This window comes from Cupressus sempervirens, chromosome 10, assembly GCF_028749045.1.
Source record: "Cupressus sempervirens isolate cs-2001-9-10 chromosome 10, ASM2874904v1, whole genome shotgun sequence".
NCBI classification, from domain to species: domain Eukaryota; kingdom Viridiplantae; phylum Streptophyta; class Pinopsida; order Cupressales; family Cupressaceae; genus Cupressus; species Cupressus sempervirens.
In genome coordinates this window covers 420,255,939-420,328,027 of record NC_143127.1, presented here as the reverse complement: position 1 = coordinate 420,328,027, position 72,089 = coordinate 420,255,939, and the positions used below count along the sequence as shown (strand labels likewise).

At 35.3% G+C, this 72,089-nt stretch overlaps 1 protein-coding gene across 3 annotated transcripts; it reads right to left on the bottom strand.

Moving 5' to 3' along the window:
- Nucleotides 1-21,540: 21,540 nt before the first annotated feature.
- Nucleotides 21,541-70,889, bottom strand: LOC149534494 (uncharacterized). 3 transcript variants are annotated; one of them, XM_089803344.1, is made up of 7 exons: nucleotides 70,802-70,889; nucleotides 68,786-70,648; nucleotides 68,563-68,621; nucleotides 53,036-53,105; nucleotides 52,589-52,714; nucleotides 52,337-52,465; nucleotides 21,541-22,322 (listed from the first exon to the last, which is right to left on the bottom strand). In XM_089803344.1, the coding sequence occupies exons 2-7, from the start codon at nucleotides 70,466-70,468 to the stop codon at nucleotides 21,870-21,872; spliced, it is 2,520 nt and encodes an 839-aa protein (XP_089659470.1). In that variant the 5' UTR covers nucleotides 70,469-70,648; nucleotides 70,802-70,889; the 3' UTR covers nucleotides 21,541-21,869. The 3 variants fall into 3 exon arrangements, with proteins under 3 accessions (XP_089659470.1, XP_089659468.1, XP_089659471.1); XM_089803342.1 differs by having other exon boundaries at nucleotides 68,786-70,616; XM_089803345.1 differs by having other exon boundaries at nucleotides 68,786-70,577.
- Between the last annotated feature and the right edge of the window lie 1,200 nt (nucleotides 70,890-72,089).

The window sequence follows — 72,089 nt, the reverse complement described above, 5'->3', positions numbered from 1 at the left end:
AGAAGATCGAAAGATATAGCTATGCACAAGGTACCATATGCTTCATCACATCTGTTGTGTCATTTAGGCTTTTCTAGAAGTAATGTTGGTTCAATTTCAAAACTCATTGTCACTCTATATAACCCTAACTTCTTAAGATAGATTTTCATTCTAGACTTCCACTCATAGTAGTTATAGGGTGTGAGTGATGGTATTATTGATTGTTCCATTTTAGTGCAGAAATAAAGATTGTTGTGCAGAATGAAAAAGAAGCAAGGTTTACACAAGAGAGTAATGAGAGTACAAGAGAGTACACACGAGACTACCCCCTTCTTACTACATCAAAAATCACACCCCCAAGATGTAATGATTTTGACACTTTATAATTCAATACATGTACAATTGCCACTTTTACAAAATATAGATCAAATTGAACTTGATTTTGCAATTAAAATTTTAAATTGGAAGCAAATGAAGACTTAAACAATCAAGACAAAGGATTTATATGAATTCAAACTATTACAAGTGTCAATTTTGGTCAAAGGATGAAAGTACAATTTTCTTCCAAATAATACTACCTTTTTATAAAATATTTGTATTCTTCTCAAAAAATCATGTACTCCAAAAAAAATGGCACTCCAAAATCTGTCCATAGGAGCCCGCATGATGCTCTGGAACAAGCAAAATGTAGGATTACACATGTATAGTCATGAAAACCTACAATTTAGGATTACCATATGCATCCAAAACTCCAAACTAACACCATCATTATATTATTTGGAGAATTCTACCCCAAATAAAAAACAATTGCATCCAATTTGGAGTTCGGATGAGCAAGTTATGGTAATTCAAAGTTGGACTACCAAAATAAAAATGTAATTAAAGAAGGGTAAATCAAAAATATCTGTGATTAAACTTGACGGTCAAATGAATGTTATGACAAGGAAAAAATGTTCACTGTAATAGTCACATGGATGTCAAATTTAAAATAGTAAGATGGCAACATTTGGAAAAAAAATATTTGTCCCACTTTCACAAATGTAAAGGGAAATGTACCAAAATGTTGAGTGCTACCACCTAAATCTATATGCTAATTTGGCCAACCTTGTAGCTAGTCAATGTGCATGTGGGTTGGTTTTGTCTTCGTGTGGGTTTAGTGAAGCATGTTTCATGCACTTTGACCAAGGCATAGACACATTTTTTTATATAAAAATACACTTCATTCTACCTTAGTTTGCAAGTCAAAGATAAAAATTCACCACAAAGAGCTCCTAAATCCAAAATAGGCTGAATTATATATGAAAATTCATCTCTCATGCCTTATGGACACAATGGTAGGGTCTATTTGGCCTAAAAATTCTATGTTTTTCTTTCCCTCCTTATTTGAGCTAAAAGCATGTGTTTGTAATTGATGCAAATGGACTCTGATTTAGATGAAACAAAAGACAATTTTGACTTTTTCGAACCTTCTAGATGTAATGAAATTTTCAGAATGGCTCTATGAATCCACTAGAGTGCTATAATCAACAAATTAAGAAAAAACACATATATGCAAAAAAGGGATTACTAGGTTTCCATAGATCCTTTTTGATTCTCCAGTTCAAATAAAAACACAAGAGAAGAGCATACATGATTTTCCAATACCTCTAATAAAAATAATCTACTCTTTCAAAATTGCTCTAATACTATGTTAAGATTTGTGTAAAACAAATAAGAACCAAAATCTAATTAAAGATAGATTAATTAAAAGAAAACAAAATTATCAGAATAGCAATACAAGAACAATGTCTGATGTAATTGCTCAAAGGCTTAATAACATCAATATTTTCTAATGTGTAATACACAAGAGCTAGCCTATTTATATAAGCAAGAGCTGGGAGGATACTTGGACAAGATTGAGACAAGTGTCTCAACTTGGAGAAAGTGGAGTCCTGATGGAATCAACCACCTACCATCTACCCACAATCTAGAAGGGTGGTGTCCAAATTGGAATCAACCACATGTGATATCTTAGGAGTAGTTGGAGTCAAAAGGATGACTCATAATATCCTCCTAATAATAGTATCCAAGAACTTATATTTCCTCCTCATTTATGAACTCACCTAAGAAAACTTAATATAAGAGCGAAACGAAAAAGAACTATTTACTCTAACAGTATTCATAAATAACTAAGAGACTCACCTTCCAATGGCCTTTGTGCCAACCATTTCCACATTATTACCATCCAAGATGGATGAAATAAAATTTATCTTCTTATGTCAGGAAGTCGGCCGATGGAAGAAGGTGTGTTTATCTCCTATCTAATGGTGATTTGTATATTGCTTGAGATCAGTACTCCCTTTCTTGCAGATCCTTGATAATATGGATTGTATGCCAAATATTATGATGCTCCTACAGATTAGACTTGATAAGAAATATCTTGAACAAATATTAATAATACTTTACTAGCAGATCGTTGGGTCTGAGATGTCGTAGATAGATGTCTTCCCTCAATGATCTACTCTCCTTTAAGTATATAGATGGAGGGTCATGACCCTTGTAGAGTCATGCCTCTATGGTGGCATGACTTAACAAACAATTAGTTAAGGTAACCTTAATATAATCAGTGCTTTGATAACAAATGTAGTAAGGACATGTCGATTCAAATAGGGACTACCAATAGGCATTATTAGCCTCCTGATAATTGCATTTGATTGAGTTATTCCAAACACGCGCGCGCACACACACACACACATAAATAAAATAAATGTTAACACCAATTTATTTGAGAAACCAAAAACACAAATTTATATATGAATCAAATGTGCATCATTACTTCTAATAATGTTATACATTAACACTCCCTCTTATCAAGGGAGAAGTAATACACAAACAAAAATCTGATCACATTGTCTAAACCTAACACTCAGAAACAATGACTAGTCAAATAAAGATTTTCAAATTACAAATACTATCATAAAGTATGTTATGATCTCTAATTGTCTAAAATAATATGTAGAGTAATAATGAAAATGTTATCTATGATCTCTAATTTCCTGAAGCAATGTCTAGAGATGTCCATAGTAATAACATGAAAATTTGTTACTCATGATCTCTAATTGCTCGAACCAATGTCTAGAGATGTCCATGATAACAGGCCTATCATTAACAAGATCATCACCTTGTAAATAATTACCTTATGAATAAATATGCCCATGAAAGATCGTCACCTTTCATTACATATCTGATGCAACTAAACAACAATAGAAGCATAAACTCACATGAATTAAAATGTTAATTAAATATTCAATATTACAAGTTATTCATACCAAGTTTTCCTTTGAAGTATTTCAACTTCACTTTAGCAAGAGGTTTGGTAAAGATAACAGTTGTTTACTCATTAGAACATATATACTCATTGAATGATTCCTCGATTCACCATATCTCAAATGTAGTGGTAAAGCATTTCAATATGTTTGGAGCAATTTTGAAAAACTAGATTGGTTGAAGGCTTGATGCAACTTTGATTATCACAATGAATCGCAGTGGGCTTCAAGGGTCTTTTGAACAAATCTATTAATAGCTTTCGTAGCCATACCGCTTCTCTAGCATCCAAAGAAGATGCAACATATTCTGCTTCGATGGAACTTAATGCAACTGAAGTCTATTTTCTATTGGACCAAGAAACTATACTAGATCCTGGGCTAAAGCAATAACTAGAAGTACTCTTGTGTTCAATAGGACTGCCTGCCCAATCAGAATTTGAATATCCATGAAGTTCAATGTTGACTTTATCATATTTGATTCCCATTCCAATAGTACCCTTTAGATATCTCATAATGTATTTAGTTGTATGTAGATGTATCTTCTTTGGTGCACATATGAATTGACTCAAGGTGTTAGTAGCATAGCATATGGTAGGGCAAGTATTAACCTAATACATTAAAGATCCAATAATCTACCTATAGTAAGTAGAATCTATAGGTTTTGATTTGATCATATCATCCTTCAACTTGTGTAGATTTACTTCCATAGGAGTAGTTGCAGATTTACATTCCATCATTCCAAATTTTGTTAAAATGCCAACTGTATATTTTCCTTGATTTAGAAAAAATGTAGTTATCCTGTTGCTAGAACTCTAATCCAAGAAAGTAGTAAAGTAGACCTAAGTCTTTCATTTCAAACTCTACTGTGAGTTCTTTTTTGCATTTCTATGAGATGTTCCTCAACTGTTATCAACAAATCATCAACATATTTAACACAAGAATAATCATGTCATCACCATCTATTTTGAAGTATAAGTTGGGATCAGCTTTGTTTTTGAAATATCCTAACTTCATTAGATAGTTGTCTATCCTTTCATATCACGCTCTGGGAGCCTATTTGAGACCATAAAGTGCTTTCTTTAGCTTACAAACATGAGTTTTGTTGTCATGAGTATTGGATCCTTCTGGTTGCTTGATATAGACTTCTTCAATCTTACCATTAAGGAACGTTGTTTTGACATCCATTTGATGAACCTTCCTTCCCTTGGATGCTGCAATAGCCAAGATGGTTCTGACTAACGTATTTCTAGCAATTGGAGAAAATGTTTCTTCATAATCAATGCCTTTTTTCTATGAGAAACCCCATGCTACAAACTTGGCTTTGTACTTTTCAATGCTGCCATCAGTTGCATGTTTAATTTTAAATAGCCATTTGGAAGAAACAACTAATTTTTTCTATGGTCTTGGTACAACATCCTATACATCATTTTTTAATATAGAGTTATATTCTTCAATCATTGCTTCTTTCCAAGACTGATTTGAAAGTGCTTCTTTGACACTAGAAGGTTCTATTTTTATAAGTTCAGTTAACAATGCAATATAACACAATTGATTTCTTGTTCTTTTGCTCTCTCGCATTACTTTATTAGGTTCAACCTAATTTTCTTCTATCATTTTCCTAGCACAAAGTGGCCTCTTTTTATTATTGGCATTTTCAAAATCTTCATGATTAGACATAGTGGAAGAAGATGGTTCAATATCATTCTTTCTCTCAATTTCTGCTTGTTGATTTTCATCTACATCGGGAATAGATTCAATATTGGATTCATCACTGTTTCTATAAATATTAAAGGTAGTATCTTCTTCAAATTTCACATCTCTGCTAATCTCAATTGTTCTTTGACCTGGAATGAAGACCATGTATCCTTTTGTAGTTTCATTATATCCAATAAATATTCTCTTTTTCTCGGAAGGTTCTAGTTTAGTTCTTTTCTCTTTAGGAATGTGGATATAAATCGGACATCCAAATATTCATAGATGGCTTAGATCAGGTTTAATGCCAGAGAATACTTCTTCTGCAATGGTGTTCTCTAATATTGAGTGTGGGCATCTGTTTTGAATGTAAATTGTAGTGTTAGATGCTTCAGCCCAAAAGAAAGTATGAAGGTTTTGATCGTGCATCATAGCTCTGACAGATTCCACAATTGATCTATTTTTATGTTTAGCAATTCCATTTTGTTGAGGATTATAAGGTATAGAAAACTCCCTCTTAATCCCAACAGCAATGCAGAAATTCTTTAAAATATCAGAGATGTATTCACCTCCATTGTTTGACCTTAGTGTTTTAATTTTTTGTCCTAACTAATTTTCAACTAAGGCTTTGAGCTCTTTGAATTTTGATAAAATTTCAGCTGATTCTTTCTATTTCAGAAAATAGATCCAAGTTCTTCTAGGGTAATCATCTATGAAAATTATATAGAAGAATCACCCATTGAGAGAAGATATAGAAATAGGACCGCAAAGATTAGTGTGGATCAGTTCAAAAATGAATTTAGATTTGTGAGTATTAATAGGAAATGATTGTTTAGTATTTTTACCTAAAGTGCATCATTTGCAAATACTCAAATGATCAGTTTTAAGACTAGGTAAGCCTTTTACAATTTCTCCTATGGATGATAGTGCACGATAGTGAAAGTGACCTAGCCTCCTATGCCAAATTTTGGTGGAATTTGAAGTTTCATGACTAAGAGCTAGGTTTTAATTATTACAAAGTTTATAAAGGCTTCCTTCTCTAAATCCAATGGAAATGGCTTTCTTAATATTAGAGTTCTTGGGCCAAGCTAGAACTTTGCACTCTTGAAATGTGATTCTAAATCCTTGATTAGCAAGACCAAAAATAGAAACTAGATTTCTTTTTATTCCTAGTACATATAAAACATGTTTGAGTTGTATTGTAATTCTTGAATTTAGATGTATTGAATAGGAACCAATTCCTTTAATAGGATGAGTAGAGTTATCTCCAATGGTAACTTATTCTGAGGCTTGTTCAGAGAAGGTTTCAAATTTGTTTTTAAAATCGGTGATGTGCCAAAAGGCTCCACTGTCTATAATTCAAGTGGTGTTGTTAGAGTTTAATTCACTCGAAAGAGCTAAGTAGAAAGCGTAGTTTTCTCTTTCTTCTTCCTCTACATCCTTTCCTTTGATTTTAGCTAAGGCTGCTTGAATTTTCTTCTTTTCGAGGCAGAAGCTATGGGAGTGACCAATTTTATCACATTTAAAACATCTAACTTTGGACCAGTCACATTGCTTGTATGATTTGTTAGATTCCTTTTTGTTGTATTTGAATTTTCTTTTCTTGTTTGATTTCACATGGAGTGCTTGAATTTCTCCCTCTTGATTTGTAGTTAGTCCTCTTGAGACTAATATAGATTCTTCTTGTGTGCATTCATTCTTTAATAAATCAAATTTTAGGAGTTATGGTCAAGAACTTAAACCTCGGATAAATGTTTCCATGATAAAGGAAGACATCTTAGAGCGATCATGTTGAGTTCTTTGTCATCAACTCGATTTTCCATAGTTGCAAGTTGATCTTTTTAGTTCAGAAATCTTTAGAAAATATGAAGTTATAGATTCTCCATTTTTCATTTTTATATATAGTAGATCTTGCTTTAGAGTTAATAATCTACTAGTATTGTTGATTTCAAATGTTTCTCGAATAGTGAAGAACATTTCAAATGCAATCTTGAGACTAGATATGGATGGGAGAATATGATCTTTGACAAAATCTATTATGATTTTCATTGCTTTATTATTATGTTTTTTCCATGTTACTTTTTTCGACTCATTTTCAGGCATGGATATGTTTGATTCAATATATTCCTCTCACTCCATTTCTCTTAGTATTATCATTACTCTAATTTTCCATGAAGAGAAATTTGATGGACCCTCAAGCCTATCTTCTAGTCTCACATGATTCACCATTTTAATGATTAAAATTTAGCCCCTTGTCTTTTGAAATCTGAAATTTTAGATTTTATTCTGAGTAATGATTTTTCTTATTAGAATGGCTCTGATACCTGTAATCACCTAAAAATGGTCATCTAGACTATTAGCCCCCTTTTCAACATTTTGGCTAAATTAATTCAATCATTTATCTAGACCAAATTGCTAATAATCAATTTATTTGATTATAACCTATAGTTTGACTATGCTATCCTAAGTTCATTATTTGATTAAAAGAACATGTCCCCTTTTAATTAAATAAAACACCCCATTCTTCTAACCCACTTAAAGTGCACACATAAAGTCCTTTTTCTATTTTGCAATTAAAAGAAAATGCTTTGTGACTTTTGTCTTATATGACAAGTCAACTTATATTCTATTGGTTGACTTGTGTGTGCACATGGATCACTCCTCTTTTTGAATTCCATCGTTGATCATCCACCATCTTCATCTTGATCTCCACCATTCATACATCTTTAAAAGGAAGAGAGTTTTCCCCCTCAATCAATCCATCATCATTTGAATGTTGTTATGCTGCAGGTTTTCTAACAGGTTTCTTTGGAGCTTTGTGGAGAACTTCTCTTTCTTGTCTACATTCTCTCATTCATGGCATTTTAGCTTAGCTTAGCTTTCATTTTTACATGTAGCTTAATCTCACATAGTTTAAATATTTGGTTTTGTAAAAATCTCATACATGCTTAGTATAGTTGCATTTTTGCATTATCATCTTAGCTTAGTTTCCATACTTGCATTGCATTCTTGAGGGATTCCTTGAAGATATTTGCACTCTTGCTCTTGTCTCAAAGAACCTCCCGTTGCATGGTTTACTAGCAAGAAGTACATTTCTAAGGCTTGGCTGAGAGCCTTCATACTAAAATACTAACTCTTTGCACTCCGTGGATAGGGATCTCTAAGCCGGCATCCAAGCATTCCAACTCATAGAATCGTTTGGATAAAATGGTTTAGAGTGTGACACATTTCTAGTGTACATTTTTGGCGCCCACCGTGGGGCTTGAGTCAAATTTTTAGCTCCATTTGCTTTCATTTCTTATCTCTAGTTTTTTACAACAGCATATTGGATCTAATCAAATGCTTTTGTAGAATTATCACTTTGGTTTTAAGGCCAACCCATAAGTAGATTGGTTTGAAGGCCAAAAACTTAGTTGATTTAAAGATTTGATCATATCTTTTAAACCGCTTGGATTTTGGTTCTGAATTTTTTTTTGCAAATTGGGTATGTGCTCAAAATGTCTCAGTCCGATTTTTAGAGCATTTTGACGTGATTTTCGGGAGTTATGAGTTTTTCTTTATTTTTCATAAAAAGCCGTTTCTGATCGTAAATCAATGCATTTTTTGAAAAAACTTACATTTTCAAAAAAAATTTTGAATTCTAATGGGGGTTCTTTTTTTGTGTTTTGAATTTTGAGGTCGTATTAAAGATCAAAAACTCGATTTGATAAATTTGGCCTGTTTTGACAAAATTGATCTCTAGAGCGCAAATGAAGAGATTTTTTAAAATTTCTTGCATTTTTGGAAAGCTCTTTGATTTTTAATAGGGGTCTCTTCTTTTCATTTTCATTTTTGGATACAAAATCATAGTAAACAAGTCCAATCTTGTTGACTAGGTCAAAATCAAAGAGAAAATGAGAGCATTTGCGATTAACTTGCACTTTCTTTGCATGCACTTGGTTGGAAGATAAATTGGATTTTTGAGGCCACTCACCACTTTTTATTGCATATTTTTATGTTATTTCATACTAACTTTTGGTGCTAACAAGTTGTGATTACAGGTTGCCATCCTTATCAAAAAAATTGAAACATTGCATAAAAAGAACGCATGTCAAAGCTTCAAATGTACAAGGGCTACTAACGATTGTTTGCAGGGCTGCCCAATGCATAAAAATCTAATTTTTCTTGTTCTTTACTTTTACATGTGCGGCATATACTAGTTGTTTATTTTTAGGCACATTAAAACTTACAATTGGGATCTTTTGGTGATAGGAGAGTATGCTCTTCACCCTTGTGGTGAATCAGAAATCTTGACTTACCATTTGGTTTCAAGAGTAAGAGGCAATTAAATCTTCTTGGTGTGTTTGGAAGAAAATGATTGGAATAGGAGAGTATGCTCTTCACCCTTGTGGTGAATCAAAAATCTTGACTTCCAAAAGTTGATCCACTCTTTGTGTAGTTTAGAATCCTTTAGAGGGCCTGCTCTCGGACAACCTGAGAGGAACGACCCAAGTGGGGACAAGCAAATTACCCGGCTCTTCCAACCCACTATAAACTCAAGACTATCAAGGACACAAAACCTTGGTAGACGTAGTGTTTATCTTTGCCTAGTGTGATCGCTTATAGGATTTCGACCATAGGGAGATCACTAGGCAAGAATGCTTAAGGTACTCTTGTGGTCACGAGATCGGTTACTCATCGCAAGGTGAGGTGTCCCGTAATTGGGAGCAAGAGGAACACTATGAACGGAAGCCCTATCTAAACACTCTAAGTTAGTAACTACCCTTTTTTAGCCACTCAACTTCTTGGTGCAAGGATCGATTCTAGTGGACTACCCGGATCACCCTAAGATTTTACACTCACCATATGTGTTCCCTTGGTTGTGCTTATGGCACTTTCATGAAAAATCCAATATCTCTTGTGGGAAACCACTTGGTGTGAGGCAAAGGAGCATCAAGTGTGGGCCAAGTTGTTGAGTAATGAATCGTGACTTCTAGGTAGATATTGCTTGATGTGTTCTCGAATGTGTTAGACTTGTGGAAATCTTTGGAACATACACATGATGATAGTTATATGACTTTCTTTTAAGACCTCAGATATGCTTGTATCATGCAAGGTTGCTTTGTCCCTTGCTTGATTATTTGAAGACTACTCCATGTGTCACTATCTTGCTTGGAAAGAAATTGCTTTTTGAACATCAAACTTGCTATGGTATCAACTATTGTCAAACTTTGTCAACCAAGTCAAAGCATCAAGCCTTAACATTTTTCTTGTGTTGCTTGCTAAGAGGAGTCTCATCATTTGACTTTTCTTTTATATGTCTCTAGTGCTTAAACATGCTTAAAGTGGCTCTTTGGTCTTAGTGCTCTTGGTCTTTTTGTCTTCATGGTATATGCATGCTTGCTAGTTATCCTTTTGCTAAAATGGTTACCTTGATTTCTTGACTACACTCTTGGGTTGGAGAGTTGTTCACTTGTCACCCCGCTTGCTCTATCTATTTGGCTATTTGGGCATCTTGCCTAGCTATCGACTTGAGTCATTCATGTCGTAAGTTTCTTGGACATATTGTTTGACAAGTTGCTTTAATCTCTCTCTACTATCTTGGCAAGTGAACACTCTACCTCCTATAGTTTCAACATCAAGTTATCTTCTAGGCTATTTTATGCTTGGCTTTGCATCTAAAACTATGGGATCTAGACCTTGTGCTACCAAACTACAATTGAATCTAGATGATCATGATATCCTCCATGTCACTAAAGAGTTTCAAGATCTATATGCACAATACAAAGAACTAGAAGAGACAAATGATCTTTCTTACCTTCATCTCTCTAAGCACATGACAGAAATGAAGTCTAAACTTGAGAAAAGGTTAGAGGAGAAGATTGCATCATTACATGAATCTTCCTTAAGGTCTTTACATGCATGTGATTCACCTTTTTTGAGGTCATCCTCTTCTTCTAGGTCTACATGCTCTACTTCAAGACATCAAATGTCTTCATCTTCTAGATCTAAACACCTCTTTAGAGAACAAGCAAGTGATACCTCCTTTGAGTCTATGCAAAAATTTCATGATGGACCTATCTTTGACCAAGATAATAATGAAGACATGGATGCATTCTATTCACTTGAGAAACAACCAAAGGACTGTAGACATACTTTTGAGAGAAATTTTACTCCCTTGGGGAATTCTTATGATGACATTTTGAGAACACTTCTTGGCACCAAGCTCATCATGTTGCCTAAGTCTAGCTCCTATGGAAATCCATTCTTGGATACCTATTGTGCCTATCATCAATCTAATGACCATGCTACTTCTAATTGTATAGAGCTGAAACATAAAATCCAAGATCTCATTGATGATGAGATTGTTGATCTTGGAACCTCTAGTGACTCATGTGCTGAGGATACTTCTCTTGAGCAAGATTACATTGATGAACCTATGTCTAGTAGTGGCTCCATTACATCTTCCACTTCTTCCAACACTCATGCATCTCCCAACACTGCAAAGCTTTCCAACATGCCTCTATAAAAAAAGGAACCTAATGCTTTCCACATTCACTACGTGTATCCTCAAGGGCTACCTCTAAAAGAAACTCAAGCTAACCTTCACTTGGTTGCAAACCTTTTCCATGCTACTAATACTAAACATCCTCAACCTTCATGCATTACTATGCCTAATCCAAGCATTACTCCATTCACTCTTCATTCTCCCTTGTCCTTAGAAGTGGCTCCATGTGAAGAGGACTCTCAAAAAGAAAAAGCTATAAATGTCAAGAAAGATCAAGATCAAGCACCCTTTCATCTCTTTCAAGATTTTTCCCCTCCATATCCTATATCTTGTCCACCTCCTAAGTATGATGAAGATACCACTTCCATTATCTCCCTTGAGCTTACTGAAAATTATGAGAAAAGTTCTCTCCATATGCTATCCAAAGCTACTTGTCAAGATCAAAGCATCGCCTCATGTTCTATTTCTCCATATCCACTTCAAAATTTTACTCAAGCTTCAAGTGCTCCTATTAAAAATGGTGTTCCTATCAAAGGTACTCATGAGTCTATTGATGGCTTTGACCACGTTGCTCACTCTAAAGATGTTGATGTCCCTTTTCAGTATTCATTTGCACCTCCTAAGTCTATCCTTGGTCCTTATCCATCAAAGCTAAAGCCTTCAAACCTTCCATCTATATTGGGACCTTATGTTCTGTCATCTCCTACATTTTCCACTCCTAGCTCTCTCGTCATACCTCAAGATCAACAAAGACGCTCATCCTTGATGAATTATCACCCATCTATCCACCTAAACCAGTCATATCAGCCTTATTCATCCACAAATCCCAAGTCCTTTGGAAGTGAGAATAAACATAAGAATCCATTGAAAAAGAAAGATCACTATGTCCCATCTAATCGACATGTGAATGCTAAGAAGGAGAATGCACAAAAGAGACCGCAAAGGTCCACTATTAAAAAAGCTAAATCAAAGAAAATATGGGTTCCTAAACCCATTATTGAAGAAATGTGTTTTGAAGTATCTGAAGGAAAATCTAAAGGTATATGGATTCCCAAGTCTCTTTTAAAAGACTTGAACATTGAAAATACTTCAAAGTTGACATTCAAGCTTCCAAAGGCTTCCATTCCATCTTCTTTCAAAAATCTTTCTAAAAATATTCCAAAGCCTTCCACTCCACTTTTTTCCAAATCTCTTCTACCACCTCATACATCTAAATCTCAAGCTATCTCATCCATGATTCTTCCATTGTTCCAATACCCTTCAAGGTGTGTGTCAATGTTGATCTTGTCCAATATTTCAGCTACCCTCATGAAATCCTCTAAAGCTTACACTTACTTTCTATACATGAACTCTTATCCTCAATATATTCTTCCTACTACCATTTCTCTTTCATCACCCTATCAACATCTTTGAGCATACCTTTCTATGGTCTTGGCTTATCATAACTTATATGTTCTATCGGAGCATTATCTACATTCAAAAAGCTTGAGCTCTTTCTAAAAAAACCTTTAAAAATTCCAAAAAAAAAGAAAAAAAAAAGAAAAAAAAGAAAAAGAAAAAAAAAATGAAAATGTGCCTTGGTGAAAACCACTTCTTGTGGCACCTTGGTAGCAAAAGTAAAGAGAAATAAATTTATCCTATGGTGAAAACTACTTCTTGTGGCACCTTGGATAAGTACCATGATGAAAACCTGGCAAACAAGCATCATGCGTAATTCTTCCATCATCCATCTATCCCCTCTTCTCTCTTTGATCTTGACAATGTTGAGCTATCTTTGCATATTGGTTATCTTATCCATCAGATTTTCTATTGTGCTCTCCCATTCACTCATAGCCTCTATCTTGAGCTTTATTCTTATTGCTCTATCCCATTGCTATACTATCTAGTTGACCCCTTGGTCTTGATCATAATAAATGAAACATGGTTCTCATAGGTCTCTTGACATGGCTACTCTTTTGGACTACACACTTCATGCTATCTCACTTGTTGGCGCCATTGCTTATCCAAAACATGCTTCATATGACTATTTCACCTCTTTCCCTAGCTTGGGTACTCTTGAGGAGTCAGTCCTTGAGGATCACTTTCACTTGCTTCACATTCCTTTCTTATGCATCTTTGCTTATCTATCAGCTTGTTTCTCCATCGTGTCCTATACCTTGCTAGACATTGGGAGAAAATGATGTGATCTTGCTTGAGAACTAGTGATCTCTAAATTATTCTAAAAAATCCTAAAAATTAGAAAATGTCCTGAAAAAAAGATCTTCTTAGTGAAAACCTAGCAATAGGCACTTTGGTGTATCATAAAAAATAAATAAATAAATAAAATAAAATTTAAAAAATTGAAAAAAAGTCCTGAAAAAAATCTGTCAAGTGGTGAAAACCTGGAAACAAGCACTACTTGAGACCCTTGCACCTATGTCTATCTGTCTCAATCATCCACTTCGCTACACATTTCCTAGCTTAGAATTGTTTCTTGTCCTCATCTTGGGGGCACAACTGCTTAGCCTATTGAGGTATTCTTGTGCATTAGGGTTTCTTTAACAACTCACAAAATAGTGTTTCTTAACACTACCCCCACCCACTTTGACATCAAGTGTTTTTCAACACTTTACAGATAGTTTACCTACGGTCTCCGATGTTGTGATATTTTTCACTATCAGAATCAAGTCTTGAAGAAATGGCCAAGTGACTTACACACATGCACTTTAACACTTAAACGACTAAGCTATGCTGATCTTTATCTACTTTGTGTGCTATCTATAATGATTTATTTGCCATGTGTTCCCTCCCTAATAGTCTTTCGAGGATGTCATTGACTAGAAGACTGGGGGCATGGGGCATGTCTTCTTGATTTCTGCTTGTGGGTATACTTTGTTTGTTTATAGTGTTGTAAGCATTCATGCTTGTCCTATTCAACACTTTGACTTATAAATGTATCATCCTTGACTGTTTCAGAAGACCGCACTCAGGGTTTATCCTGGCACGTATGCCTTGATACAAGTGTAATCTTGCTAAATTAAACTTAGGGAATCTAATCGTGTAGTTATCTTGACTTACATGTCTCTGATGCTTAGATTGGATTTCCACATACCTATCTAATATCGATCATATTCATATCCTCATAGTTATACTAGTGATGGTTGTATGATCTCATGATGTCCCTAATAAATGCTCAATAATGAAATTAAGAGTCTAAATGTTATGTGCTTCTTGCTGGTAAACCACATTGCATATTAGCTTGCATTTTAGGTTCATTTTCTAGCTTAGTCTTGCATTCTTGCATATGGGGAGAGCTCTCTCTTCATCTTTTTGTGGACATATCAGCTAACTCCTTTCATATATTTCTTTACTTTCTTCTTGTTCATGTCTTTTCACCTTCTTAATCTTTCGCTTCATCTCTTTTCTATCTTTTCATCACATTATATAAAGTTTTGACCTCTTAAATAATTTTGACGTCCTAGATTCATTTTCGGGATCGAAATCCAAATTTGAGTTCATCTTGATGGTCAAAATTGTCTTTTAAAATTCTACTTTCTTCTGAGCAGTTAGCTGACCTTTTGAGGTCTAATCTCTGAATCATCACTAGGGCATCTTCATTTCTTCATGTCTTCATCATTTCCATACTTCATATCTACTCAAATTCAACCATTTCATGTCTAAAATCACCTTTCTACTCATTTTGACCTAATTTTTATGCTATATCCTTCAAGGTCAACTCTAGTCAAACTGGGGCCTTTTATCATTTTCTTATAGTCATTCTTGGGTTCTAATCATCTATTTGTCATCTTGGACATTGCTATATTCTAATTTTCTCATTTCTAGCCAGTTTTTGCACCCCCTTACCTCATTTCAATTTCGATCCTGAGGGGGCAGAAATACTTTATCACTGCTTAGGAGCATTTGTTTGATCTTCTCACTTGCTCTCACTCTATCTGCTTTTCTAAGTGTTAGTATTCTTCTTGAATTCTGACATCATCTCTTCCTAGTGTTTAGTACTACTGCTATCAGGCTGTGCATTCAGGACTTGCTATCTATTTCTGCATTTCACTCTTCGGAATTAGACATCTATATCTATCATCGCCTACTTGGCTTCGATTTTCTTTGACATAATGTGTTCCCAGATCAATCACACATTAGTCAAAGAGGGGCAAATGTAATCACCTAAAAATGGTCATCTAGACTATTAGCCCCCTTTTCAACATTTTGGCTAAATTAATTCAATCATTTATCTAGACCAAATTGCTAATAATCAATTTATTTGATTATAACCTATAGTTTGACTATGCTATCCTAAGTTCATTATTTGATTAAAAGAACATGTCCCCTTTTAATTAAATAAAACACCCCATTCTTCTAACCCACTTAAAGTGCACACATAAAGTCCTTTTTCTATTTTGCAATTAAAAGAAAAGGCTTTGTGACTTTTGTCTTATATGACAAGTCAACTTATATTCTATTGGTTGACTTGTGTGTGCACATGGATCACTCCTCTTTTTGAATTCCACCGTTGATCATCCACCATCTTCATCTTGATCTTCACCGTCCATACATCTTTAAAAGGGAGAGAGCTTTCCCCCTCAATCAATCCATCATCATTTGAATGTTGTTATGCTGCAGGTTTTCTAACAGGTTTCTTTGGAGCTTTGTGGAGAACTTCTCTTTCTTGTCTACATTCTCTCATTCATGGCATTTTAGCTTAGCTTAGCTTTCATTTTTACATGTAGCTTAATCTCACATAGTTTAAATATTTGGTTTTGTAACAATCTCATACATGCTTAGAATAGTTGCATTTTTGCATTATCATCTTAGCTTAGTTTCCATACTTGCATTGCATTCTTGAGGGATTCCTTGAAGATATTTGCACTCTTGCTCTTGTCTCAAAGAACCTCTCGTTGCATGGTTTACTAGCAAAAAGTACATTTCTAAGGCTTGGCTGAGAGCTTTCATGCTAAAATACTAACTCCTTGCACTCCGTGGATAAGGATCTCTAAGCCGGCATCCAAGCATTCCAACTCATGGAATCGTTTGGATAGAATGGTTTAGAGTGTGACACATTTCTAGTGTACAATACCATGTCAAGTTTTATGGATCTCTGATAATAAAACAATTACAATAAATATGAGAATAGTAGATACTCTTACTTGAATAGCAGTAGTGCTAAGTATTCCTTCAATTAATGGTGATTTATATATTGCTTGAGATCAGTATTCCCTTTCTTGCACATCGCCGATAATATGGATTGTATGCCAAATATTCTGATGCTCTAGCATATTAGACTTGATAAGAAATATCCTAAACAAATATTAATAATACTTTACGAGCAAATTGTTGGGTATGAGATGCCGTAGATAGATGTCTTCCCTCAGCAATCTACTCTCCCTTAAGTATATAGACGGAGGGTCATGACCCCCATAGAGTCATGGTGACCTTTGGCCACATAGAGTCATGCCTCTACGGTGGCATGACTTAACAAACCATTAGTTAAGGTAACCTCAATATAATCAGTGCTCCGATAACAAATGCAGTAAGGACATGTCGATTCAAATAGGGGATGCCTATAGTCATTATTAGCCTCCTGATAATTGCATTGTGATTGAGTTAATCCAAACAAACAAACACACACACACACACACACACACACACAAAATAAATGTTAACAACAATTTATCTGAGAAACCAAAAACACATATTTATATATGAATCAAATGTGCATCATTACTTCTACTGATGCTATACATTAACACTATCGACAACCATTGAATTCTAGATCTTTATTTCCAATAGACTTCCTCCTTAGCCACATTCTCTTTCCATTTCTTCCTCCAAGTTTCCTCCTCCAAATGGACTTCAATAGAGGCATCACTATTCACCATAATAGCTTGGAGCTACTCCATATTAGCTTCAATGACTCATTTATGTGTAAAAATATACCCAAAGGAAGTCTTACTCCAACTTGCCACCTGCCTTTTCACATTCTCCAATTTCTTAGTTAATCTAAACATAGTTGTTCCTTCAACCATGATCCCCCACCAATCATACATACAATTTTTGAACTTGTGGTGAGAGTGCCACATGATTGCAGAACAGAATTGGCCCACTCTAGGGTCTATCTTTCCAATAAAAAAGAATATGAGAGTGGTCAAAAGTAGTTCAAGGAAGACCCCTCAAGGTGGAAAAGGACAAAATGTCCCAACCAATTGAACACGAGTCTATCAAGCTTGACTTGGACAAGATCTTGTCATTTCCTGTTATTCAACCAAGTGAAAGGAGCCCCCAAAAGGTCCACATCCAAAAGATTATGAAATCTCAAAAAATTGGCAAAGATCATACATGCTTTCATTACAATTAGCAAATCCACCATTCTTCTCAGATGGATAGATGGGATGTTAAAATCTCCCATGTACGAATTTTGCATCCTCATTAGCAATCATGAAGTTAGAAATTTCCTTCTAGATAAGTAACCTCTGCACTGTAGTGTTAGGGGCATACATATTGAACAAAAACAAGAAAAATCATTGTATTTGGACAAAACTGCTAAATAATTGTGGGAGAAGAAATAGCTTCTCTAGACAACTTACTTGGACTCCACAATGTGGCAAAACCACCAAGGGTCTCGACAACCTCATTGTTAAAACTTAGCACCCAACCATAATTTGTCCACAGTATTCATAAAATTATTGAATAACATCTTCATTTCCTGGCCCTTAATGTTCCAGGAGAGGAACTTTATTTCTTACACTTATGGGAGCCTTCTAGGGTCAATTGCCTACCACTCACAATTTCCCTTGCAATAGTCATTGTTCTAATACTTCTCCCTGATGGCCTTTCGAGCTTGACCTCATTTCCCACATCCGCCTTTGTATTACCTCACATTCCTCTTTTTAGGATCTCCCATTCAGCCAAGTTAATACCTTAAGGGGAGGTGGGTGCAGATTGAACATGCTAACCAAAGCCTCACTTGGCAGTCACCACAGTATGGACTAGTTAACAACTGAGGAGGGAGCTAGAAAGCTCCAACATTTTTAGAGGTTAGAGAAGAAATTGAGTCCACTCAAAATAGTTTTTTTTGCATTCTCCCTAACCATGTTACCTTGATAGAGGACTTTATGCCCGTAATAGAGGCTAAGGGAGGCCTAGCATCCTTCACAGAGTCATCCCCACTAACAGGCACTTGATAGGGGATCTTGCCTTCTTCCAAGGCCATACCCTAAACAGGAGTGGGAGGAACAACATCCTTTGGTGTCTCAAAAGATCATTGATACCTTCTAAAAAGGGGTATTCCTCCTCCCCGTTGAACTTATTATTTCATGTCACCTTCGGCTCTCTCTCTCTTCACAATCTAAGACCTGACCAAATTTCCAGCATCATTGACATTTGAGAGAAGCATTTTTATAACCAATAGCTTGAGATTTATTTCCTCATGTTTGAGTTCAAAAATAAATTATGTTGAGGGCAACTACTAGTGACATTAACACAAAATCTACCATACACGAATAATTTTCAGCATTATTGACAATAAAGAGAAGCTTTTTATAACCAATAGCTTGAGATTTATTTCCCCATGTTTGAGTTAAAAAAAATTATGTTGAGGGCGACTAAGAGCGACATTAACACAAGAGCTGGCATAAACAAATCTAGATTTAGAACGAGTAACCTCGTCAACTAAGACAAAGTGCCCAATCAAGTTCCCAAACCATTTAAACACTCTCTCACCCAAGAATTCCAAGGGGAGAAAGTCATCTCACTCAAATTAGGGCAAGGCGATGCAGATCAACAAAGGGGTCAAAACTAGGCTTCCATTTAGCAATAGCTAAGTTGTGTTTCCTATAGCTCCATGAGCCTGACAACACAAGAATGTAGTCCACCTCCATTGTAAACTTAAAAAGAAAAAGACCACCAAGTAAAGCAGAAACAATGACACTACCTTTCAATTTCCAACAAGGGGTACACCATCTTAAAACAACATCAATCATGGGTCGGAAGGGAAGGAATCTTCCCACTAAGCACAACTGAAGCGAAAAAGAGATGTTCTCCATTACACAATCTGGGACGAAAATCTCAGGACCATCCGACCCCTGGGGAATTTTGGGGTGTTCCAATGAGGAGGACCTAAGAGAGTGGCCCGCCAATACCTCTTTCCAAGCCCCACCAAGCGTTTAAGACACAGCCGACACCAAGTTCTGCTGACCATTGTTCTCCTTGGAAGGGAGGTTACCTAGAAATGCCAAATCATCTTCAGGTCTATTGTTTGCAGGTCCTGAATTCTGGACAGGAAAAAAGTCAACATCCCCTCCAAATTCCTTTGGGATCACCGAGTCGTCATAGGCAGTAAGCATCTAGAGACTCATGTGAATAAAGCACCAAAAATAGGTCGAGACAAACGTCAGCCGAAGGCTAAGGCCCCATATCAAAAAAGGGAAAGCCCTCATGGATATAGACACCATGGAGGACGACATATTTAAAAAGAATAGGGCAGGAAAGTCATAGAGCAAAACAAGGAGTTATTACTGAGCTTGATCTTCTCAAATTATCTTCAATTCTATAAAAACTCAAATTGATTTTACATGAAACTGTGTGCTTATTTCTTTAGTGGTAAACGTTGTATTAAAATTATGAAAACCAAAGAAATTATTAGCATTTTACTTGTATGGAAGATGCCATAATAATACATATTTACATGCATTCTATGGAGGAAAATAGCTTCTTTTTCTTTCTTTTTGCTAGAACAGGATAGTTGACAACCAATCATAAATATAACAACAGAAGTTTCTTTATTCTCATAACCATTAACTTAATGTTGATAATTGCAAGCACCCCCAATTCGAAAGAAGATAGGCGTCATACTTTGGATCTCATATCGCTCCTTTAGAAATAATACAAGCCCAACAAAAGATAAAGATGCATTGAAACAGCAAAGTGACCAATAACATATACCAAACCAAAATTAGGTTCATGTACAATACAGTAACTCAAATTTGCTACATGTACAATACATTTGTATCGTGACAAATCATTTGATTATAACCCTTATTGTAAAGTCTTGATAAACCAGACACTTTTGTTATAGTCTACCCTTTTGTAACTATACTCGTCCAATGATTCCGAATAGTCCTAGTAACTAAAAGTATTTATACAACCTACAAAAGTACATTTTCAAATAAACTGTTGCTCTCTGCTGCTGCCAAACCCTCTAATATGAAACTGTTAAGGATGATTAGAGTTATAACTATAAACATAATGCTATTGGACCAAAAATCTAAAATGATTATTATGATGAGTCAAATTTGTCATTAAAAACATAAAGTTTAATGAGCTCAAAGCCTCAAACAGCTAATCTTGGGCAATAAGGTAAAAAAAAACTCATGTTATTTCCGGGGATCATGTTAGTTTGCCTTTTTTTCAAGCTGATAAAAGTTTGCCAAAAAAGACACAGCTGAATACAAGATAGGAAAGAGTAAATCAAAAAATCAGGTTAGAAGGGGCCTCAAAAAGAAAACCAGGACAATCAACAGAGAGAATGTTAGATATAGTACAGAGACTTATAACTCTCCCTAAACATATCAAGGTTGTGTTAGCCGGTAGGAGGCTCAATATCAGAGATACTGCCATTGATCTCAATACCTGCAGGTAACAGTCTTCTCATGTTTGATGAACATGACATAAATGCGAAAATGTCAACATTTCGTGAGCACGACAGTGCTGCAAAAATGTCCGCATTTGTTGAGAGAGATTGTCTCTTAACGTTATAAGAGTTATGAAAATGTTGTTTTTCACAAGATACTGACCCACCATTAAATGACTTCTACATTGTCTCGCTACTTGAATCATAAATTCATAAGTTTAAATCTGAAAAATATTTTGGTTAAAGATAACTGAAAATCCCAACTAAAGCTTAAAGTTTAGTGGAGCTAATAACAATTTTCTCTAACTAAATTAGAGAAAAGAAAAGCATGATGACTTTTGTGAGGTGAATATTTGCACAATAAATCTTCTTCCTATTTATTTTATAAATTTGATGGAAAATGATGGGGTTTATATAAATAGTTTCTCATATAATTAACAACTTTATAGAAGATATTTGCACAAGAAAAGAGAAGTTAAAATTGAAGATTAACAAGCAGATACAATCAGCCCAGAAAAGCCATTCCCGTTGTCAAATGTTTATTTTTTAGGCAGGATGCAATTTTACAAAAAGCATCAGGAAAAATATGCTTCTCAAACATATAATTTTGCAAAAAGCAAATGACAGCTCATCTAGGGATAATTGATTGCCCGTTTCAAACATCCAAAGAAAAAAATTGGTGGGGCACCACCAAATTTAGTTAAACATGGACCAAGAGACCCTTCAGAAGTTGCAATAATTGCTAACTATATCTATATCCAACGTGATGTCCTCAGTTTCAGCATCAGTGGACCCTCATCTTTTTGGGGAATTTGGAATAACTTGTTCTCTTCTCAGCTCTTTTACGCTTTTTACCACCAAGATTTTGCCCAGCATCTTCCCTCCTTGCTGCAACTGCTGGCCTCTTAAACATGCGTGTTTTTAATTCATTGGCTTGTGGGTCATGCATACCCACTGAACCTGACTTGATAGGGTGTTTATCTGTTTTGCTTGCCTTAGTCCCTTGATAGGAAAGAGAGCTTTTGGCTTTCTTTTGTAAGGGTGCATTTGACAACTCCCTTGATTCAGCGAGATGTTTCCTATTCAATGCTTTAACTCTTGGAGTCCCATCAGATCTTGATCTAGAAGTCGATGCTGTCTGTGGTCTTCCATTTGAATCAGGATGTGCCTTACACAACCTAAGATTTCTATCTTTTAGCTTCAAGTCTTTTTTCTTTAGAGCCAGTTTAGCACCATCCTGTAATCCATCGACAATACACAAAAGGGAAGGTTAAGGCTTCTATTTTTCTAGTTCACATGTTAAAAATAATATCAGTGAAGTATTGATTCCAACCTGAAATTCAAATAATCCTATTGAGCACTTCAAAAAGAACATCAACACTTATACATAAATATGAAGTACAACTGTCATATCGATCAGAAGTACACCCTCTATCTGTGAAATATTCTCCAGCATGAATTTCCCAAAGAGCATTACATAATCTGACAAAGAAATCTTCAACTATCCACTACAATCTACACTACATAATTACACCTCTTACACATTTACAAGAAAATTGAAGGACATGAGGAATTTATTTATTTTCTTCATATTGGCAAAAACAATTTGCAGTTAAATCAAGCAAAAAAATAAATTTATGATTTGCAAGTTATGCATCGGGCATATGAACTTAATTATAATATTTAAGTTAGGTTTTCAGTATAACAAATGCACATCACTGGAGAGAAATATCAACCAAAATATTCATAAAATAATATGGGCTTATGAAATAGTTTTCTGAACTTTATATGATGACAGGTGGTTTTTAAAATAAGGACACTACATACAGCTATTTCTATCATACCATTTTATTTTTACTTGCTGAAAAGAAGAATTCTTGCTTTCCTAAACTGGATAATTATTTGAATGTTTCAACTCATAAAATGTATAATTGTTATATGAATTTTTGTCTACCCATTATTTTACAAGCTTTCCAGTCAGTCTTACCCAAACAATTATAGAGTACTGTCTTTCCTGACATCTGAACTTCAACACACCATTACAAAGTTCATAAACCATTGATTGTGATCTAATTATCCCTTACTCAGATGCAGCAACTTAAGGCTAAGAGAATGAGTAAGATTGCACATCACAAGCACTCAGCAATAGACTACGTAAACATTCATTATAAACAAAAACATCATTATAATAAATTATTTACCTTTTCATCAATGTTATTTTCATTTTGACAGATATACAGTCACACAATTCCGCCTAAACAACTTGATAGTTTTAAGTCCGAAGTCTGGTATGGTACTTGGTGAATAACTCCTACAAATATATGCCCTGCTAATTTTCTTTTACAGCTAAATCAAGTTTAGGAGTATGTCACCATTATGAAGAGTACTGTGATCATTATTTCTAGCAACTTTTTTAAATCTAAAAAAAGCATCAACACTTATCACCTGTGTTGATTTTTCTAGCAATGTAATGTCCCCAATTCGTAGAGTGGCAATTAAATTAATTTGATTATAATTTAGTTGTCAAAAACAACTGAAATATTGTTAATATCCAGGGCCTTTAAATGGAGTACAATATTTTCTTCTCTATTCTCTCAATTTTTGGACTATTTGGAAGTTAAGGAATGACGATGTATTCAATAGCTTGCCAAAAGAAAGTTCTGTTACAGGATAGAACAGCCAGAGTGTTTAGATGGGAGATATCCCATGGTCATACATGGACACAAAGCTCTGCCAACAGATCTCCATTTGAGACAGCCTTACATAACTTCATGGCTGAGATCAGACAGCAGCAAGTCAGGGGTGGTGTAACAAACGAGATTTCAGCAGTTCTGGGACCATTGAAAGCAATGCCACCGGCTGTGGCTGTATACCCCTATTCTTGGGCCCAGGATGATAAATGCTGAGGTGGATAGACGGATGGAAAATCAGGTTGGTTTGCATGGATTGAGCGGAGAGGCAATGATAGGGACAGAGATGAAACCTTCTAATATGGTTACAGATGAAAATATAATAAGAATTTTGTTTATATAATAAACAAATCACAGTTGTATTGGAAGTCTTATCTAAGCATGGTATACTCAAACAGTTTGGACAATCATAGTTTTCTGTATTAGATAGGAGAAACTATGATCTCATGATGTGAATGATGCTGATTTATACCTCACAATAAACAGTAGTTTTGCACCCAAAAAACTCAAATGATGACTTAAGATTAATTGTTTTTAGTTGAATGAAGATAAATAATAAAAAATAATTAAAAGTCACTTCAATTAATAAAGCTCTCCAGCTGGTTCGAGAAGCAACTTCATGAAGAAAATTCTAGAAGGTTCACCATATTATTATAAAAGGAAGGTTTTGCTATGCATCCGAGATGTTCAGATGTTTATGAATTTTGGGATGCTTTGCATTGAGGAATTGTTGAAGATGGAAACCTTCAGCAATCAGAAGGGCTGGACAAAACCCTAGTTCTTCTTCCTAGGAGTGGATCGCGGAGTCTACCTTTTGGGCTTATCTGCAAATTTTGTGAAGTCTTCATTTGAAGACAAACTTTGTAAGGTTTTCAGAAATGATAATATTTTTCTGTATTGCAATAATTTGGTAGCCGTTCAACAGTTGTCGGAAAGAGTATTATTGACGAACCATTTCTTTTGTATCTGCAATAATATTTCTTCTTACTATTGCAACAAAAAATATTTTATAATGTTTTGATTTAAAAGGTGAATATATGTATTAGAGGTGCAAAATAAGACTACCGACTATACTTTGATTGGCATTGAGACTTTAGACATACAATAATATTTGCCAGAAAATACTCAAGAGTCTGTCATGGGTTATTTTCTTTATTTTTATTTTTAACCAAGGGGGTGTCTCTGCTACCCGCCCAGCAGCCCATTTCGGGGTGAACAGGGCAAAACTAGTCCCCCTTGGGGCACACGCATACACCTGTAGCACACGCACACCATGCAAACCTGGGGCGGTCTCGAACCCGAGACTATGGGAGTAACCCACGACCTCAAGCTCGACCACTACACCAAACAGGCTGGACTATTTGCTATATCTTTCATTGGTATTTTGGTTGTAAAGTATAAAGTTTATAAATATAACACGCAATCGATTCACCCCTCAAATGGATTGTTATTCCTAACAATTGGTATCAAAGCATTCAATCCCCTTGGAGAAGAAAGCTTACCCACTTGACGAGATCTAGAATGGGAAGTTACATGAAAGACAGTCCAAAGTTTGATGGTGAGAACTATAACAACTAGAAGAAGAAGACAAGGAATTGTTTGATCTGCTTAGGGATTGAATACTGGTTGATCACAAAGAATAAGGTAGATATTAAGACAAAAGATGAATTGAATCCAGTACACAGGCTGCAAGGAAGAAATTTTCTTGTAATTTGGTTTCCAGAGAAGTTTTAATCAGTGTACTTTCAACAGCAGAGTTTACAAAGGTTGGGGAGATTGATCCTGCACATGAGATCTAGGAAAAGATGGAAGCATTGTATGAAGGTGACAAATAAACCAAGCAATCCAAGTTACAGAGTTTGAAAGCAAAGTTGGAAAGCATGAGGATGCAAAATGAGACCATCAGACCATATGTTCAAAGAGTAAGAGAGGTTGTTACTGGCATCAGGAACTCAGGAGGAGTTATTACAGAAGATGAAATCATTGCAAAGATGTTGAGATCCTTGGCACCACTTTATGACAATAAGGTCATGGTGACTGAGGAGATCCTACCACTCACAAAGGGATTCAGTATTCTCCAGGGAGACTTTGATTTGTAAGTTATCTGCATTTGAAACTTCTAGATTGACAGATGCTTCACTTAAAGCTGAATCTGCATTTAAGGCTACTCTTCATAAGGATAAGAAGATGCTAATGAATAATGATAGTACTAATAGAAGTGGTACACATGCATGTGTTGGAGAATGTGCTAAAGAAAGGGAAAAGATAGAGGAAAAAAGAAAGGAAATTGGAGAAACTAGAAGCATCACCTTTGATATGTAGGAAAATATGAAGGCGAGTTACCTTTAATATGTTTTTCATGCAAGAAGATAGGTCATTTTGCTTCTGGATGTCCTACCAGAGTTCCAGAGTACAAGCCTAAGCCATATAAGTCCAAATATCCTAGGGAATGTGACTATGCTAGTGAGCGTGGTTCTAATAATGAATTTGAGAAGAGCGAGGATGAGATCAGTTTTGTTGCTATCAAAGATGAAAATCTTGTTAATGAAGAAAAAGTTTTGATTTCACATGTGAAAAAGAAATCGAGATGGATTATTGATAGTGGATGCTCACATGATATGACAGGTGATAAAGACAAATTTATGCAGGTTAACAAGTATGATGGTAGTGTTGTCAAATTTGGTTACAATACCCCTTGTTTCATTAAAGAGAAAGGATCTATAACTCTTGATGGCAAAACTAATACAGATGTTGTATTGTTTATTGATGTACTATAGCATAATCTATCGAGTGCTGGGCAGCTTCTTGACAAGGGCTATTATCCGCAATTCAAGGAAGACATGCACAATCGGAGATCAATCAGGAAACATGATCACACCAGGTACAAAGACAAGATGTTAATGTGTTTCAATTAAGCCCATTGAAGGCAGATTGTTTTGTTGCAAAGATAGATAACAATTAGTATGGCATAAGAGGTTTTGTCATGTGAATTTTGATAACATTGTGAAGATTAGTAACACAAATGTTGTCAGAGATTTACCAAAAATGGTGAAGCCTACTAACATGATGTGTAAGGAATGTGTTATGGGAAAACAGACCAGGAATAGCTTTCAGAGCAAGACTTATGCTACTAAAGGAAGATTGGATCTGGTTCATACAGATCTTTGTGGTCCTACAAAGGCAAGGTCATATTATGGACTGAAGATTAAATGCTTAAGATCGGACAGAGGAGAGTTTACATCAAACTGATTTAATACATATTGTGAAGGGTGTGGGATTTACAAACAGACATCTGCACCTCGGACACCACAACAAAATGGAATAGCAGAGAGAAGATAAACTATTCTTGATACTGCAAGGCCAATGATGCTTTAAGGAAAGGTACCACAAATGCATTGAAGAGAAGCAGTTACTTAATAGAGTCTATACATTGAATTGAGTTCAAATCAGACATGGCACTGGTAAGACTTCATATGAGTTATGGTATGACTATATACCCTCAGTTAAGTATTTCAAAATATTTGATAATAAATGCTATATCAGAAGAGATGAAGAGCTAGGCAAGTTTGATCCTAGAAGTGATGAAGGAATATTTCTTGGTTGCTCTACCAAGAGTAAGGCATTTAAATGTTGCAATCGTAGATTGAAAAAGTTAGTTGAGAGTGCTTATGTTAAGGTTGATGAGAGATTTTCGATTCAGAAAAGAATGTATGATTATGGGTCAGACAATGAAGATGATCAGGCACCTACAAATCCATATCTAAATCTAAATCAAGATCAAGAACCAAAATAGTTTTTTGAGATTGACAATGGGATACAATTATGCATTGAAGAATCAATGGAAACTCCTAAAACTCTGAGGTATGCATCATTAATTCATTCTGAAGATCAGATCACTGGAGATGCGAATAAAGGTGAGTTGACAAGATCAAAAGTTAGGAATGAATGATTCTTGATTTCATAAGTTGAACCTAAGACTACTGATGAAGCTTGTAAATATGAATCTTAGATTAAGTCAATGAAAGAAGAGATAGATCAAATTGAAAAGATGGGAATTGTTTCCTAGATCTAAGAATAACAATGTTATAGGAACTAAATGGGTTTTCAAGAACAAAATGAATGAGCAAGGTGAAGTTGTAAGAAACAAAGCAAGACTTGTTTGTAAAGGTTATTCACAACAAGAAGGTATCAATTCTGATGAGACATTTGCTCCTATTGCTAGACTTGGGGCAGTTAGGTTATTTCTTGCTTATGCAGCTCATAAAGACTTTGAAGTATGGTATGCAAACTGAAGAAAGCATTGTATGGATTAAAGCAAGCACGAAGGGCATGGTATGCTAGGTTGGACATGTATTTGTTACATCTTGATTTAAGAAAGGAAGTGCAGACAACAATCTATATCTTAGGACTAATTCAGAAGGTATCTTAATCATTGGAGTATTTATTGATGATATTATATTTAATCAAAATGAGTAACAAATTTGCTAATGAGATGAATGATGAATTTGAGGTGTCAATGATAGGGAAAATGAAATATTTCCTAAGTTCGCAAATCACTCAGAGTAAAGATAGAATTTTCATATCTCAGACTAAGCATCTTAAGGATTTGTTCAAATAGTTTGGAATGGAAAACTATAAGCTAGTAGGAAAACCTATGGTTACAGATTGCAAGCTATCTTCTACTGATGAATCACCATATACATTTCAGACAAGGTACAGGTCAATGATTGGTGATTGCAATATCTAACTCATACAAGACCAAACATCTCTAGCGCAGCAGGAATTGTTGCAAGATTTCAAGCAGAACCTAAAAAAACACATTTGGCAGTTGTGAAGACAATCTTTCAATATTCGAGAGGAACAATGGATTATGACTTATGGTGTGATAGATCTAAGGATTTTACTTTGCATGCTTTTTCTGATGTTGATTGGGCAAGTAATGTGGATAATAGAAAAAGCACAAGTGATGGAGCCTTCTTTCTTGGAAGAAGATTTGTTTCTTGGTTAAACAAGAAACATGATTACATATCTCAGTATATTGCTGAATCAAAATATGTTGTTGCTGCAAATAGATTTACTCACATTGTTTGTATTAAGCAAATGTTAAAAGATATTGACATTATTATTGAAGACCTTATTGTTATTCACTTTGATATCACAACTACAGTTAAAATGTCAAAGAATCCAATATTGCACTCAAAGACAAAGCATATATCAATTAAGTATTACTTTTTGGGAGAGAAAGTTGTTGAAAAAGAAGTAAAGTTTGAATGTGTAAGTACAAAAGAGAAGATGGCAAACATTTTCACAAAGCCTTTGCCTAAAGAGACCTTTGAGAATCTCATAGGTATGCTTGGGGTGATGACCCCATCATGTGATAACTAAACGATGCAGAAATGTATCAGTTCAGAGGTTATCAAAGCATTATCATACCTTTGGATGTGATGCTTGGGTGCTACTCCTCAGGAGTAGTCGCAGTGGTCAGAGCTAAGTATAAGACCTCCATAGGTCAGTTACTTTGAAAATTTGGTGAGTACAGCACCTGGTATGTTAAAGACAATATTGAGGCATTTGATTTGCTTGTAATGAGGTTAGAGGATGCACTTGATAGCAGGTATGTTGTTTATATAAGAGGAATGTGATAGGGGAGAGTGTTACATAACATACTTTGACATTGTTGACACCCTTTACCTTTGATGTCCAAGCGTGAGAGTATTATGTGAAAAACCTCCATTTGAGGGAGAGATTTCCTAATAGGAGAGAGCTATGTCTAAGAGGGAGCATTTTTGAGGATATTCAAAAGTTGTATTGAGATGCTACTTTTGGATTGATGGTTGTTCACACATATGTTGCCATCAATGCGAAAGGGGGAGAATTGTTGAATATTGGTTGGAATTGTTGTTGTTTGGAATGTTGACATTTAGGTTTTGTCATTCATGTCAACATATCTTTTAGAATTGTGTTGGTTGCTTCAAACAGACTATGATTTTGGATGTTACAAGTAGTTGGACAGAGCAATACGGACAATGTACGACATTCCTGAGTATGTGAACTTGGTTATATCATGTTAAGTGAGTATAGACCTTAAGTCTAAGGTTGCATGATCTTGTTGATCGGTGAGAGTTACAATTGATTTAGTAAGGACTGGTTGCAAGCCAGAATTGGGGTAACATGTCAAAAATGGTTTCTATATTTTAAATTTGTTGTGAGCTAGTCTTGATATGTACACATGGTGCGCAATAGAAGACTTGGATTAGAGTATATTGTGGGATTTATGGCTGAATATGTCATACTGTGGCTAATGCAAGTGTGTAGCAATAGCATATTGTCATGTCCCCTATTTTCCTACAGTAGAAGTTAATAAATGAGTTGATGAAATAATATTAATGACATTAGTTATATAATTAAGAATAATAACAGAGTGATAAGATATAAAATAGTATTAAATAATGAGCATACTGATATTACTACTTATGTCATTATTATTATGATATATATATTATATTATTAAAAATATAATATATTATAATATTGTTATCAAATATACTTATAATATAATCATACATTAAGAATCAAATGACACCTAATGTGACTCTAAGAATATTCACGTCTGCTCAAGGAAATATGTAGATAATAAGGCCTAGAGATTGGAGGAAGGGGGGGAGAAAGGACAAAAAGACAAGGAGAAGGGATAGTTACCATGAATGAGAAGGATATGAGAGAATTTACAGAGACTTAGGAAAGAAGCATGTGTAATAACCACAACCACACATGCAGAATATAATAGACCTAGACTCAATACGACAGGGGGGATTATGGCAGACCAATACCAATCCAAGAGATGAATTAGAGAATAATAAGAATATTAGTAAAGAGAGCTGCAACAAGAACAATGTACATCAGCAATCAAATCAGGATATTCAGCGTTTTATATCTCAGAATGATTTCTTTGTGTTCTGTATAGAGAGTTCAGATCGAATAGGATAAGATGACAGGAGATTGCACACACAATCGATTACATGACCGAATAGTTTTAGTGCTAGCAGGGCCTTCACAACCAACAGTATAGTCACCAAATTCATTAGACACCAAACTAGGTGTAATCGCAGTGGCTATTAAGAAGAAGGTGGAGACATTCAGAGTTATTCAGAAGTGATGATATACAAATACCTAGCATTCGATAAATACCTAGCATTCAAAATTATATTATCTACATAGGGAACAGTGGCATCTGATTATATTGGCATCTCAGAACATTGGCACTATATATCTGATATAAGTTTATACCAGTGACAAGATAACGAAGAGAGTATGAGATAATTATACAGTTCAGAAAAATGAATAATAACAGCGTCTGAAATTGAAAGGGAAATATGATTGGAAAAATAAACTGTTGGCAGAAATGAATACATTGAGCACCTAACATATGATCATAAAGAATCATAGACGATATATACAGGCAGACGTCCCATTCGGCAAAATCAAAATATTCACATAGCAGCTACGGGGAGAAAGAAAGAATATGAGACGAAGGCAAGGCACGATGCCAGTATTGATGTTGCCGTGGGGAGTCCATATGATCACATCAAAACAAATCAAAGCCCTATAACAATCATATACGGTGATCAAATTGATTATTAAGCATTGAGGGACAATATGGTGTGGGAGCAATCAGTCAACAAGCGGCCATGGTGGAAGGTAGCGATCCTATAAAGAAAAATCATAAACAAGTGATACAATATGTATATAAGTAAGGAAATATTAAGATATGATGGAGGTAAGAAATAGAGGTGATACTTAGGAAGATGAAATTAAAACATATGAGGATTATATATAAATGGATAGAATAACTACTAGTTATGGAAAGTCATCCGAAGACACATCTACTCATATATGAAGAGTCGTACTGTTATATATACAAGAAAGAAAATAAACAATATAAATTATTAGCAAGCAGCTCTGAGATGAATGGGGATCAAAGAACACTATAATTGCACTCAATTCTAATAAACATGAAGACATGGAATGGGTAATGATACAAGGCACAGGTGAGTAAGATTGAATGATATAGAGATAGCCAACATTACGACTTTGTTGTTTGCATATCATACTGAATGCATAAAGGACTAGAGAGAGATATCTCTTACAAATTATAGTAGTTAGGTCAAATCTTGAGGTATTCTAACTGACATTACACATATTTGCTTTTGGGAGCCAACTAGGTGGTGTAGCATATGATATGGATTGACGAGTGTTGATTAAGGATCACAGCACGTGTTCCAATGATTGTAATTGGTATACGCTTGTATTAGGTGTAATGTCCCCTTTTCTGAGACATTAGAGAATTAATGCCAACCCGCATTTATATTTTGACTTAAGGAAGACTCAATGCAAAATTATTAAAGTCAATTTAATATTATAAACGGGGTCAATAAGAGACCAAGTGGCAAAAGGACAAGGACAGGAATAGGGAAGTTGAAGAGTCGCGGGTGGGGTTCTTAAAAGAAGGAAGAGTTCATTTTAGACATGCTTGGTTTATGTTTTTCTTGGAGGAATTGAGAAGTTACGAATTTTTCACAAGACTCTAAGGAGAGAAACCTTCAGGCTCTTCTCAGTCGATCGAATGTCAACCTGGTTTGGCTTGGAGTGGATTCAAGACGGAATTCATCACTATGCTTGCAGGTTCTTTCTAAGTTTTCCAGTCTGACTGTGTAATTGTATTAAGATTGGATTTTGGATACCAGGTTATTGCATTGATGGTTTATAATGCAATAACGATTCTGAGGTTCTTTAATGAGCATTTGCTAGTTCATTTGCTGGTTTTAATTCTGAATTCATGCATGCATTATCTGTTTATATTCTGGAAAAATTATTTGTAGAAGTTAGGTAGACAATATCCTGGGTGGGATATTACAGTGGTATCAAAGCATCAATCTTGACAATCCTATGGAGTTTGTGCCAAAGAAAAATCCTAGGTACCGGATTCGCGCATCCGTGCCCTGAACCAGATCCGGATTCGCGAACCGATTCATGTCGGATTGGCGCAGACTCCGGATTTGACCCTATGGATTCTTCCGGATTCGCAGACCATGAATCCAGACAAATCCACAAGGTCGAATCCGGCACGAAGCACAAATCTGTCACAAATCCACATGGACCTGCACAAATCCAGCATGAATCTGTCACGAATCCATGCAAACCTGCACGAATCCCCAAGGTCCTGCAGGCCAAACGTGGAATACATACACATAAATCCATATATATATGTACTCACAAATCCTTACAAATCATAATGGGAAAATTTTAAAAACCACAAATCCATGAATCGGATTCTCGAACCCGAATCCAACCTGAACCCGAATAGGTAACTAATTTTTTTAAAGAAGTTTTATCAGATATTTATACTGTATCCTGAATACTAGATTCTGAAATTTAGGCATCAAGAGCATTGAAGGACCTTTACTGGTGTTATCTTGTGAAGAAATTTGCACTATTGGGTGTTCACTAATACCATAAATATGTTGGGAGATTTTAATATTTGAGTGATTTTATTTTTGTGTGGTGCCGAAATCGCTTACATTATGGTCGGAAGTATTGATTATCAATTTACCAGAGCTGATATTTATTTTACCATCCGAGACTTATGTGTAGCATGTGCCGTGAATACCTGGACGGGCGAACGGTATGGTTGCCGGAAAAAGCTGCCATGCAGAGATAGACATTAGCTGAAGTTTGGCCTCACAATGAATTGGAGATTTTGTTTGCCAGGAGCATATTCGACATTTTCTCATAAGCTAATTACTGATTACTCAGCGACTGCAAACTCATTGAATTTTTGTCCTGTTAAATGCTATGGTGAAAGGCATCGAGTATTGAGGATATTAAGAGACGACTAAGTAATTGAGCAGAAGTCCTCAGAAAATGAGCTTGCTAGTCAATGGACATGGTTTAAGAATTTTCATAAGTCTTAAATTCATCACTAATCTATATGCAATGGAACAAGTTCACGTTAAGGACTCAGATATTTACTGCCAGTTGTGAAAGAAGTTCCATCCTCTTTCACTCTGCCCTTATGAACAATGCATAGCAGTTAAAATTTAATCTTTGAGTCATTTCAGAACTACAGATAGACAGTCTTGAAATTCAGAATATGTGTGTAGTAACTATCTTTAGAAATGTCGTTTTACATTCTTGACAACCAATGTTATTCACAATTCATCATTTGTTGTGCACTGTAATAGACATTGCATTTGTATAACGTGGCTATTACGGAGGGAGATAATGTTACCGTCATAAATATTTGAAGGGAGTATCCGAATATATTACCGCGGACAGTGATTAATATTAAGTGGCCAGGATACTTTATTAGGTGTTGCAGTTTTACCATATTTCAGTGTGCCGCAAATGACGTGTATGAAGTGCTTAGCAGTGTTTTTTCTCCATCATCAAGAACGGTCTTAGTAATCACATGCAATTTGGGAAAAAGATTCTAGCAATTCTTGATTAACAGAAAGGAACGATTGTGTCAAAGCCTGGCATAGAAATGGAAATTCTATGACGGCATTTTTTTTTAAGAGGCACCATCAATTTTTGTAGACTGTAGATGGCATAAACTAGTTACATGTAAAAGTTGCTGTACTGTTATTTGTTGCAACTACAAGAGCAAATGCATCACCTGCACTTGTGTTGGAGCTTCTGCAGCGGATAGCACATGCTATATAAGATTATCTTGGAATAATCCTGATAAATCTGCTTCATGCATTAATTTATCATTGCTTGTCAGGAATATTGCAGCTTCGCAGAGAATCAACTTCTGGGCATTAGCAGGTTTTCCTTCATTTACAACTGAATTACTAAGTTTGGTGTCAATGGAGGCTGGCAAATATTTGATCCGCTTCGTAATATTTTGCAGATAAATTAACATACCTGAAGCATGTGAATATTAATATTTAAGTTGAAAATTTTCAAATAAAGGGAACTCCGGGAAGTTCCAGAATAAAAGGATTGAGTTGTGAAAGAACTATACCAAATAATATCCACAGGCCCAAGTTATAACTTAAAAAGTTGAATAACACAACCATCTTATTTTTGTCTGACTACACTTCGCGCGGGAGAAGAATTTAAAGGACTTACATTGATATTTTATCCTGCCATTATAGTGAGTATCAAGGCCCATAGTTTTCAGCTAAGTCCTTGAGAAACAGATTCTTTTAATTTGGCGGAGATTATTTACGATTATTTTTACAAGAAGATATAGAAACATCTGAGTTGGGTTGTCGTCTGTGGCTTGCAGAGTTGGGCGAAACAATTAACAGCATGAGACAACTAGCTACAAAGATGAAATATATTTGTTAATTACCAACTAATGCAATTTGAGCATGTCACCATTTCTATCGCTAAGTCAGTGGATCCGTGCTGGTCTGTATTCAATTGACAGAGATGTTATAAACTGAGACACAAACACTGAAGTGTCAACAGGTAAGTATTCAAGGTTGTGGCATGTTAGCATAAGAATTAGGAGGGAACTGAAAAGCTGATGGTTTTTGGACATCATGAAACCCTATTTGGTATGGGACAAGCCTTTTGACAGTTATTGAGTCATATGTAACTGATGAAGTCTGGGCAATATCTGAACTTGAAGTACATAGCAACATTATTTTTTCAGTGGGTGAGTGTTGATTCAGTAAATATAATAAACCAGAGCATCAAGTAAAGACACAGCAATATTATTCAAACTAGGAAGGTGACTGATATTCATTACACAACATAGCTGCGTGGAAAACGCTCCATCACCAGCATTTTATCAGAGTAGAACAGGACAGCATGTTCCAGTTGTAGGTTCTATTTGTCCATCTTACAACCTGTGGAAACTACATTGGGATTTGTGAAATTTACAAAATCAAGACAATGGAGAATCTAAAAAACGAGGTATTTTCTAAAGAATTTAGTGAGACTTTTAATGGTGAACAGCTCAGAAACTTACAGATGGAAGGAAAATTAAGGAATCGGAGTCCAAGAAATGTTTTAATGGATTTCTTTCAAAGTTGGATGATTGGATTCATATTTGTCCAAAGTGGACCAGTAGGATTGGAAGATGTTGTGTTGAACTTTGCAGCCTTCAATGGTTGCTTTAGTTCAACAGAGGTTAATGGAACACCCAGGTGAGGAGGTGAAATTACTTGTCTCAAGGAAATTGTCAGAATAACAGTTTATTCTCCTGTTGCACCTTATTATGATAACATGTTGAAGAAGGTTCTTCAACTGATGCCGGGCAGCTTGTGTGGATTACATAATGTCAAAAGCCCTACCTTTGGTAAGAGGACTAAGACTTTGGTGATAATGGCAAAAGCTAGAATTTTGATACTCGTGTTGGATCTTGGCTGTGGAGAAATGAGCTCACAGTTGATACAATGTTTTTTAATGCAATATAGGAAACATCAACCAGACAATGTGAGAAATTATACAAAAACCATCATGTCCTTAATCCTAGATGAGAATGATGTCATATGTAAGCATTTAAAATCAGATTTGCTAGTTATGTGGAGAAAGGATTATAGAATCTCACCCATGGCTCATGAGCTCGTGAAGGAATTAATTGAACATAATTTTGACATGTTTAAAAAAATTATGATTAAAAATGAGCTAAGATCAGTAGGCATACAAAGTGTAGAACCTTTGAATTTAAGCAGGGATCAAATGAGGAAAGAGCAACTTTGTGTTAACTGCAAGCAAACTTGGTCTCTTGGTCACTTTTGTGAAGAGAACAAAGCAGAAGAGTCAGCTCAAGAAATGCAGATTAGTTTTGTGGGAGCTGACAACTCTTTTGTTCAGCTTCAACATAATGATGATCATAACATTGAAAATTAATCTCTCCATGAGGTTGAACAATTTGAAAACAGTGATGTAATAGTTGATGAGACAATACGTTTGAAGATAGAGGAAAATTCTAAAAATGGTGCAGCTGAAAATGAATCTAGTATTCAAGAACTAGAGCAAGAGGATGTTACTATAGGGGCTGATTTAACAGACCAATCAGGAATTCCATTTCTAGTTGATGATTTTGGAACATGTAATTCGGAGGATAAGCTGAAAGCTAAGTCACAAGGTTCGAATTTGAGTTCGAGTTCGACATCCATGAAATTCGGATGAAGTTTGACAAGAGTAAAAATTCAGGCAAAAGTTCAAATTAAATTTGCTTTATATTATTTTATTTATTTTTAAACATAAGTAATATTTTCAATATATTATCAAAATAGTTAACATTGCTAAATAAAATAAAATAGAAACAATAATTTATAAACAATAATTTCATAAACATCTAGTATTAAACATATTTTATATATGTTTATAAATTTTAATTAATAAAATTATAATATAATATAAATTTATTTAATTTAAATTAGTATGACAATTTTTTAAATCGACCATATATGTAATAACTCTAGATATAATTTTTTTAGTTTATCTTATTAAAAATTTTAATATGAATATATTATCTGATTTTTTATATATAAATTTTATAGAAAATATTTATAAACTATATACAGTCGCAAAAAATCTCAAATAAAAAAATTTAAAAGCTCTAGTTGTGGACTGCCCACGACTCACAACACAGTGTGGATGGACTTGGAAATGAATTAGTTGAGACAAAACACAAAGAGATTTGTGACACAACTGCTGCAGATTTCTTTCTCACTCCGTTACAGCACAGACAAACGGAATCAATCTTCAGATTGGAAATGGCTGTATCAACCTTCAGATTTTGCTTTCGCTCAAGACTGACATGTGCGTTTTAAGTTTTAGAAATGGATATTTTTAAAAGAAATTTGAAATTCGGCAAAATCCAAATTTCATGGCTGATATTCGCCGAATGCTGTGACTAAGGCTGAAAGTATCATGTGATGTAATCATTGCAGCTTTAGTGCATTTCAATAACATCCATAAGAGCATTGAAGAAACTTCGTGGGAAGCTAAAGGTGTTGAGAAGGAGAAAGTGAATAATGAATGGGATTAAGAGTGCGTAGCTATAGAGATATGGCCATCGGACTTACGGAAGATAAAGAGGAGGAATATGAGCTTTGCCTTCAATTGAGTATGACACATTATTCATTGCAGCAGGCTGAAAATCAGATTTCTATGATAGTCACTCACAAGTAAGATGAACTTAATTCAAAATCAAGAGATATTATGCTAATGATGATCAAAAGAGCCAGCAAGAAGTCAAATTCAAGAATTCTGATTTTTACAACAGCAGTTGTATACCTTTGTGTTATCATGATGTAACAACGTTTCTGCGTGAGGATGAGGACCAATTAAGGGATATTAGTTTTGAAATTTCATATGATGATGATCATCTCTTTGGTCAAGAAAGTGGTTTGATTGATGACTCTTGTAGTGACTCAGAAAGCCCAAAGTTGTTATTAATAGATAATGAAGGCAACTACAGTCCAACTTCAGATTTGTCACTGAGTTCTTATGACATGGAAGCAGTTCACTTATTGGTTGGTGATTTTTTCCTCATCCATACTTCAGTCATTAGTGGTTGTTCAGATTGGTCACATGTTGCATTTTCAGATTTGGCTAGGACTATAGGTGATATTGAGTTGCATGGGTATGATTTGAGATCAGATGATGCACATGAGTTGGATTTCTTCACTACACATAGGAACAATGAACCTTTGGCATCATTCTTCATGATAATATATCTTATGGCAGCGACATTTGGAGATATGAAGAGTTGATTTTCGTACATAAGGGAGGCACGATTGGCACCTACTTGTTCAAATAGTTGACTCCGATGGTGAATTGTTGGACATCTATTTTTACACCCAAGATCGTGCTGACAGGTTGATTTGGGATCCAAGAGTTAACAGGATAGTCGTTTGCATAAAATGGACTATGATGAGCTGCTTCACTATCTAAGACTTGACACACATGTGATCACAGAAATGCAGCACGCAAGCACAGCAGTATTTCTCAGGTTGACTTGGGATCTAGGTATCTTATTGATAGAAGAGCTACATTTGGACAACTTGCTTCACAGTGTGGCAGTATCTGTTTTCAGATAGGGCTATAGAGCTACCTGCAGATTGATATGGGATCCTGGTATTTGTTCATAGACTTATGATTGCTTGAGGGTGAGCAATCTTGAGAGGGGAGGATTGTAATCTCTACTGATACATCATGATTAAAGAATTAATAGGCCAACCTACATTTATATTAATATTGACTTAGGAAGACTTAATGCAGAATTATTAAAGTCAATTTAATATTATAAAAAGGGTTAATAAGAGATGAATTTGCAAAAAGACAAGGACATGAATAGGGAAGTTGAAGAGTCACAGGTTGGGAAGAGTTCATTTTAGACATGCTTGGTTTATATTTTGATTTTGGATCTGATTTCTGATTTCTCTTGGAGGAATTAAGAAGTTACAGTTTTTTCACAAGATATTGATGACAAAAACCTTCAGGTTTGTAGTGCCTCCATGTTTGCATTTTGTTACTTGGTGATTTTGACCCGAGATAGACTTTGATGGATTTTATATGTTTATTTGCATATTGAAATGCTTTGATGACTATAACTATTTTGATTACCAGTATCACAGCTGCTAGATGTTAGATGTGTTACTATTCAGATTGATCAAATCTACATAATGATGCTAGTGATGTGGCATGGTACCTTATGATCATATCTGATTTATTTTGTATCCGGACATGGATTATGAGTTATGTGTTATCAGATGGATATTATTGGATTCGTTTCTGGTGTCTTTTTACGTTGTGGATATGTCTTTTGTTTTAGTACATATATGCTCAATTGATGAATATGGATTATTAAAATGATTTAATTCCTATGCTTTATTATATGATTATATGTTGTTATGTTGTACTGCACCACTGCTATGTGTGGATTGCACGTTGGTGTCAGTACAAAGTGGGAACAGAGTCATAGTCACTTGCTTGCGAGATCTACATAGTGTCCCATTCTCCTTCATGTGACTCTGTTTTGATGTGCTTCAGCTATTATATATTGAGCATCTATACTTGATGTTTGCTTGTTTACTGAACAGGTACCAGGTACATTCACCCTAAATTCAGGATTTGAGTGTGTACCTATATCCCCGACAATGGCACCAAGAGATAGTGACTTTGATCCTTCATGTTGAGCCAATGTTGTCCCTGTATGGGCAATGCATCCATATATTTATTAATATTAACCCTCTGATAATTGGAAAATCTGCATTCATAATGCTTTGAACCATGAGCGATTCTATGCATTTAGGGGTCAGCAGTTGTTGCAAAAAGTGTTGATCTAATTGATTTAGGGAGAATTTTCTAATTTATCTTATTTACCGGCTAATTTGTTGTAGCTGAATTCCAATTACTTGGAATTGTTTAATTTATTTGGGAAAAGAGGCCAATTGGATTAGTAAGTTATTTGGTATTCTAATTTATAAATCACTTTTATTAAAGTGCTTATATTGGCAAAAGTGAGTTTTAATTCTCACTTCTCACTTTGTTATTTCATGATTTTGGAGAAATTCCTCCAAAACTCTCTTTGGTTAATTGTCAAATTTGTTCATTGTGGGAGTTTGGCTCACCGAATCGTCACAAGGATAGGCTCATTGGATTCATACCAAGAGTCTCCTCCTTTGTTGAGCATTTCATTGCATTCGGTGGTCTATTTATTTTGTGGTTGCGATTCCCAGTTTTGAGCAAGTTGTGTGAGGTGAGGCTTTCACATTTCTTTTATTTTAGTCTGTTTAGTGTCTGTTTTTTATTGCTAAATGGTTAGAGGTTGAGAAATAGTATTCCTCTTTGTTTTCATGGTTTAACTCAACCTGGTTGGGCAGGAACCAGCATTTCATGTTATTATGTGATTTAACTTCTAAGTTTTGGTAGAGTTATGTTGTCGGATTTTACATGTGAGCGTGTAGCTCGAATTTTAATGGATATTTGGATGTTTTACTTCGAAATTGGTTTTCAGTTTCATCGAATTCTGGAATGTTTGATTTTTTGGCATTTTTCTTGTCACCTCATTTTGCATGCCACCGAGATTTTGTGGGAATTTTGTGGCGTATGATTTGTTTTTGGAAATGGATTGTCGTCCATGTTTCCATTCTTGTCATGGTTTTAATTTATGGACATCAAAATTTGTGTTGAATCCGTACTTCTGGCAAGATGCCTGATCGAGTGATTTATTTGTACTTGGTTGTCTTATAGCATTTCACATATCCAACCCTTGCATTGGTTTTATATAGATTATTTGTAAAGTTGGTTGTGCCCATCCACGAGCACGCATGTGTGCATATAGAAGGATCTTGCGAGACTCAAACTCCTAGATTTAGGTTGGTTGAGTGATTGATTCATGTGTGGGCTGGGTTGGAAATTTGCATTTACTATGGGCACTCGTCATGTGGCAAACATGGATATGTAGAGTAAACTAATGGAGTGGCTTCTCTCATGTACCCCGGCCTGGAAGTGGCCGACCATGTAATGTGAAGAGGTTCTAAACAAGTGATGACCAATACACATGGGATAACAAAACTTAATGATAAGATAAGAGAACATCTGTATGGTCGTTGAATGTCCTCAAGGAGCTAACAAAAGGGTGTGGTGTCTGTATGGTGGCCAATCTCATGCGCAAGTTGGTTTGAGGGCGTAGTGTTTGTACGGTCACCAATCTTCTACTACAAATGGTGCGAGGCCATGGTATACAGTTTCTCAAGGAAGCATACCACCATAGATAGCTTGGGCTAGTACGAGCCAAGCAATTAAACTAAAGTCCCTACATAGTTATCTTATAGCGTGTCTAGCTAGTGACCTAATGTATTGCATTGTCTTCGTGATCATTAAGTTGTTATGTCATGCACTATTTGGTGTGTGTTAGCCTTAGATGCTTACTTATGTGGTTGTGGTATGGTCGCTAATTCCATGAGCACAACGGGGTGGGCCTAAGGGCTCCACATGGTTGGGAGGCATTGCTACCTATACCACTGCTTGGGATCGAAGTAATGGGACGATTTTCTTCTAGCTTCAGGATTGGGCTTGTTGCTCATTTGGATTTTTCGAACCTATCTTGATGTAAGTTACTTGTGATTTATGCTTTTACTTGAACCACATGTTATATCTTGACATTGTATTATCACTATGATGGATTAGAGTTGTACTCGAAAGATTAGTATGTTAGATGTATTCACAATATTATTTTGATGTTCGATGCTATCGAGGGCCTATCTCCTCGAGATGTGTGGTTTCGATACTCCTTGGTGTGGAGGTTTGATTTATGTTATGGTTTAGATTAGCTTCTTGCTTAGATTCTGGGTAATGTGTCGTACCCCTTAAGAGTAACAAGTTGTATGATGAAATGATGGGGTACATTTCATCGAAGTAGTTAGGAGTTGTATTGCATGTAGTACAAGCTTGTATCATGTGATACAAGAGTTCGTCATGCCTTTTTCATAGTTCTATCGTGCGATAAAAGAGTTGTATCATGTGTAGTTTTACCGTATTATCGCACACCTTAAGGTGTTTTATCGTACGATGCTAATAGACAATTGATATACCTCAAACAATGAGCATTTCCCGAATTGTTCGAAGGATGCCACTTGGTGTTTCAAATACCCTTTTGGGAGTTGCTCCTCCCCAGTCTGGAATAGATTGCCTATCGAATGTTTTAGGTTCGTTTGCTACAACATCATGTTGTTGTATTTTAGCCTAGTAAATGAACTTGTATGACTTAATCACTTAGGAACTTGTATTTGGGCTTTAAAACAAACATTGTATCTATTTTTAATATGCTTAATGAAATGGAAATTGTTTGGTTAATTCACCTAGATGGAAAAGTATATGTTGGTAAGTAGTGAACGCTTGGGGATCTAAGGTTGGTTGGTTATGTCTTCCATTGCAACCTTTGATTGTTGTAAGCATGTAATTATGTATTTCTTTTAAAAAAATATGTTAGTCCCTATAATCAGGTACCATGTGTGCCTTAGCATTGGTTGATGTAATTATTTGTGCATTGGGGAAGTCCTACCAAGCCAACTTAATTGCTTGTTATAACTTATATAGAGGAAAGCAATTCATTTGTTGTAATGTATGCGTGTAGATGGAATGTGGATATATATATCTCTCTGTGTGTGCGCGTGCATGTGTGAGCCTTGATGTTGGATATCAAATAAGAGCTAAAGGATTGGTCATATGCTTTAATAAAGGAATGAGTGGAATCTATGATTATTCCTTGTGTGCTTCAATGTTACTATAAAGACCATTGAGTTGTCATCAATCAATTCATTCTTGAAGTTGGATTTAACCTTCTCCTTCCAAGCAGTGTGTCTTTGAATGTAGCTTTAACCTTCACCCTTTGAGCAATGTCCCAAGCAGTGAGCCCTTTTTTCTCATCAACTTCTAAAAGGGTTAAAGAACCTTTTAACAGAGGGTTTGTCCTTTAACAGGGACTTATATGCTAGATGTATTATATCAACTCCTAACAAGGTCAAGTCTCCTAATAGGGACATTTCTATACTAGTGTCTAATCTTGTGGGTATCAAACCACCAATCTTTTCCTACACACCCCGAGGACGCATACCCACTCGGAAAGACAAGGTTTCCGAGACAGAGACATCCCCAGGACACAGGGACGGGCATGGGATGTCGCCCTGCTATCCCCACATAGGCACAAATTGCAGGAGACATCCCCGCTACTTGGGAACATCTAGGAGAAAAAAAGAGGATGGCAAGCTGTCTTTGGTACAGAAAGAGGACATCCAGAAGTCCCCCGATCGCACCGAGGATGGTCCCAAAGAGGCAAAAATTGGAAGAGAATCCCTACTACTTGGGAATATCTGTGAGAAAAAATGAGGACGGCAAGCCGTCTCTAGTACGGAAAGAGGACATCCAGACGTCCCCCGACTGTACTGGGGATAGCCGACAATCCCCAATTTTTTTCAAAACAAAAGCAAAAAAAAATAAAGCAAACAACAAAAAAATTTAAACCTAACTTGGTCATCTGGTTGATCCCACCCCTCCAAATGCCCTAAAAGGTCAAAATGACCACATTATGGTTGTTTTGTCATTTGTTTGCTTTTGCCTATGAAGTTGGAGAGTGTTGCAACTGGTTGTGGCTTTCATTTTGCAAGAGGTGATTTTTTTGCTTCCAAGAGCTTGAGCAGGGGTTTGAGCTTCCTCTATTGTGCACCTAGTATGAAACTCTTTATGATTCCATTTTCCATTTTAATAGATTTGCAATTTGAAAAGTCTGATTTTTTTTTTTTTTAAATCATTGTTCCAGCTCATATTTTCATTGCATATTCAAATCTCAAAACAAGGCACAATGAGCAGCAGTGGAAGTACTAGTAGTAGTGGTGATGAAGAGGAAAATGTGGTTGGAGGTGATATTACTAGTAGTGGGACTAGGGAAGGAGCTGATCTATAACTGATTTGATTAAATGCTCGTCCACCATCATGAAGGATTTTGCAAAAGGTCCTTTCAATAGGAAAAAACCTCTTCTCCAATTTGTCACACCTAGACCAAAAGATAAAAAGAATGTAGAAGGGACTAGGATGTGGGATTGCAATGTTTGTCTTGATGATTTTAGGGTCAACTATACAAGAGTGAAGTCACACTTTTTAGGTGTTGCATGCCATGGAGTCAAAACTTGTCCTAACCAAGGATAACTTTAGTCACTAATATTCACCAATTGGCTAATCTCATTCATCGGAGACCCTAGATATGGCTAATTTTTTTGCACTTTTGGGGTGTCCATGTTGCTTTCACTTTACCAAAATTGTGTCCCATGCTTAGGCTAATCGCCAATAATAATATATAAGTATTTATACTTTAGTGATGACATCGCCAACGGAATCTAATTTTTCTACGTAGTAAATTAAATATTTTCACCTACAATTTTCAAGGCTTCTCTTAATTGATGGCCATATTCACCAATATTTGGTAAAAAAGTTACACTACAGAGTAATTATGTAGATTTGACATTTGTCTCTATTCTAAAGACTTTTCATGAAACTTTTTATGCTTTCTCTTTTTCAAGAAATAGATTTGATTAGGGACATGTGTTTTAACTTTAGGAACTTTCTTTTTAACTTGGTATCCTTTTAAAAGTTTTGCTTGAAATAGGATTTAGCCCATTGATTTAGGATCATTCGACAATTAAAAATAATAAGGGTGCTTCCCCCAAACCACCATTCAATAATTTGGAGCGAAATTGACCTTTTAAAGTTTCATAATTAATTAGGATCCATATGATAATAATAATAATAATTTTAGAAAAAAATTAAAAATATTATTATTTCTAGGTATGTATACTTTTTTCCACAATTTTCATCAATCATGAAAGGTTCGCCAGGTTATTATAGAATTTTCATATGATTGGAAAGCAATCGCCAATAAAATTTAAAAATTTCTTAAATTTGCCAATAGAAATTAATTTTTTTCCTTTGAACTAATGTTCGATTTGCCAAAATTTTATATTTTTTTCTAAAGGGGGGGTTCTTAAATTTATTCCTAGTCCTAACTTGATTGATGCACATAGATTAGAATGCCAAAGGTTGCACTTAGAGGCTGAAATGGGGGGGCAAATTTTGACAGCCGTCTATTCAATCACAACCATCTAGGCATATGTCATCTGACATTGGTACTAGTGGCAGCCCTACTAAGTAGTGGTGAGAAGGGCTCGGTGGAAAGTTTGTTTAATGCACAGGCAAAGGAAAAGTGTGAGGCATCCATTGGTAAATTCTTTGTTGCTAATGGTATCCCAGATCATGCAGCTCATTCCACTTATTTTTAAACAAATGGTGAAAGATATATTGAATATGAATCCCTCATTTGTACCCCTTGGTGAGCATAAGCTATGAACCACCATCCTCGATGAAGAGTACTCTAGTGTTGCTTTGTTGTTTGAGGATATGAAATGCACTTGGGTTGGGACGAGCTGCTCTATTGTGATGGATGGGTGGACCGATGTTATACATCGACCACTCATCAATATCATTGTCACATCCCCAAATGGCTCTTATTTTTTGAAAGCCATAGATTGCTTAGGAAAAAAGGATGCAAAATTCCAATTTACCATTTTGAGAGATGTCAAAGAGGAGGTTGGGCCGGCAAGTGTAGTACAGGTTATCACATATTATGCACCTGTGTGCAAATCATCTAAAGAAGTGCAAATGTTTATATGCAACCACCACACTTCACTTGCTCTATTCAGGTCCTTCTCTAAGAAGTTCCTCAAACCAGCCAAGACAAGGTATGTCAATTTTAATTATAGTTTACTTTTAGTTTGCTTTAAGTTTATTTTTATTTATAATTGTTACTAGCTTAAATGTGATGTGTTTAATCATTAATGTTTAACTTTATTTTAATTTATAACTCTCTATAGGTATTGCACATACTTCATCTTTATGGAGAGGATGATTGAGGTGTATGAGGCCCTCCAATTGATAGTGGTGAATGCAGAGTGGGGACGATAGTCCAATTCTAAGTCCTCTAAAGGAAAATTGGTGAAGCAAAGGATCCTTGATGAGAGTTGATGGTCCACAATGAGGTAAGTTGCTAGTTTTTAAATTAAATGTTAGTCTTTTGCTTGTTGCTTTCACACTAACTTAAAAAAATTTAATTTCTAATTCGAACTTTTATTTTTGTTTGCATCTTGCAGATATATTTGCTCTGTCATAGCACCTATTGTAGATGTCATTAGAAATGCTAATACTGACGCTCCTAGTCTAGGACAGATATATTAAACTTTTGACAGCATGTTGGAGAAAATGAAGAGAATTGTTGCAGCAAAGGATCCTACATTGGGGTTTTACGAGGAGCATATTAGGCCTATTATGACGCAGAGGTGGAACATAATGAATACCCCGCTTCATATGGTAGCCTTTGCTCTAAATCCCAAATGATATGTAGAGTTGAGTGGAAGGGGCCTCCCATGTGTTGATCCTAAGGTATTGGATGGCTTCACAAGAGCCATTGATAAGATGTATTCAGCTCAAGAGGCCTCTACTCTTCGTGCACAATTCCTTGACTTCACCAACATTCGTCGCCCAAACTTGGGTAAGCCACAAGTGAGGTTGGTTAGAGCAGTTTTGCCACAAAGAGATCGTGGACCTGGCATGGGAGAGATACACCTGAGTTAATAGCACTTGCCACTCGCCTCCTTGCAGGAATTGGTCTACATATTCATTTATCCACTCTGTCAAGACGAATAGACTTACCTCTAAACGAGCGAAGAAGCTAGTGGTAGTGCATCATTCTCTTTGACTTGCAGATCCTTAGACTCCAGAGTAAAGGCAAAGTCTAGCTTTGTGGTGGGATGTTGAGCCTGAGGATGTGGGCCAGAGAGATGAGGATGAGACAGCAACAGGATTGGTTCCATTAGATGAGAGTACCCTTCATGTGGACCATGATAGTGAGGACTCTGATTTTAATGGCATGGTGGCAAAGGCAAAATAGGAGCAATGGTCTTCTTCATTTTTCTATATTTTGTTTTCTATGTTGAACTTGAACATGATGATGAAACTTTATGGCAGCCCTCTAGCCTTTGGACATATTTAGATTTCCAAATTTTTATGATTTTGTTCACTGCTAAACTTATATTTAAATATTTTTGTTCAAATATTGATATGCATATTGACAATTGAGTACTGAAATCAATTATTATTTCCTAGATAGCATTCAAATGGTGTATGTTAAGGTTCTATAATGTTTAAATGACATGTTTTATGATTAGTTTCATATGAATGACATATATATTTACAAATTTCAGTGTATATATTAAAATTTCCCTATATATAAATAGTTGTCTCCCCTCATCCCCAAAATTGCCAAAAAAAATTGTCATCCCGGAAACTCAGGGGAGCACAAATGTTTTCCCCTTAACAAGAATTTCCTTGAGGAAAAAAATCTTATATCTTAATTTGTATAAAGGTAAGTAATTCCTTTGTTGTAATGGATGGAATGTATGGGAATGTGAATATATCTATGTGTGTGTGTGTGTGTGAATGTGTGTGTGTATATTTATATTCACATTCCCATACATTCCATCCATTACATCAAAGGAATTACTTACCTTTATAAAAGTTACAAACAAGCAATTTTCTATACTAGTGTCTGATCTGGTGGGTATCGAACCACCAAGGTTTTCCCCTTAACAAGATTTGCCACGAGAACAAAAATTTTATATCCTAATAGGTCAACCTAATTGCTTGTTTGTAACTTGTATAAAGGTAAGTAGTTCCTTTGTTGTAACGGATAGAATGTATGCACATCACAATAAATTTAACAATATCCATTGATAATCCTAAACCATAATCTTATCAATTAGGCAAACACATAAACAACTAGCTAAAGCGACAATATAATCAAATCACGCCAAGGGTGTAGACCACTCACGGGTCCCAATTATGATCACTTATGAAGCAAGATCATCAAGGGCCGCATCCATCATGATGACTTACAGAAATCAAATGGGAGAGGCACTACAACACCCTATTAGAGTTGTAGCTTTAGTCGGATTGATTCAATATACATTATTGTTATTGGTAAATCATCATTTTCTATATATACATATTCATGTAATAATAATATATATTATTATATATATTACAGTATATAATATATATATATACACACACATATATAGATATATATTAATTAAATGATGATTAAACCTTAGAGACATGTCTCTTCATTAGACATATCTCCTCCTCTCATATTTGTATGAGATCCAAATCTGCATTTGGAACATACCTATAACAATGGCAATATAATTACATTTGTAGAAACCGATCCATGTTACTCAACATGGTATCAGAGCACTGTGCTGCAAATGAAAAATAAATACTCAATAGAAACACATCCATAGTGACTGATAAACATTCATCAATAAGGAGACAGAAGTGGCATAAGTATGAATCACAATGATATATATATATATATATATATATATGCGAGCCTTAATGCTAGATATCATGGCAGAGTTGAAGGATTGGTCAGATGCTTTGATAGAGGTATGAATGTAATCTATGATTATTCCTTGTGCACTTCAATGAAAATGTAAAGGCAATTGAGTTGTCAAAAGTCAGTTCATTCTTTAAGGTGGATGTAACCTTCTCCTTTTGAATGAGTCTTTGAAGGTGGCTTTAACCTTCACCCTTTGAGTAGTGTGCTCAGGCAGTGAGCCTTTTGTTCTCATCAAAACCTAACAGGGTTGAAGGACAACTTAACAAGGGTTCTGTCCTTTAACAGGGACTGACGTACAAGATGTATTGTATCGACTCCTAACAGGGGCATTATTATACTAGTGTATGATCTTGTGGGTATCATCCCCATCAAGGTTTTCCCCTTAACAGGGTTTTCCTTGAGAACATAAAATTTTTGTCTTATGGGTTGGCTTATATCTTGTTCATCTGGGTTTGCACTGTTATATCTTTCATTAGTGCTTTGGTTGAAAAGTATAAAGTTTATAAATTATAAATATAGCACACAACTGATTCACAACCCCCCCCCCCCCCCAAATTGTGCTGTGTGGCTTCCTAAAATTAGGTAAGTGCCACGAAATAAGATTACCGACTATACTCAGATTGGCATTGAGACTTTAGACATCACCATAATATTTGCCAAGGAAGATTCAGAGTTTGTCGTAGGTTATTGCTTATGTTGTGAACCTCTAGTGGGAATGGGAATTGATATTCCAATTAAATATTAACAGAAAAATATAATGGCAAATCGTTAGAGATGAATGATTGTGAAAGGGTTCGACTAATAAACAAGATTCCCATGGGGATTTATATCCACTCTCTTATGGTTGCCAGCAAGAGGAATCAATATTTGCCATGAGAAAAATAAACAGCTGTATTGACTATACAAAAGGGCGCGAGTTTAAAATAGTTGCTTATTATAATTTTGCATGGGCTAAGCATTTTATAGCTGGTGAACACACAGAGTTAATAGTGTGCCTATGCAACCCATGGCTTCAATCAGAATTGCTCGGGAAATACTCTAACAGCTGCAGAGGTTCGAAGATGAGCTAATTTCTAATAGCAGCTTCCTGCCAGGGAGTTTATTATAGACCTGCATCAAATTAATTGGAAACATTCCTTGATAGCATCTGCTGGTTCTAAGCTCATCCTATCTCTGTGGTTGATTTATTAATGCCAATGAATTGGTATCTTATGTACTCTCAAGGTTGCCATTCAATAAACACAGTTCAATATTATTGCTGCTGAAGAGGTCAGATTTGTCTATTTCTCAGTATTTGTTTCTGTTAAGATTGATTATGATGTTACTGCTAAATCTGTGTTCAAGTATATCTGGCCTGGAACCTCAACAATGCTAGATATACTGCCTTTAGTATAAGAACAAGCTGATAAACTGAGTGCCAATCTGAATATGCAATTCTGTTCTGAATATTTGATCCATTAAGATTTTAGGAATTATGTATTCTTCATTGAGAAGGGCAGTCTCAGATTGGGTATCTATTCATGCAAACTGAAACAACACAAACCAACTGTTTGACAAAATAACTCAAGAGTGAGAAGTTGGAAATTAGGGAAGATTCTTTACAGGATCTTACAAGCAAATACAGGGCATAAGTTTTGGATGGATTTTCCCCATCCAAAATTTTACTCCAGAAACTACCTAGCAAGCCTCTGCTCCAGCTGACTTGCTTATGGGTAATTCTACTGGATGATTTAAGATTCAAAGTTTCATAAATTGCATCAGTTTATCCTTGCTAAAAATAACAGTGTATGATAAACTTTCTGTAACCGCATCTTGACATTTACAAAGAGCATTTCCTAACACCATTCTACTGGAGGATCAGATTAGTTTTTGCTTGCTTTGTTTGAACATGGACTATGATTCTTTACAATTTTCTGATGCATGGGACTTGTGCTCCCAACTTCTACATATCTCAACACATTTTTCTCATTTGCCAAATTCAAGTTATATTATCCTAAAAGTTAACAAGCAAGGTAATGTTTTGCCCCATCCATCACAAAACCTTACAATCTTTCATTTGCTCACTACATTTGTCAAGTTGGGAAAAGTTAAATCAAATGACACTATCTAACAGCCATCAGTTTTGGAGAAGAAAGTTTAGATGCCCCACAGTTTTTGGCTGTAAAGGCAATTCATTTGATTTCTTGTATAATTGAATATTTAATGATGCTCAAATGTTCTTGACAAATCACATGGAAAAGCTATTACTAAACATAGATAACTTATTATCAGATATCTACATCAGCACTACTCAAAAGTTTCACAGTTTATAAAATGCTGCAAATACCATCTTTCAAGATATTTATAGACAGCATAGTACTATTACATTTTCATAGCATTCACACAGGACATTGAAAATCTGAATAAAACACTAAGACATGACAGACATTTTTAAAATGTAGGTTATCCTTCATCTAGCTGTTTTTCACATTTTTCAAAAAACAAAGTTTTGAGGACAAGCCAATTTGGTCCACCATGATCCAACCAAAAGTCACTGTTTAATCATGATTTCTTGCATATTATTGTCATTTTATGCTTCCACGATGCACAGAGTTAACTGTTGATCTGGCAAGATAATTTATTCATTTATCAAATCGCCCACTTCCCATTTCTCCAGGGAAATGATGTTTATTAGTGCATACCTTTGAACATGAACATGTTTGAACTGTCTTCTTAATACAAGGAGTTCAATTTAAAAACAACAAATGGAAAGTTTTGCATCTGCTTTTTTTCACACTTTCCAAAAAACAAAGTTTTGTGCTTGGTCAAAGCCAAGACAAGCCAGTTTGGTCCACCATGACCCAACCAAAAGGCACTATTTAATGATGATTTCTTGCAAATTATTGTCATTTTATGCTTCTGTGGTAGACAGAGTTAACGATTGATCTGGCAGGATAATTTATTCATTTATCAGATCTCCCACCTTCCATGTCTCCAGGGAAAATATGTTTATTAGTCAATACCGTTGAACCTGAACATGTTTGAACTGTCTTCTTAATGCAAGGAGTTTATTTAAATACAACAAATGGAAAGTTTTGCATTTTTTAATTTTTTTTTTCACATTTTCCAAAAAACAAAGTTTTGAGCTGGTCAAAACCAAGACAAGCCAGTTTGGTCCACCACGAGCCAACCAAAAGGAACTGTTTGATCATGATTTCTTGCATAATTGTCCTTTTATGCTTCTACAATAGACAGAGTTAACTATTGATCTGGCAGGATAATTTATCCATTTATCAGATTGCCCACCTTCCATTTCTCTATGGAAAAGATGTTTATTAGAACATAACTTTGAACCTAACATGTTTGACCTGTCATTTAATGCAAGGAGTTTATTTAAATACAACAAATGGAAAGTTTTACATTTTCCTCTACTTTGATCTGAAGGGGGAATCACTTTAGGCATCTAAGAGCATGCATTTCCAAATATATGGCAAAACATAATGTAACACTATACCATCACTACACATTAAACTATCCAAAAATAACAAAGTGAATTTGTATGTATAAAACGTTATGTTTCTGCACAATTCATACATAAGAACCTACCATGCTCTTGAACAAAACATATGCAATGCCTTTTCCCATGCTTGTTTGAGGATCTCTTATAACCCGAACAGCTTCAACACCAGACTCCATTGGTGCAATTCCAACAAATAGTTGATATAGTTCCTCATCCTGTATTTATATAACATTTATAGCATGTGGTACTGCAAATCTTCAGGGCAGATCAAAGATAAAAAATGTTCCAACTTCCAACTTCAAAACTGTAACCTACATAGAAAAAAGTAACACCAATACCTTCACATCAAATGGAAGATTCCCAACAAATACAGTCCTCCTCGTATCATAGATCAAATGATTTCCATCTTTTAGTTTCTTGCGTGGTGGAAGTGCTCGATCCACACGAATATGATTTCCACTGAACTGCAACAAACAGAAAGACAATTCTACTAAATTATTGCACTAAGACTAGAGAAAACACTTCCAGACATGAACAAGATTAAACTTGTTAAAGTTAATATAAAAGCATTAATATAATAGTAAACACTTAACCCAAACATTCCAGATAGCCTGATTCATCCAAATTTACATTTATACATACAAAAACATTCTCAAATACCTAACATGTCTGAATCTACATTTACAAGTACCATTTGAGAAAAATATTGTTAATTATCATTCCTGAATCCTAACTGAAGGAGTATATCTGCTAATAAAGCAGTCAACTTGGGATAGCAATAATACCTCTGTCATGTTGCGTGACAAGGCAGCATTTACTGATTGTGCATCTTTAAATACAATGTATGCATGGACACTGCTCAAATGAAAATCAAACAGGCAATAAAATATCTGATTAATATAGTAGGCAAATGCAACAATGCAGATATTCAAATCAAAGCATGTCATGACAAAAGAAAAACCTAAAGAAAGGTGGTTCAGGATCACATGATAATAAGTCTTGAGATAAATAGGAGACGTGGAGAGCAAATAGATCCGTGACCACAAAGTCAAAAATATTTTAAATTTTTAATATCATGTAAATTATAAGAAAGATCAGATCTAATGACAATAAAAGATCAACAAAAATAGTCTATTTATTTTTTATGTGAAAAGAAAGAAGATACTCATTAAGATAAGGCATAAATTCATTAGTAAAAAAAATTGCCAATGATATCAAATTTGAGCTGAACTCAGAAATTATAACAATTTTCAATATTTTCTGTTGTAACAAAAGATAAACATCATAGTGCAAAAATTTTAATGTGAAAAAACAATTCCAGTTCCATGAATCCACACTACAATAACAGATGAAAACTATGGAGACAAAAAACATGTAAATACTCATGCTCTAAAACTTTTTGAAGAAATATTTCCTGGGCCCGACATTAATAACTTTATGAGAGATGAAAAATATCAAGAGCAAAAAGACCAAAAGAAATGGAGTGTATTGTTGAAGATATGCATTCCAATAAAATATATAAATATTTGGAAATACTGCTTATGTTAACAAGATGAGATAAATTCAAATAGTAATACGTATTTGAGCATTTCCAATGTGAACAATATATAAGCCTAATGTATGAACATGATTAGAGTTTTATTTTAAGATCTATAATTTTCATCAAATCATCCCCTTCAAACAAGCACCTTTAACTAATGACTTCCCTTCATGGCTTATCCCATGCAAAAGCATATCCATTGTTCTCCTCCAATTGGCCATTCTCTCATACACATAAATTACCTATCATCTGAATCAACGACTGAAAACATTATACAAACATCTCCCCACTAAGTGTTTTGAGACCCTTACCATCTCTTTTGTACCTTAAAAGAAATTATATTCTCTACAAACCAATGTCCCTTCAGGAGTAAAGATTTCCATCACTTTTTGGGAGGTAGAAATAGTAACAGAGATAACAAAAATTTCAAAATACAAACATGCAAACCAAATTGAGGGCAGGGATACCGAACTAAACATTCTGCAAGTGCCTGAGAGGATTTAGAAGGCTGTCAGAAGAGCAAGTTGTCTAAGAAGTTTTATAGAATGAAAGCTATAGGAAACCTGCATATTCTTAATGAAGGGAGACATCATCTTTGATAGCTTGAAATCTTAGCATTATCCTTTATTTGTGTGATTCTAAGAGAATGAAGACATTGCAGCTTGAATTATGCCACCTCATATGTGATACACTTAAAACATTTTGCCTTAAGTAGATAGTATTTAATAGGGATGGTCACACACACACACACACACACACACACACACACACACACAAATGTACATATGCATGTATGGATATTGTCTTTCTTTATTTTGTCATTGCACACTTATGGCACAACACATTCAGTTACAAATATTCATACCATAGAAGCATAAATCATTTGGGGAATAAATCGACAAAAAATCAGGCAAATCTTGGATTTACGAAAAAAAAATTAAAAACTGTCAAAAACTGTTTTTTTCCTGAAATTAACGGGCACTTCCATGGCAAAGATGGTAAAGAACAAAAATGATTAAAAAATACGTGCACAACCTCCTATTATATTATTAGCTTGCACGACTCAAAGTTTTGACATTGATTTTCTCTATACCTCAATTAAGCTATGATTTGAAGTAGCACCAAACTATGATATGGGCTTTCTTATTTTTTGCAATCAAAATGAAGCTTTCTTCGTAACAATTTTTCAAAAGAAGTTTTTAATATTAAAATTCATTTTCTAGAATTCTCTCACTCAATTTCCTTATATTATATTTACTAAACAAACAATTACATACAAAATTGGCATGATATACATTGTAATGTCCTCAATTGGATACTCCTTATTTTATGTTTTATTTTTCTTTAGGTAAAATGCATATTATGTTAAGGCAAGAGTCTACAACACCATGGTAACTTGTGAGCCTCTTATTTGGGAGGTCTTCAGTTCGAGTCTACTTGAGCTACAAATAATAATAATTAATCACAACGAACGGTAAAGATTAATCTTGGTTTCAGCCTATTACCTATCAAAAACAAAAGCAAATTATGTTTGAATCATTCTTCCCTTGTGATTTATTACAATATATCTCTTTCCTTTTCTAGAGTTGCACCTTTTGGAGGAAGGTATGATATTGTTTTATTAAATAATAGATTTAAATTGACATTTTTGTTAATTAATTAGTCAATCTGTTTATTTAATATATTATTCTATATTCCGTATTATGATTATTATTATATATTATTATATTATTATGTGTATATGATATAATTTATAAAAATTATATATATTTGAAATACCAATAGCATTATTATATATGATAGTATTCTGTATTTAAATAATAATATAATTTTTAGTCCTTGGCTTATATAGGCAGGGAACTAATGTTATTCTTTGCCTTTTTCAATTAGATTTTACAATTTAAAATTTTGATTCCTAAGGTTTTTGACAAAGAATATTGCTGTTTTATATTAAAATCAATTTATAATCATCAATTCCTATTTTTTGATTGGCTGCTTTCAATTTTCCTGGGGAGTTTATCATTTTTTGAAACTTAGAAAATAGAAAAACAATAAAGATCATGATAAGCATCAATTACTTACATTTATTAGCCTGTGTCAGAAAGTAGGTTGCCTGTCGTCTACAGTATTCTCGGGATATTTTAATCATTGCCAAGAATTTTTTATTATCTTCACCATTTTGAGCAGTTGAGGTGGTGAGCTGAGATGGAGAGTTTAGGGAATCAGGCATTGTGGATTTGGGGGGAAGATTTGCAGTTTTTAGCTGCACAATTTCAATCATAAAAGGTAAGTTTAAAATGTTCTGTTTGTTCAAAAGATGGGCAGATGAAAAATGGTAACTTAAGTTCTAATGGCTGTCCCATCTAATCAATCCACAATGGCTATCATTTTGTGTTTTATAAGTCATTTGACCATGAAGAAATTTTCAATTTTATGAGTTTCAATATTTTTGTTTTGAAGAAATGGCATGGCTTCTGTAAATAATTGTAACAACTATGCTAATATTTCCAAGAACTTTGAGTGAAGATTTTCTGCTATGAATTTGGGGTCTAGGGTTCACAGTCCTGAGAGGACCGTACTTGAGTTTTCTATTTCTATAATTTCTCATTAGGGTTGCTCAAGTTATCGTTAAATATTATTCCGCCATATTCTTCTGATTAAAAATCGTCAGCTTTACACTAATGCCAAACAGATGTCCTTTCCATGAATTCGAGGCTCTCCTGTTCAAAGCCGACATGAATGATTCTAGAGCTCTCCGTGTTTGTCAATAATGCATGATCTTTTGTGTCTAGGGGTTTCTCATTCCCAAGTACATTCTTGGACACTTATTATTGCCTAGGGTTTTACTGATTCTTATCATAACCATGAATGCAGCTCTCCCCAAGGCCATGACATTTGTATTTTTGAGAATTGGGTATTCAAAACGGTCGTTAAGAAGTGAGCACTATGTATATAGGCAGTAGGGAGAGTGAATATATTGGGCAACTATAGCCACTTGGTTTAGATTCAGATTTATAGCCCGATGGAGCATCCTATCCACATTCCCATTTCCAGAATTTTTTAACAACAAATAATGCTCTCTTTTTCCATAGATGTACTATAAGCGGCTAAGAATATGGATTTTATGCCTTTGCTTGCAGGATGAAGTATTTATTTACCAGTGTTCAAAGCTACCAGCTTGAGGCAATATCTATCTTCTGTGACCTTTTTCTATTACAATAATACATAAGCTTCTATTATTAGTTAATGGTTATCTATTGTAAATATTAGAATGTTTCTAATATTTAGTTAGTCTGTAGATAATTATTAGTTTTCTTTTAGCTAGAATAGAAAGTTTCTATTCTTTACTATCATTTCCTATTTCCTAAGTAAACATCATTTCATTATTTTGTATATATAGACCTCTCTCGGTCTCTATTAATATGAAGCAAGTTTTTTACCAATTACTTTGTAATACGGTATCAAAGCCAATACTTTAATTCAAAAAATTATTAATTCCTCCGAAGTTATGTCTTAATTTTTTGAAATTATTTCTGAGATATTCTCTACAACCCATCTAGCATTTCTATTTTTGTGAGAAATTCGTCGATTCAAACCTGAGTTTCAGCTAGGTTTTTTGGAGATCAATGTCACAACATAAAAATCGTGAGCAAAATCGCACCCTTTCTGGTCGATCTTTGTCTACAAAATCACATTTTTCCCCTTTCAAGCTTGAAAATGGCAACATTTGCAAATCATGCCTATGATTACTCCTTTTTCTGGTTGTTGGGGGGTTGGTTTGGCTAAAAGTCGCGAGTTTTTGGCAATCTCCATAATCGCGTCTCCTCTACTCATGACTAGATACAAAAAAGCATGACTTTTTAAGTGACTTTTTTTTCAAAATGGCCCTACCTCATTCACGCACATGAGTCTACAAGTTTGTGCCTTGCCTTGAGTTCTCCTTCACAACTCCATAGTTGTCTCTGTTCACACATCACTCTCTATGGAAACTCAACCTTCCTTTCACTGCAATCGCCATTTTTCTTTCTGCACATCCAACCTGCAATGGTTGTCGGGAAGGGTTTTGCTCAAAACTCTAAATTTTGATCTCAAAATTTTTTTGATTTCGTATTCTTGGTGGCTTTTTCGAGAGCTCAACTAAGTTGTCAATTTTTTTAGGGTGCCTTGATTTTTGAGCCAGCAAATCTGAAAATTGACAACTTATTCTTTTAGGGGTTTTCGAGCTCTCTTTTGGGTACCACTTCAAATTTTATGGGTCTTCCATTTTTTTGCCTCGAAGAACATGCCTTCATAAAATTTTCACGCTTTTTCATTGAAAAACGTGCTATGGCATCTTTGACTAATATTCTACTCGAGAGCAATTCTAAATTCAATGGTCAGAATTATGGCACTTGGAAGTAGCAGATAATAGCAACTTTTGAATATCAAAATACCGATCAGATTGTTTTGGGTGTTACATAGCGTCCGACTGCCCCTGGTACTGATCAAGATACATGAATCTGAATAATCGGGAGACAGTGATGCTTCTCAAATTATCTGTAGCTAATGATCAACTCTTTTAGATTCCACCTGGCAAGACAGCTGTCGAGATATTGGGCACATCTCAAAAATCTTCATGAGACTTCTAACAAAAGCAAAGCTTTCTTCCTGAAGAACACTCTGTTTTCTATTATCATGGATGAGCGAACATCGCTCCAGGCTCACCTGAATAGGATTCAACAAATCCATGATCAATTGCTTGCCATTGATCACACGATGGAGGAAAAGGACATTGTGGTTATCACTCTCCAAAGTTTAGCCAAGTCCTACGAACATTTTATCAAGACTCTCAACATCACGTCTTCTAGTGTTGATCTGAAGTTTACCAATCCTTGCACACTTTTGCTTCAGCAAGATCAGTGGAAACAACAATTCGGCAGTAGTTCCAGCTCCACCTCCACAGACCAAGCCTTTGTTGCTAAATCCTTTCAGAAGGATAAAGGCAAGTCTCAACAGTCTTCTTAGCAAAAGTCCTCTGCTCCAGCTTCAGAAGGCTCCTGGAAGAACATTCAATGCAACTATTGCCACAAGTTTGGTCACATGAAGGTTGAATGTTGGAAACGCTTAGCTGCCCAAACTAAGCAATCCAGTTCACAGCCCGAAGCAAACAGTCCAGAGCTCACTGAGCAAACGGAATCTGCCTTTTACACCTTCATGGCTAAAAGACCTACAGATCATGTGAAGTCGTTTGTCTGGTAAATTGATTCACGTGCCTCTCGTCATTTCACCCACCGCAAAGACTGATTGGTTCACTCACTACCTAGCTTACTCAGATTTTGTTATTTTTGGCGGCAGAGAAGAGTAAACCATTATTGGTAAAGGCAACATTCAGATTCAGTCTGCTGGGAGGAATCTCAGTTTTCTCAATGTGTACCATGTTCCAAGTATGGAACTAAATCTACTCTCAGTCAGTCAGTTACTGCAGCATTCTCCACAATTAGCTATCACCTTCAATTCACATCAGTGTACCATCATTGATTGGGCAACTCAATCAATTGTTGCAGTGGGTCTTGAGGATCATGGTCTTTTCCGACCTACTGATTCCAGTGATTCTCGAGAGTTAGCTATGGATGCTCGGCGGTCTTTTGTTAGCACACTTTGGCATCAACAATATGGACAGTTAAATGTGCATTCTCTCTCTCAGCTTGCTCGAGAAGAGCTTGTCTTCAATTTGCCAGAGATTCAAACTCAGTAGCTTGGAGTTTGTGATGCATGCTAGGTTGGGAAGCAACATCGCACCAAGGATCGTCACCACAGATTCAAACTAAATATTTTACAATGTAAGCTAAGAAAATCACACCGGGTATCATCCAGAATAGTCGGGAAGCACTGAGATGATGGTGTGGTCCATATGAAATGGCTAGATGGATAAATTTGCAAAATCATAAAGATGAATCTAAACTAAGGAAAATAACATGATTGGCAAGTCAAGCGGTGGTGATCGGGTATTAAAACCCATCTAAATCCTTGGCCAAAGTTGATTAGAGGCATGCTTCACTAATTTGATCACAAGATGTCGCTAGTGCCAGTTAATCAAGCATGCCCGCCTATTACTGAGTAGACATTCTAAACACCACTATGTTCAGATGGAAGGACCGGAATGGTACCTATGCCTTTTCCCAAGAGGGAGGGCCATTCTCAGTAGAGAATGGGAAGATTAAACTAGGTCCAAATATTGAGGCTTGCACAATACAAACTAGTTTCTATAACCTTTGATGCAGTGTTATCTAAACTTTGTTGGTGACTAGATATTTCTTTTCAGTTGCATGTTTTCAGCATTATACTTTATGCAATTACATTCCTGTTCATATGAAATAGTAGTTAATATTTTGTTATCAATTTTTGGACTTGCACTAAAGGGAAAATGAAATTGTGAACCATGATTTTGAGATCTCTTTAACTTGAAAATGATAATCCTTTCTAATGTTGATTAAATGACAAGAAGGCCATTTTGTGCTCCAGTATGGAGTAAGCACACTTGCATAACTAAAACAGTCAATGCTTATTTATTGATGTAACTTTTGTTTGATGTGAGTTTTTCCTTGAAACTTTATAGTGACAAGATTGGCATGAAAGTCTAGGTCACACAAATGGGAAAGATAAATTTCCAAATATTTACAAGTGATTGGCTAGCACGCTCAAATGAGCTACTCGATAAGAATCCTATGTAAATTTATTTCAGATGCTTATGATCAATTTATGACCCACGGATGGGTTGAGCTAAGAAATTTCAGCATGAAAGGTGGAGTTACATGGAAATGTAAGAGTTTAGTGGAGATACCGGACTTGGCATCTAAGCCACAAACAGAATATGGTGGACAGAACATACAAGCATCAAGACCACATCCTCGTCTCAAAAATTGCGTGTGGGCATGTAGTCCAAGTGCTAGGAGATTGAGATACACAAATAGTGTGGTACCATGTCTATCCTAACCTCTATGATTTGGAGTGGATGTATGGTGGTCTTTCATAGTATAACATGTTTTAACCTTTTGAAACATTGTTATACATACACATGTGATATTGATTTTATATGGTAATATCAGACATACTGAGCTATTTTATATTGTTTTACAGATGAAGTATATTTCTATCATGAAATGATTATTCTAATGAAATGTTATTGTGATAAGATGGGCATGAAGGCGGAGGTTACTATTACCCAATTTTCAATTCATCCCTTTTGCTTTAGGTTTGAGTCAAGTCAATGTGTCAATGTCTTGACTCTGAGTCTAGAATGCCCATAGGATGACCTCTCTTCTCATTATCCCTTTGAGCTAACCTAATGCAGGAAATCATGTAAGCAATGCATTAGTCCAAGGCTAGGTGATTAGGTTTTGGAGGGTTTGTTATGCATTCCTCTGATGAGAAGAAGGTATGGATATTTTACTGATTCTATTCTTAATCATGTTAAAGGCAAAGATTCATATTATGTTACACTTTACATGGGACACATTGTAGATGATCGAGCTGAGAATGCAGAGAAAGTAATGTTGTGCCACAGGAAATGATCACAATCCTTTGAAATCAAAATGTAAAGATAAGCAAATGTGTGTCGTCGATTCAATTGCATGGATGGTTCAGATGTGATCATAGAAAAATACATGGGCTGGTGAAAAGTCAATTAACAAAAGAATGCACGCCATTGGTTAGTTGAAAAGTCAACAGCTTATTTGTCAATTGGGCCCACATTGTGGAAGACTAAAGATCATAAGATCGCATGGAGTTAAGACTTACCCCTGATTAGAGTTGTGAAGAAGCGGAAAGCTACATATCACATGATCGCAAGGTGTTTAAATTAACACAAGGTCAAGGTCACAAAGATGCGAAAGCATGTTAATCACATTATCGCAGGTCTGAAATGCCAGTTACATTTAATGTTGCAAAGCTGCGAAAACAAAGACAAGGTTAATATGTTAGACATCGCAAGATCGCAGCTAGAAGACATTCAATACATTCCAAGTTGAGAAGAGGCGAAAAGTATTTGACAGTTAAGTAAATAAGCTTTCGCACCGTCACATGTTTAAGTCATAAGCAGAGATTATGAGTTGCGAAACTGCGAAAGAAACTCAAAGGTTAGTGCTGGACAATCATCATATGATCACAGCATTAAATGCCAAATCGATATGAACAGCTCTAAAAGTGCAAAACAAGTGAATCACTTGATCGCAAGCTTAACCAAGAGATTAAAGATAAAAGTTGTGAAGTTGCGAGATGCCAAAGATAACTGCTAGGCGCATGATCGCAAGTCAACACTAACCATTTGAAGTCTAAGTTGCGAAGATGTGACATGAAGAGAAGAGATACATTCAGCCATCTGATTTTGAAAGATCAACGACGCTCGCTTACCCACTTTTCAAAGATGCATGAGGTTTAGGTAATGCAGGAATACGAGAATCTGGCACGTATACACAAAGGGACCCACATTGCAGAGCCAAACAAAGAGTTAAAGATCTTCAGGTCTCATCCATTAGATCTTTAGTGATCAATTCTTATCGCAGGTTCGCGAGCGATTAAAGATAACCCAGAGTTAATTCAACGAAGCTGCGAAAACCTTTGTTCACAAGGTCGCAAGTGGTTAGAGGTAATCCTGAGTTAATTTGGCGAAGCTGCAAAAGCCTTTGATCACATCATCGCAATGGGGTGGAGCTAACTCAAGGTCAATGTTGCGATAATGAATTTGATGATCAAATGAATAAAGAGATCGAAAAAGTAACAAGGTAAAGAAGAGATGGTTTATTATGTTTTAATCATGATTGTTAAATATCAAATCAACTGTGAGAGTTCAAATTGTATGGACTTGGCATCAAATAGCAAAATATGAAGAAAACAAAGATTTCTACAGGATTCCTGAGGTTACTTGAAGATAAACAGTCATCGAGTGTTTTCAAAAATGTCATGGAGTCAAAATCATCAATGGAGAAGATGACACGTATTCCTGCCATGCTGCAAATTAGATATTTTCATGTTTTATTCTTATTTTCTTTCTAATGAATGACTGTTGCTTTGCCAGAACTGAGCAATGATAGGAAGCTATTAATGTAATTTTTTTTGATAATGCAAAGGTCGGCAAACTAGATGGTGAATTGGCTCTATAATTCCATTTACCTAATTTGCTTTTCATGTTTTGTTGCCCATAGATTCGTTTTGCATTGAGAGTCGAAGAACAATATATGTGATACTATGATAACCATGTGGATTCCATTTTACTATGGTATTTACGATATAGGTAATTCCATTTGCTTTTTCACCTGTAATTCCGCTTCTCCTCTTGTTTGTTTCATGTCATGTTCAGTAGTCTCATTGGGAATAGAAGGATAAATGTGGATGAATCTGTTAGTAACTTGTTGGATTCCATTTCATTCAAGACTGATAGTTAAAGCAATTCCATTTGCTATCATGTGCACCTCTCCTTTCTTTCTCTTTTGCATTTAGATAATTAATCTGCATTTAGAGTAGGAGTAAGAGTCGGAAATCCTCAAGATAACCTAATATAGTCATTCCATTGGGTGTGATAGGTTGTCCAAATTCATTTTGCCTAAATTGTTTGTGTCTACAAACAATTTGGTTAGCCTTTACTGCTCTCAGGTTAAGAGCATATTCTATCAAAACTTCTAATCTAAAAAAAACACATTCATTGCACATCATTGTAAATCTTAAGAGAGTTGTACCTTGTAATATAGAGAGCAATGATAGAGCATATACACTGACCCATTTGTTGGTAACATCCTTTCGTCTCTCCAAAACATTGGCTATTAAAGGAGTCAAATTATGAAATCAAATAGGAGAACAAACTGTTAACCAACAGTTACATAAATGGAAACATGGATCCACTAACCATTTCAGGTGTTCTGTGAGCTTCCAAGGATGAACTACTCATTTAATGAGTACCATATGCCAGATAGTATGTATGAGTGATTTAAATTCAGTGATCAAGTTATGATCTAGAACATGTTAGTTGAGGAATTACAAATTTTGAATGCTTATCTTACTTTCAATTATTGAACACTGAAAATTCTCTTATACGAGATATCAATATGACAATTGATCTAAACATATCGTGAGTGTTTACATGAGTATGACAAGAATACGAAATAGAATATCCTAAAACACAATCAACTCAAACGATGTTGATATGACCACAAGTATGGTAAAGTAAACTCAGGTGAGTGTGATTCATCTTTTATTTTATGATATCATGCAAGCATTTTTCTAGAAGCATTAAGGTAAAGGAATAACAGACCATGATTTTTTATCATGACTTCGATTTTAATTCAATTTTGAAACGAAATGATTTCATGGTGCTATATAAACATCTCGTATTTGGAATATTCTTTTAGTGTTTAAATTGCAGAGATCATCGAGGATGATGAAACACAAGGGGTAGGAGGGTATATTACATCAATTTTAAATGCTCATTTATAGTGTTCGTTAAAATTTCAAAAAATTCATCAAGGACAATGAATCACAAAGGAAAGGGTATGTTACATCCCAAATTTGGCTCCATTTGAAATGTTCATATAACCGTTGAGGTTTCATGTGAAGTCTGTTGATAGGTAAAATTAGTTACAATCATGTGAAATGGTAAGATGGTTAATCGTTATAATTTCATATGAAGATTGGCATGCTAGCTAACCGTTATGATGATATTTTAATCCTATTTTGGAAAGTTGGTTATTCATCATGAATTCATGGGAAGTGAAAAGGGCGGTTAGCCGTTATGATTGTTTATGATTAATAATTTGTTATGGTAATTATTATTATATTGAGGAATATGATTTAACTGTGGAGAATTTCCTTGAAGGGAGCATGTCAAAAGGGTGGAAGCATTGTCTAAAAAGAATTGGGCACAGGGGCACCACCATCACTGCGCAAATAGGTATGAATCTTGAATCGCCATGGCTAAGGGTAAATGACTAGGCAAGCAAGAGTGTATGTTGGGTAATACCATGAGCTACTTGGTCAAACATATATTAAAATATATAGCTATCATTATCAAATTCACCATTACCTCTGTTGTTTTGTGATGTCGCCTCCATTGTCTTTTATCATGACCTATATATACACATATATATATAAATGAATGATACCACCAGGATATTAAAGTAATATCTATAGTTCGTACTTATTAATATATGTATATATGCATAAATATATACATGTGCATACATCAAAGAGGATATGATGTTATAATAAATTACGCATGTGTATAATTATATGTATTTTAATGAGTACAATTTTAGATACAATAATAGCTTGATCAGATCATTTAGAAATAGTATATGTGTGTGTGTGTGTGTATAAATAAATGTTTTCCAAAGGAGCTTTTTATTAAATCAAATTTTTATCTCCCCTTGGGAGGATACCATGTAATTTTTTTTAAATTCGGTGACACACTTGGCACCACCTTTTCTTTTCTTCTTTCAAACTCGGTAACTTTGAATCCGATAATCTTGAATTCGTCACCTTGAGCGAGCGGACAAGGAAAGGGCACGGCTCACTTGGGCCAAAGAGATGTTATATATCATAGTACGTCTGACTTCAGACTGGAATTCTTACCTCTTGCACAAGCAAAATATTTCCTAATTTCGAACGTTGGCCTTTCTCATCTCTTATCTCATTCATAGCACAGCTAGTGTCGCCAAGCCAAGAGGTTGGAGCACCAACTAAGCCACTAAAGGAGTATCGACCAGGTTATGTTCTGTGTTCATGCACCCGATATGATGTTCTAAATCAATGCATCGGATTTTTATGTTATTATTTATGCACCAATATGTGGTTCTACATCAATGCTCTTTGGCATTCCTAATTTCAAAGTTTTGTTCAACATCCATACATCCGATATTGTGCTCTATATCAATGCATCAAACTTTACATTAATGTTTATGCACCAGTATATGTTCTATGTCATTGCTCTTGACATTTCTGATTTCGAGTTCCTTGAAAGTTGTTAATTCTAAATGGAGACAAATGTACAAGGTGCGTAATTTCTTGAGGCCTATGTTTCTCTCTGTCTTCCATTTGCAATACTTGTCTTTTTTTTGTTGTGAGCTCTGCTCTAAAGTCCAAATATTGTAAGAACTGAATTTATAATTGCACAAGATTGTACTCATAGTTTACTCGCCCATGGATAAAAATCCATGACGAATCAAAATGAACTATATACAAATAAAAGTTACTTTCACCAAGGACTCACCTTGGCGGAAGTAGCCAATGGAAGAGGCTGAAGAGGAAGAAATCCTTGCGAGGGAAAGAAACAGAAATCGGAACATCACTATTAGAAATCAAGATAAGCTTTATAACACATCCAAGTAAGCTCATGATTGTCCAAGTATACTCAGTTGTCAAGTCGAAAGGTGGAAGTAAGTATCAAAATGCTTAGTGGCTAGACAAGGTGTTCCATGTCTATTCCAGGTAGGGAGAGCCTTTCTCGGATGAGATTATGTGGGGATATTTTAAGGGTCCGCGATTGGGAGGTCAAGCCCCTGACAATGTTTCCCCTCTCCACAAGATCCTAGGACATGCACTAGACAAAGATAATTTATTCGTTCAAACAATTATTGGTAACAGGTATTTTACCTTTATGATGTTTTTACAAGTAGAAGATATGTGAACATTTCATGGCATGTGCGAAGCAATACATTTGCTCTTTGTAATAGCTCGATCTGTTCATTATCATTCAGGATTTTTTGGCAATACATTTGATTAGTTGTCTGATCATTATCAGAGATTGTGATTGTGAATTTCTGATTATTGGTTGATCAATACTAAAGGATTCAATCATATGCAGTGATCTTGTAATTGTTTTTAAGATTCTGAATAAAGGAACTATTTTTTGATGGATTGGGTTGTTTCCCTCGTGCAGGAGGAGGGCTTTTCCTAGATAACTTATTGTGTCATTTGTTATTGTGTTTTTGTTTCTCACATTCTTGTATTCTAGTTCAAAAACATTTACACCATCTAGGACCCTTTGCATGCATTTTCAAATTTCAGGATTTGCCATGATGCATTTTCAAATTTCAGGATTTGCCATGATTTCCGGACGAAATATGGTTTTCAACAGCCTTTCTTCGCATTATCCCCAAGGTCCCAACAAAAATCAAATAAAATGTGCCTGGACAAGGCCGATCAAGTTGACCTTGTCCTCGGACATTGAACTTCATTGAGCTTTACGCCCATTGCAAGGGTGTTTCTCTAGGATTTTTATTCAGGTTAGCCCCACAAAATCTGAGCCACCAACATGTGTATTAGAAGGCATTTGCTCCTCATTTTCACCTTCATCCATGGTTGTATGAGCTATCCATTTCCTCAAGCAATATATTGCACATTCAAGAGATCCATGTGCAAGCAAGCATCCATTATTGAAGGCGTTCTATTATCAAGTATTCAAGCTCATCACACATTTAAGTGCAAGGAAGCCATCACGCATTTCAAGGCTTCATTCCATCATTTCCATCATGCATTCAGGGCATTTCCTTCCATGAATCTAGCTTCTTTCCCTCAATGGAGGCTAAGCAAAGGACTTTTACATCAAGGAAGGATATCTACATTCATCCATCAAGTCCTCTTCTTCTCTTTCTTCTGCAATCCAACATTGTGAAGAATTGCAACATCTATTACATGAGGTTTTGTCTTACATGATTTCCTTCTGGTTTTGTGTTGTTGTCAAAGCTATTGCATCAATATACTTGATCACATATTTAGAGACAACTACATCTATATGGTATGATATATTCCATTTTTAGATCTAATCTCTGTTACATATCAACATTTTTTCAATTACTTTTATTTCAATCCCAGGTTGATTCCTAAACAGGAGTTCGACTGAGGCAAACCCCTCCCCACAACCTTCTTCCCCTTCTTTTCTGTGTGCATGAGCAGGTTATAGAGTTTTGAATCCGGATTCACGAGATTCGGAAGAGTTGCAGGCCCTCGAAAAGTTTCACCAGATTCGGAGTTGAAAGGACTAGGTTGAAATTCAAGAACATAGTCCCAGACAAGGTTGTCCAAGAGAGCACAAGAGGATAAGAAAGAAGGGTTTGTTTTTTGGATTTTCTTTTTTCTTTTTTCTTTTTTTTTGGGCCGAGGTGGGGGGGGGGCCACAAGGACAAAGCTACATTTTTGCTAGGGACCAAACACAAAAGGCCCAACCAAGAAGATTCAACCTATAGATTGCACAAGTGACCAAACATCGCACTGTCTGACAAAGCCGAGTGCGTGGTTATCGTTCCCTCTTCTCACCTACTAAAAGAGTCCCTCCCATTGGTCCTCTAATAGCTTAAAGATCTTTAAGCATTCTTCCAAAAGTAAAATAAAAGGTTCTAATGGAAAGGAGAGGGTGATCAACAATGCAAAACTCACAAATACCAAATAAGGAGCAAATTCTTGTTATAAAAAAAAATGAGTCTTTCTAAACGGGTTTCAAAAAATATATCTATTCTTGCAAACACATAAACCCTCTAATATATTTGTGCATTTACTTTCATTTAGGACTCATTAAATTTTTATAATGTTTGAACTTAACACTAAATTATAACAGATTTTATTCAATTATGAAATTGTTCAGAAATTTATCTTTGTCAAACACAAAAAGAAAACTCAAACCATATGATTCTTCAGAATTGAAATTTTTTAATTTTTAAATAAAAAGAATCATAGCCAGTATATAAGACCTTTTTCACTAATGGCACCATCTTTCATGCATTGAAGTCTACGAAGCTGACAGTCACAAACCTGTTAATGGAATCGTTGACCTTTCCTTTGAGTATTGCTCCCTTTCTTGGCAGTTTTGACTGTTTTAAGATACAAGGACATGGATTATCCCATCAACACCTTGAAATAGAGCACACTGAACATAAAACACAAAAGAAACAGCTAGACATTCACCATATGGTACATAATATTGTATATCAGATCTACCTTCTTCATAAAATCAAACCAAAATAATCCTACTCACATCCACAAGCGGAACAGATCGTAATCGAAGTGATTCAACCTCCCCAAACTGAGAAAATTCTCTTATCAGCTTTTTCCTCTTGAACCCCAAAGGCAGGTTACCAATAAATACTGTCCTTTCCAACTTCTCATTATCATCACGATCTTTCTTGTTAACAACCATGTCTAATGCTTCCTCACCCCATTTCCTCTTGCCTTTTATTTTCATTGGTAACACCACGTCTTTTGACGTATTTTCGCGATCCCCCAAACCATGTCTTGCATCATCCTCTTCTTCAAAAGCATCCCATTTTCTCTTTTGCAACACTGAATTTCCCTTTAATTCAGTAACCGCTTTCTCCTTTGATTCGGTAACAACTGTTGACCCCTTTCTATCTCCACCTTCAAAGTCATCAAAATGCTGATTAAGAACTTTAATTCTCTTACTTGGCTCAATGTTTTCTTGCTCAAGTTTCCTTTTACGGTGATTTTCCCTGGGCATTTCCTGCATTTCATATTCCTGAACCTTAAGAGCAGATTGTCGATTTTCCTCTATTGAAACTTTTATCCTCTTCTTCCTTGCTCGTGCAAGGTCTTCTAACATATTTTCCTTCCTCTTCATCTCTAATAAACCGTGTTTGTCATCCTCTGCTTGAATTTGGCTGCTAAAGTTAGGCGGGTCTTCATCTGCAAAACCTACATTACCCTTTCTATCTGAACCTTCTTTGTTCAATTTCTTCTTGTTCCTTTTATTCTTCCTCTTGTCATTATCTATTTGAGATTTGACACTCACTCTGGCCGAATTGTCCTCTAAAGAACCTGAATCACCCTTTCCATTCAAGCCCTCTTCAATTAGCTTCTCCTTGCACTTCTTTTTCTTCTTCTTGTCAGCATGATCAACGTTACTATTTACTGCCTCCTCGTTTCCACTTTGATCTTTCTTTGTCGCTATCCTGAGGTCCTCATTCTCATCATTTTGAGTTGCAATCTCTGTTTCCCTCTTCTCTTGCCCAAGATTGTTATTATTTCCATCCCCATTTACTTGCTTCTTCATCTTGACATTGCTGTTGTTGACTAATATAGCACTGACCTGCTCACTCCCACTCACAACTCCCTTTCTGGCTTTCTTGATATCTGAATCTTCGCCATTCTCACTGTTGGATGCATTTTTCGATGTTCTGAGATCCGCATTTTCATTCTTTTGACCAATGGCATCTGTTTTAACCTTTCCTCGCTCTGAATTTATATCATTCGCATCATTCTTCGATTTCTTTTTCTTCTTGCCACTATTATCATTGTTTGCAGTAACAAACTCGCCATTTCCACTGGCCTCATTTTTTTTCCTCCTTCCAATGACTAAATGTTCATCATTTTTACCATTAGTCCTCTTGTTCTTTGACCCGATGTCCAAACTTTGAGCTTCATCATCGACAACTTCAGTTCTACTCGTCTCTTGCCCTGCATTTTTATTTTTTCCACCTTCTCTTAACTTCTCGTTCGCCTGATCAGATGTGTTACCACTTTCAACCTTGTTTTTCCTTTTCAACTGTTCAAATGCCCCTTCCGCACCAACATCACTGCCCTGCTCCCGTTTCCTATAAAAAGGGTTTTTACTGGAAAACAATGACAAGCCGCCTTTTGCTATATTTCCAAACAGCTTTTTAAAATAGTCGCTGCTGCCAACATCATCCGTCGCCTTCCCCATGCCAGTGGAGAAGAATGCTCAAATCACTCGAAGCCGTAATAGTTTTAATATCCAATGCCTTGAGACAGTTTAACTCATTGCCCTGAACGATGTAAAAAGGGGAAATCGACTAAACGCGAACAAAGCCAAACGAGCAAATTGATGAGTCCTGATGAAACAAGATGAACAAGGAAACCAAACCTTGACAATGAATTATGAGCAAATGTAACAACTGTTAATGGCCATCAGATGATCAAACCCTACTTAAACAGAATTGCGGAAAAATACATTATGAAGGATATAAATATATGCAAAATGTAACATATGGAACGTAAAAAATAAAGACCTGCGCACCTGTTTAGAACGGTAATATTTGCTGGGTTGAAAAGGGAGTTATTGAGAGTTCCTGCAGAGAGGTTCCATTTTCGACTCGCATCCGTTTGTGAGAAACAAAATTAATGTTTGTAATAAATACGAACCGACCCCTGATTACTCGTGAAAAATCTGAGATAATTGCTAATCCAAAAATCCATTTAGCTCTTTTCCAGCTAATTTTTCTGAAACTTCAAATCTAATTGATAAACTTGCCTCCGTAAAATATAAAATACTATTATTAGTACTTGTCGGCTAAGTCTCATTGTGTCGTATTTTGAATTACAGAGTTAACTAGTTATTAAGTGAGCTCCATTCTACCAATTAAAATTTATTAGTCCCTGCCTTATAGGCAGGAGACTGTAGTTTTCGCTCAATTTATGGTATTAGTATTTTTTTGGAAAGATGCCAAAACATTAATGAATGTTAAATTTTTAGTTTCAAAATACATATTTCTATATTTGAATGCTATTTTTGAATTGATTATTGCAAATTTTCCTAGTGGTTTTAAAGAATTGAAAAAGAAAAATCAATTAATATTATTGTTTATGATTTAAATGAAAGAGAGCATTTTCTAAAATTTAGCATTCAAAATCTAATTTATCCTATTACTATTCTTTTGGCAAAGATACCAAAATATTAATGCCATTCCCAAATGTTTAGCATTAAAAATCGAAATATTTATACTTAGTGGTTCATCTCCAACCATCAACTTGATGGGGATTAATATGTTGCTAAAAGTGAGGAATACATTTATAAATATGAGCAAGGATTTAAGTTTTTGTATGTTTCCAGAATATTGTTTTTGGAGGGCAGAGAACGAAAAGAGTCAGCAAAAGTAGAGCAGTAGAGGTAATGGTTTAGAAAAAATGGTTTATATTATACGCTTTACAAATGGTTTTAACTTGTATCTTTTTCCTGGCATGTAATGGAGGGTTAAATGGTATTATGTTTGTTTTTTGATTTAACATCCTGATATGTTTAGTTCATGGCCTTTGGAATATATTTTAGAAATACAGAGTGACGTCTGAGGTTGGTGTTTCCATTTTCCTATACAGTTTCTTCCATTGCTTCCACTGTTTGTACAGTTTCTTCCATCCTCGAGGCGCTGGCAACTCGACAGAAACAATTTTTGGTGACCCTTCCACCTCTGTATCCTTTTCTGGTGTCTTAACCTCCGTGTTCTCCATGGTCAATTGTTTGACTCGCCAAGACTCTAAATTATTCACTTCTTCCCCTCGTCCAACAGTATTTCGGCCACCAAATTCCT

What these genes read in the sequence shown, in the direction of transcription:
- LOC149534494 (XM_089803344.1), bottom strand. Translation starts at nt 70,468, where the DNA reads ATGGGGAAGGCGACGGATGATGTTGGCAGCAGCGACTATTTTAAAAAG. An exon ending in GATCTGTTCCGCTTGTGGAT is followed by an intron (nt 68,622 to 68,785) that starts GTGAGTAGGATT and finishes ATCTTAAAACAG; the next exon opens with TCAAAACTGCCAAGAAAGGG. An exon ending in ATGTTTTGTTCAAGAGCATG is followed by an intron (nt 22,323 to 52,336) that starts GTAGGTTCTTAT and finishes GATGGATTACAG; the next exon opens with GATGGTGCTAAACTGGCTCT.